Source organism: Papaver somniferum, chromosome 5, assembly GCF_003573695.1.
Source record: "Papaver somniferum cultivar HN1 chromosome 5, ASM357369v1, whole genome shotgun sequence".
Classification (NCBI taxonomy): Eukaryota; Viridiplantae; Streptophyta; class Magnoliopsida; order Ranunculales; family Papaveraceae; genus Papaver; species Papaver somniferum.
The window spans coordinates 3,747,068-3,819,156 of record NC_039362.1 but is presented as its reverse complement, the minus strand read 5'-3'; the positions used below and the strand labels follow the sequence as shown (position 1 = coordinate 3,819,156).

The 72,089-nt window shown below is 36.6% G+C and overlaps 1 protein-coding gene across 1 annotated transcript; it reads left to right on the top strand.

Annotated features, from left to right (window-relative positions):
- The first annotated feature begins 11,845 nt into the window (after positions 1-11,845).
- Positions 11,846-40,523, top strand: LOC113278660 (CBL-interacting serine/threonine-protein kinase 9-like). The gene is made up of 6 exons (XM_026527436.1): positions 11,846-11,894; positions 12,177-12,286; positions 12,364-12,453; positions 12,652-12,732; positions 40,045-40,428; positions 40,512-40,523. Exons 1-6 carry the CDS (start codon positions 11,846-11,848, stop codon positions 40,521-40,523), a joined length of 726 nt encoding a protein of 241 aa, XP_026383221.1.
- The last annotated feature ends 31,566 nt before the right edge of the window (positions 40,524-72,089 follow it).

Genomic DNA, 72,089 nt, shown 5'->3' with positions numbered 1-72,089 from the left:
CTGTGAGTAGGTTAAGCAGGTATACTTGTAATCCAGGGCAGAAACATTGGGATGCACTTAATAGAGTGCTAAAGTACTTGAAGTACACAATGACCTTTTGTTTGAATTACGAAGGGTATCCGGCCGTCCTTGAGGGATTTTGCGATGCGAACTGGGTAACAGACTCAGAGGAGTCTAAGTCTACGAGTGGATATATATTCACTCTAGCAGGTGCGTCTGTATCTTGGAAGAGTTCCAAACAGACATGTATAACTCGCTCAACTATGGAGTCGGAGTTTATTGCGTTAGATAAAGCAGGAGAGGAGGCCGAATGGCTAAGAAACTTTTTAGAAGATATTTCTCTCTGGCATAGGCCTGTGCCAGCTATATCTATACATTGTGACAACAAATCTGCAATAGGTAGAGATAAGAATAGCTTCTACAATGGAAAGTCTATACATAAGCGTAGAAGACATGATTCTTTGAAATTACTAATCTCCACATGCGTTATTTCCATAGATTGGACAAGGTCCAAGGAGAATATCGCGGACCATTTGACGAAAGGTTTGCCCAAGGAGATAGTTAGTAAAGCATCGAAGGGGATGGGGCTTAGGCTCAAATAATTAAACTTTCCATGAAGGATACTCAACCTTGCTGACTGGAGATTCCAATAACAAGGTTTCGAATGAGACAACTAATTTATGGTGGGTAAAGGTAAACACTATCATAGAATTTCATTCTCCGTCCCTTCCCTATGGTGTTGATGTGATAGTGTGACTTCATGTGGAGGATGACTTTTAATTAAGTCTTAATGAGTTCTATAGTTTCAATTTAAGATTGAAGTGGGGTGTAGCAGTAAACACTCTTGACGGAACTCACCTATCTGAATGAGGAAGTGGGTCGCTTCCAATGAAAATGGAGCCGATTCTCTAAAGCATTTTGAGAAACGGGATATGTCCAGGGCCAAAATGGAAAAAACAGCACGAACTTAGCAACACTTGGAGGATATCATGCATGGATGTTATTAGAATTACACCAAACGCTAGAAGTTCAAGACATCGTTCACTATCTAGCTAGTATTTCCGGTAACTTCTCACTAAGCAAGGTTCAAGACCTCATGGACACCTTTGCCTAAATGGTATTTTCTGTACTATGATTTTTCGTTTTTTACCGAGATTTCATTCATGTGGGGATTGTTGGAGAAAATGAGTTATTTAATAAATGATTTTTGGTCTTGGTGTGGTTTGATCTCATGACCTAAGGGTCTAAGGATAATCACTCATTTTTGAGTGAATGAAATGGATCCTTTAGTCCCACATTGTGGAAAACTAAAGAGGTGCTCCACTATATTACCATGTTCTCATGGATATGTTGTAAAACAATGTGTGTGGAGCGGTGGGGCGAAAAATACATGTTTCGACCCATGCCCATGCGCGTGTACCAAGCACCAAGTCCGTGTCTGCTTGAAATTATTTTTTGCAAGTTTTTTTTAACTTGATAAATAATTTATTTTAAAGTTTTATTTATGGAAAAATTTCATTTTTTGTGTTTAATTGTTTTACAAGAAACAAAACTCGTTTTATAAGAAAAAACCTTAACCTAACTTGATTTGCAAGTTAATTTTCCTATAAATACAACTCGAAAATCTTTTTTCAAAACACACAAGCAGCGACCATCTCTAGGTCTTTTCTTCATCTTCTTGCTTTTATTTTCGTGCGGCGTTTTACTTCCATCCCCGTTGCTGAGTTTAAGAGTGGGTAACTTGTATTGTGCTAATACAAGTTATATCGGGAAGTCTTATCCTGGACACATCTTCGCACGTTGGGGTTTAGCATTACTTTAGAGTATACCCGCGAACTAATGTGTTAAGGACAGCTTGTTGAACCTCTGATTCTGCCCTCATCAATTTTTTTTGTGGTAGAGTTGTTTGATACATTTCTTTATATTTATTGTTTGATACATCTGACGTTTCTTCTATTGTTGCAAGACTCCAACATAACTTTCTGTTGATAAACCTTGGAAGGTGGTGAAGGAAGTGTAACCAATTTCTGAGTTAGTGGGTTGCAAACATGATACTTCACCACATGTTGAGGATGTAAGGAACAACAAAGTACCAAACCATTGCTAGAACCTAAGAGTTGCACTTTGTCTCCTCCAATCTTATCTAAGATAAACTGAAAAGAGAAGAGATATTCATTTTCAGCCATAAACTCTCTATGTAATTCATGGTATGCCTTTCTAGACTCGTATTCATTAGAACAACTAGCAATAGTTTGATAATGTATCCATGGGAGAGACTTTTGGTTAATTTTGAACCAATCTATCATGAATTTAGGGTCAGAAAGGATTGATAAGCATACCTTTCCAGAGCACTTAAACCGACAGATTGATTTCAGAGGAAGACGAGTAAAGATATCCCTCATTACATCATCAACTGATACTGAAGAACAAGTACTGCGACGAGAAGTTGAAGATGGAGAAGAGGCCATTGTCAAGATCTGAAGCTTCTTCTTGCTAGTAGAGAAGTTATGAGCTGCAACCGCCTCTTATATATATATATATATATATATATACGAGATTTATAAGACTCTGCCCGTTTTTTTTAGGGTTTGTATCTAATCGAACGGCTGGTTCGTATTGGGAGGCTGACCGTAATGACTGACCTTTGTAAGTAATGGACGGATAAGATTATATTCCTTACTAGTAGTGGGTATGTGTGTCACAGGCGATGATTTTTCACTTTCAATATGTGTCCTAATTAAATTGCCAATGAGGAGCATGGTTTTGTAAAACAAAGTTCCTCATGATCATTTTTTAACCTGTAATTTTATGGCAAGAATTACCATGACGATGTTCTAGCTACCACCATTTTGTACACGCAAACCAAATTATAAACACATAGGGTAGTATACGATGGATTACACGATTGGAGACGTGTTTCTTTCTCCTTCGAAAAACTCTCTTGAACTATCTTAGAAAAAACACCTATCTTCATCTTTTCCGTAAATTTTCATCAGCGTGTTTCGTTTTTCTACTCGGATCTTAATTTAATTTAGGATCCGGGTAGACTAGTAAATCCTAATTTTTATCTAAATAAAACAGAATTGTGTCACAATTCATCTTAGGACTTCTAGGTTTTTATTTTCTTTTATACATGGCAAGTTTTTGTCATTGTAATTTCCTATTCACTCTGAGAGCGATTTATGATAGCCTTTATGGCATTTTTTTGGTGGTGCTGCACATCTGACGAGCACATTATCAAGGGCGCGATTCATTCCGAAGATGTATTGATCAATATATCTACAAAAAAGATCAATCAATTCCGAAATTAAACGCAAGAAGTTGGGCATATTACTTCCCTATGGAAGCATCAACTTTCTACGATGATCAACAACCAAAATGGTATGAAACCATTAGAAGGATATCAAATTCCTTGTTGGATTATGGATATTTAGTACTTAATTCATCATTGGTATCTTTGAATTCAAGATGTAAACTTTGTACTTTTTATATTTTTCCATTTACTGTAATCGTTCGGACTGTAAACAAGTTTTCATTTTAATGAAAAGCAGAGGCGGTTGCCACATTTTCCATCAAAAAACAAAAAGTATACGATGGATCCACAATATATGATCGGAATGAAGCGTAACCGAGTTTACGTCGGTTAGCTTTCTTAGGCCGGTTTCTATGCATGAGAAAAAAATGTATTTGCCAATTTTTAACTACCAAGCAAAGTGATAAATTTGCCACTTTGACTAAGTCATATGGTCTTTTAATCTAAAATCTAATTTGGAAGTCCATGCCAGCTAGATATACCTCATAAGTACATTTCTAATCTAGTATACTAGTCTCAGAACCATTCAACGAGGCTTCAGTTTGATTATTTTATTTTATTTTTGTTGAATGGAACAACGCATAACCATTCAAACTGGTTGACTGCGCATAATCATTCCGCCAATGCGCTGAACCATTCAGCGCGGCAAATTCCCCAATTTCAACAACATAACCGACTTCTTTTTTTATTTCTTCTTCATTTCGTAAAATCCCTCATGGGTTTGATCAGCATCAAGATTTTGATCGTTTGAGGGTGGTTTAGTTCGATTCCATCCACAAAATCGATTGGGGTAAAAATTTTAAATTTTAGATTTAAAGTTATTTTTGATTTTTTATTATGATGATATTTTGATAAAATTGATGATAGATATTAGATGAGTTAGATGATTTAGATGATATGTGTTACAATCCATAATTAAATTTATTTTTAGAATTTCGGGGGTTTAGTTTGATTATTTGTAATGAAAAAAAAATGAAATTTTGATTATTTGTGATGAAAACGAATAAAAATTTTATGATTAGTTTGTAGGTAAATTTGTATGCATTGTATGATTATTCGTGATGAAAATTTGTGTGAAATTTGTATGATTGTTTGTGATGAAAATGAATGAAATTTGTAGGTAATTTGTTTGAAATTTAATTAGTCTTGTGATTGATTTTGTTAGAGCACTGCTCGGTCGAACTCGCAAGCGTTGCTATCTCAAGCTTATTTTCAAGTTTAGTTGCCAAAACTATAAGTCTTGATTTCTAGTCTACTTAATGCTAAGTCTCGGATTAGGATAAAAATTATAGTTGAGCATTAGACTTCATGTCGTTCATTGATTGAAGATGAAGAACTACTAAGGGGACTTTTGGAACTTCATCAACAAAAGGTATGTGGAGACTTGAACTCATTTACCACTCAAAAGTATATCTACTCTATCTCCTATTTGAGACAAAAGTCGTATAGCTATATAGACTTCAACTATACACATATGATATTTCGAGATGAGTTTAACTCGCTTACATATTTCTCGAAATAGGTGTTGGTAAGCTTTCTCATTAACCAAGTTCATCTTATATTCTTGGCGAAAGTCAAAACATGATCATGTGAAATTCGCCTAGTAACATCTTACATGATTTTTGTGAGACAGTTATTTGATGTAGACTCGGAATATTTCGTATTGATGATTACTTGAAAATTGTTTTGAAGCTAATAGTTTGTGTGAGACAACTATTGTCGTCTTCCAAGAATGTTTCAATGGTTGAGATAAGAGTTTAGAACAATTGGATATAAGCATAGCATGTGCACTTGCGTATATGTAATCCAAGTCCGGGAACCATGGTATGCATACCCGTATGCGTACTGGTTGCTTTCGTGAAAGTCCGGGAACCTTGTACGCATACCGTCTTGCGTACTGGCGTGAGGTTCAGTTCCGGGAATTTATACCAAGTTTGGAAGGTATGCGTACCGGTTTGCATACTAGCGAACCCAAACTTAGTCCGGCCACTTAGGTACGCGTACCCGTTTGCATACCTAAGTGGAGAATGTTCAAAAATCGGTTTGTTCATGAACTAATACATTTATATAATAGGGAATGCAATCTTTTGCAGATTAACTCAATTGTGGATGTTATGGAAACCCATTTCTGTTTAGAATTCAGATAAGTATGTTGATGCTTCATTAAATGATTATTTGTAGGTGTGAATGCACATCTAACTCTGTTATGTTCAAGGGAGTTTGTTAGGTAAATAACTCAACTGAACCAATGTTGGCTTTAGTTAGTTCATGTTATGTGATTTGGATAACCAATGCTGGGATGCTGAATGATTTGGTCTACGAATTGATTCTAATGGTAGGTTGTGTTTATAGTTATACCCTTTTTGGTGGAGGCTCTACATAGGGTCTTCTTTTTAGTTTCTCTTTTTACTGGTCTATTGTTTTCAATATTTTCATTTTTGTTGTTTCCATTCTGCTATTCAAATTTCAGTGGACCACAATTAATTTTGTCGGAGCCTGAGACAGAAATTTGTGCAAGTATGTTGGATGACTTGAATGAATGCATACATGTATGACATATCCAGTGATGTGTTATGATAATAACAAATGATGGGAGGAACCCTAGATGAATCTGTTTCTTGCAGTCAAGAAGACAACTAATAACTTAACTCTTTTCATTCATACCAACACAGAGAGTACAACTTCACTTTAAATACTCATTCGTACAAACCGTAATCGAATGAGTACACTTTGAGCTCATCTCAGTCGTTCATCTCTAATCTTATCTAAACATTAATTAAGGCTATTTATTACTAATTAACTTGCTAATTAAGTCAATTTTAACTAAGCAAACCCTCACAGAATAGATAAGGGCACCACTACTCCTTTCAGGGCTAGCCATGGATATGATAATGCATTCCCCTAAATGAGTTCCTTGTCCTTAATGATAAAAAGTTGAAAAGTGTGCCCCGATGTTACTGACATCTTCCCAGGTACTATCTTCAGTAGTAGTGTTGGACCATTGGATATGAAACTGAGGAATGGTGGCGTTGTTACGTGAGATAATCCTTTATCCCAGTAAAGCTACTGTCTTAACCATGATTTGTCCTTATTGGTCCACCAGTGGCAAATGAGGGATAGCTATGACATAGGATCCTCTATTCTTCTTGGGTTGAGATACATGGAAAACTGGGTGTACCTTAGAATGTGCAGGTAACTGTAGTTTATAAGCCACATATCCAATCCTCTCAATGACTTGAAATGGCCCATAGTACTTGGCAGATAGTTTGAAGTTCTTCCTCAGAGCTATGGTGGTTTGCCTATAAGGATGTAACTTGAGATATACCATGTCATTAACCCTGAACTGCCTATCAGTCCTCTTTATGTCTGAGAAGTACTTCATCCTCTCTTGAGACTTGAGTAATGACTCCTTGATAGGCTGAGTACCTGATACCTTTCCTTGATATAATCTTCAACATATGCTACTGAGGAGGTGACTGAAATAGGAAAATCCATATGAGGAGGGTTGTATCAGCTAAAGGTAACCACTTGTACCAAGCCTTTGGTTTGTGGCTAGTCATACATCTCAAATAACTTTTCAAGAATGCATTCACTCTCTCAGTCTGGCCATCAGTTTGAGGATGATAAGCTGTACTGAGGTTCAGACTAGTGCCAATGGACTTGAACAAGTCTTGCCAAAAATTACTGATGAAGATCTTGTACCTGTCAGAAGTATTGGATGCTGGTAATCCATAGATCTTGAACACACGGCTCAAGAAGTCTTGTGCAACAGTAGAAGATGTATAGGGGTGACCGAGGGCAATAAAATGACTGTATTTAATCAACGTGTCTACCACTACCAGTATCACATCCTTCCTCTCAGACTTTGGGAGCCCTTTAATGAAGTCTAGGGTGATGTGTTTCCAAGCATGCTCTGGTATGGGAAAGGGCTGTAAAAGACCTGCAGGGTGAGTAAGTTATCCTTTTTTTCTTTGGCAGACATCACAAGAGACTACACATTCCAATATTTCCTCTCTCATCTTTGGCCAGTAGAAGTATGCTTTTGCCCTCTGGTAGCTTCCTTGAATCCTAGAATGGCCCCCAATGGCATAGGAGTGAAGAGAAGATAGAACAGTTTGCTTAACACCATTACTGTTACTTACATAAATTCTGGATTTATACCTCAACACTCCCTGTTGTAGGTGTAATCCTCTACTGAGGTTGGTGAATTTAGAAGTTTGCCAATAATATCTTGAGCTTATATATCTTGCTCATTGCTTCTACAAATCTCCACCGCCCATTCTGGTTGAGAAGTAGTAATGGTATTACATGAAGAGATAGGAACCCTAGATGAAAAGTTCCTTGCAAAGAACTAATTTGGGCAATGCAAGGTAGTAAAGAACCATCATAGCATCTAGGGAAAAAACATACTTAACTCTTTTCATCTGAGGTTTCTTCATTGCAAAGAACTACTTTGGGCAATGCAAGGTAGTAAATTCAAGAGTGAATTGAAGACTCTTGGTGATGTTCTATTTAACTTTGAGAAGCTCAGCATTAGTTTCAAACACCAAGGGAAAAATATTACTCTCACTGGAGCAAGGAAGAAGACATCATTAAAGATGATTAGTGCCAAGGCAGTTAAGAAGTTCTTGAAGAAGGAATACTCATGGAGTAATGGGCCATTTCTTTGAAGTCACAGCAACACCCGTTTCTCAATCAATACCCTCACCCATTCAAGACCTCTTACAAGAATTCACAGATGTTTTCAAAGAGCCCAAATCACTACCACCTAACAGAAGCCTTGACCACTCCATTCCATTGAAACAAAACTCCACAACCCCAAATCAAAGACCATATAGGTATCCATATGTTCAAAACTCAATAATAGAATCATTGGTTCAAGAAATGCTTAAGGCAGGAATCACACAAAATAGTCACATCCTTTTTGCTTCACCCATTTTACTTGTCAAATAAAGGACAACACATGGAGATTTTGTGTAGATTACAGGCAACTAAATGAAATCACTATCAAAGAAAAGTTTCCCATCCCTATGATAGATGAGTTATTGTATGAGATGAAGGGGGAAAATGTATTCACCAAACTTGCCTAAGGATCAGGTTATTATCAAATAATAATGCATGTACCATATATCCACAAAACAACTTTTAGGACCCATGAGGGTCATTATGAATTCAAGGTGATGCCATTTGGGTTGACAAATGCTCCTGCAACCTTTCAAGCTCTTATGAATGAAGTATTCAAACCATTTTTGAGGAAGTTTGTCTTGGTGTTCTTTGATGACATTCTTATCTACAACAAGTCACATACAAAGAATGTTCAACAATTGAGACAAGTCTTAGAGGTTTTGAGACAACATGTACTGTAAGCTAAGCAATCCAAGTGTTGTTTTGCTCAGAAGATCTAGAATATTTGTGGAACATCATTACTCAGAGTAGTGTAGCAGCTGACCCTTCTAAGGTCTCCAGCATGATTTCTTGGCCTACACCCACAACTCTCAAGGAGCTGAGAGGGTTCTTACGCTTAATTGGCTAATATAAAATTTTTTTTCAAGGGGTATGGGATTATATGCAAACCACTCACTGATCTACTGAAGAAAAATGCTTTTTCATGGACAGTGGAAGATGAACAGGCCTTTAAGGAGCTTAAAAAAGTTATGAGTAGCACTCCCGTGTTAGCCTTGCCAGACTTCACCAAAACTTTTATAGTGGAGACTGATGCTTGCTCTAAAGGGGTAGGGGTTGTGCTTATGCAAGAAGGAATGACAATAGCATATTACAACAAGCCTTTGGATCCTAGATCATTAAGCCTTTCCACATATGAGAAGGAACTTCTTTCAATTGTGATGGCAGTCACCAAGTGGAGAAGTTATTTAATGAGCTGCCACTTCATCATACACACAAATCAACAAAGTATTAAGTACTTCTTAGAGAAAAGAATGTCAACTGCATTGCAACAGAGGTGGTTGATGAAGCTACTTGGTTTTGATTATGAGATAAAGTACAAGAAGGGTTTGGAAAACAAAGCAGCTGATGCCCTCTCCATAATTCCTAGCTCTTCATGTAACACAATTATTACTTCTCAACCAGAATGGGCAGTGGATATTTGTAGAAGATATGAGCAAGATACATCAGCTCAAGACATTATTGGTAAACTTATAATTTCACCAACCTCAGTATAGGATTACATCTACAACAAGGGAGTGTTGAGGTATAAATCCATAATTTATGTAGGTAATAGTAATGGTGTCAAGCAAACTGTTCTATCTTCTCTTCACTCCTCTGCCATTGGGAGCCATTCTGGGATTCAAGGAAGCTACCAGAGGTCAAAAGAATACTTCTACTGGACAAATATGAGAGAGGAAATATTGGAATATATAGTCTCTTGTGATGTCTGCCAAAGAAATAAAGGAGAACTCTCTCACCCTGCAGGTATTTTACAGCCCCTTCCCATACCAGAGCATGTAAGAAGATTCTCATGTCTGTCTCTATTGGTGTTTCTTCAACTTCTTCTTCTTCTTGAAAGTCTTCATGGTTCTCCACCTCCTCTGTCTCATCTACCTGCAAGATGGATAGTTGTTGCTGCTTGCACTTATGTCCTTTTGAAATGGTTCATCACAATTGTAGCACAACCCTTTGTCTCTCCTCTCTTTCATTTGATGATAAGTTAACCTTCTGATTGGAGGATTGTTGTAGTTTGGCCTTGCAGTGGGAGGTTTAAAAGGAAATGGGTTTTTGTTAGAACTATTCTTGGTTGGTAGATAAGTTGTGGGAGCCTTTGAGGGTCTTGGGTTTGAAGAAGAAGATGGATAATGAGTGGTAGGTTGATGTTTAAGAGTATATCTGAACTTTTTATGTTGGCCTTCTAGTGTAAGCTCTTGTAATTTAGCTAGGTGAAAGGTTTCATTGAGTGTGGTGGGTTTGAACATTTGGACAGTGTTTCTGAGTTCATCTTTTAACCCACTGATGAAGCTTAGGATGAAATAATCTTCAGTAAGATGGGGATTTTTGCTTAACGTAATTTCTTTGAGAGTTTCAAACCTCTCATAATAATCATCAACAGTAGAGATATGTATCAACTTATTGAAAATTCCAACATAATTATCATTTGCTAAATCCTCAAAACGAGTACAGATGGCGAGAGAGAAATGAGACCAAGAGATCAGATCTTTACCAGTTTGGTAATCTAAGAACCAGGAATCTGCCTTCCTAGTGAGGTAGAGAGATGTTGTGTTAACTTTTTATGTTTCCTCTACACCCTTCATACTGAAAAACCTCTCACACTTTTGGATCCAAGCTATAGGATTATCACCATCGAACTTGGGAAAATCAAGTTTAGGGGCTCTGTGATTTTGAAAGTTTGAGTGGTTATGAAAGAGGTAGCTCATCTCTCCTCCTTTGAGTGATTCTGAGAAGAAAGGGTTGCCAGAGCTCTCAGCTTCTTGATATGGGATAGTGAGTTTTTCATTTAAGTAAGAGAGAATCTCTGTATTTGTAATAAGTAACTCTTGCAATTTTTCATGTGTGGTTGAGCTTTTAATGATAAGGTTGCATATAGTCTCCATCGATTCTTCTAAATGTTTTGCTACTAGTGTACGAGCCTGAGATTCCTCTGTGGAACTATAGATGAGCTGAGCCACTAGTTTCTCCAGATCTTTCACGTGATCATCAACAACTTTGACTGAAGGACCTGTCATGGTTGGATCGTAACCTTCTCCTGGTACCAATTGTTATGATAGTAACAACTGATGGGAGGAACCCTAGACGAATCTTTTTCTTGCACTCAAGAAGACAACCAATAACTTAACTCTTTTCGTTCACACCAACACAGAGAGTACAACTTCACTTTAAATACTCATTCTTACAAACCCTAATCGAATGAGTACACTTTGAGATCATCTCATCCGTTCATCTCTAATCTTATCTAAACATTAATTAAAGCTATTTATTACTAATTAAGTCACTTCTAATTAAGCAAACCCTCACAGAATAGATAAGGACACCACTACTCCTTTCAGGGCTAGCCAGGGATATGACATGATGTTGATAGAATCCAAAAACTAAAGCAAGCAGGTGCGATTTGTACTTGTGATTTTTAAGTTGACATTCAGTTTAGGCATTGATTGATGAACATAAAACAATATAATATTGTTTGGTTTCCTTGTTTCACTTTCTTTAGCTGAAAATAGTAGCAGCTCCTGCTTCTCACTGACCAACTCCATTAGATTTTTGCAGTGGGTTTTAATTGTCAAATTTGTGTGTGCTTGGTGTCGCATCACAAATGGTTGGCCAGTTACAAATATTTCTTAATGGAAAAAGACATTTTTTGGGGAGGTTTCGAATATGCAACCTTTTGTTGGTGGTACCAAGTGCAGCCTCGCTCTTGCTACTGTTTCAACTGGTGTACTAATCCAAAAAATGTTTCATTTGGTGTTTCTTTTTCGTTAAGCTTTATTGGCTAATTTATTTTTCTTGATTTAGTATCTTTTTTTGGACTCACTGTTGTCAATTCCATTCTCCGTCCCTGAAAATGAAATGGATACAGAAGGAACTACATCATTCTTTTCTGGTTCAGCTATAAAGAGTATTTTTATTTATCTTGTTGAGAGGTAAGTAAGAATATAAGCAAGATGTTGTAAACGATGTGCTTCAGAAACTTTGTACGATCATTGGTTTTCTTAGAGATCTACTGTCAATCGGTTTAATCTGCGGGGTAGTTCGTAACACTACTCTTTTAAAATTTTCTTTTCAGTTGTCGTTCATTTAAAGAATTGAATTTTCTTTGCATCTTCTAGATATCGAATTATCTAGAGACTCATCATATCCCTTTGGCTTAATGCTTAACGTCGGGTTCTTAATGATAAAGGCTACGATGGTTCAACATCTGATATATGTTCTTGCGGGATTATCCTTCTTGTTCTTATGGATGGTTACTTGCCGTTCGAAGAGTCTAATTTTGCAGTTTTGTATGAGAAAGTAAGTGGCTTAATAAAATACATTCACATTCCATTTCTGAGAACCTAAATCAGAGACATAATTTACTCAAAATGCAGATATTCCGTGATGAATTCACATTCCCTATGTGGCTCTCATCTGATGCTAAGAAATTGATCAAGCATACTCTCGATCCAAACCCTGTAATTGTGAGTCCACAAAACCAACAATGTTCATACTCTTTTCATTTTTATTTTTTTTTCCTTTTTTCTTTTTTTTGCTTTACCCACTTTCTTTAAGATTTTAATCAAAAAGAAAATCAAAAATGGTCAATTTTTGTAACATGGTAGCATTCAGTCCAGTATCTTCTTAATTGTGATGTAATTTTGTTAATTATGTGATTTCAGAGGATAAGAAGGGATACAATCCACCAAGCTTTAGAACGCATAATACTGGACAATGTTAATGTTGTTTTTAATGATGCAACGGTAAGACCTTTCACCTCCTTCTGCCCAGTGTCAAGTTTTTACACCTAAAACCTCCTTCTGTTGTAGTTTTTAAACTTATTTGACGAATCACATAGTTGTTGAAAGTCAGATGAACTAATTCTAAACTTATTTGAAAGTGTGAAAAATCGCAAGGTTGCAAGTATGAAAGAAAGCTTACAAAGTTAGGATGTCGACATACTTTGAACGCATGCTGTGAATGTTTATTATTTAATTGTTCAAAGTTATTCCTTAATAGCTAAGGAAAGAGAATCCCAGGGTCGAAACATAAATAAGTATATAATCTTTTAATTAAGGTTATCAATTTCATTTTGTAGGGAAATAAGAATTAGTAATGTGCATTTACTAATTAGAGATTTTTCGAGAGATTTCGATTATTATTTTTGGGCAGAGCATTTCCAGGAATTATGGAAACCGAATTTGTGCTTTAATGAATATCTTGAGAATTTTTTCGATTTTGGAAATTCCTTGGTGTCCAAACTTCCTAGTCTATAAATACTGAAGTTTGCATTTCTAGCAAACTAATCCTTCGTAACAGCAACTACCTCTTGTTGTGCTGCTACTGGTGAAGCCGCCTATTTGGAGAGGAGAGTAACCTAACTAGGCGAAATATCTTACGACCGCTCAGTTTAAAGTCTTCTTTGGGATTGAAAAGCTCTATTGGTACCGTTTGTGGGAAACTAGATAATTGCGGTTTATCTTTTGTTTTCATTGATTTGATTGACTAACGGTGGTTGAACTTTGATTGCACCTAGTTTGTTTATGCTTGAGAATCTTCTCTTCTGATATAAGATTCACTCGAACTAGTTCAGAATTTTGACAGGGATCTTTAGATTGTTTGTAGTTCTAAAGACGATCTTGTGATAATCCATTGTTAACAGACTCCGTTCTGTGCGTGATTGATCACAAGAGATTCGAGTGATTGTGTGCAAGTGTTTATTGAATATCTAAGAAGATTTGAAGACGAAGAAGATATTGAAGATTTCTGATTTGTGGGTTCATAATCTTTGGTGTGCACAATACTTGTTTCGATAAAAAAAGGATCCAATTAATAATCGGTTTTATCCTTGTGATAGAATTGGACTGATTAATTGAGTAGACCGGCATCAACACAATTCTTTGGATTAAGAGTGTTGACCGCAAAATATTAACAATTACTTTGGTAATTGAACATAAGATAGATCTAAGGACCTGACGAAGAAGTTTATGTTAAGATAAACATAAAAGCCTTTGTCCGACTCATATAACTTGTATGAAGAGAGTTGATACCAAACAGATTTGTTGTTTCTTTACTGTTTGGAATACGAACCAAAGGAATTGATCCAAGTACGTGACTTATTTATAAGTTAGAGGCTTGGGAATACAGAAGGAACTAGGTGAACTATAGGTTTAGTTGCTTGGTCTCAACTATACGAAGTTAGTGTAATTTTGTGTAGCGGTTTAATCCTGAGAGTATTCAGTTCTGGACTAGGTCTCGGGGTTTTTCTACATTTGCGTTTTTCCTCGTTAACAAAACTTTTTTGTGTCATTTACTTTTATTTTCCACTTTATAATTGTTTTATTATAATTAAAGTAAATCACACATACGTTGATTCATATTGATAAGTAAATCCTATTGTGTTTAGTTAAGTCCGAACCTTTTTATCAAGTAACATACTTCGTTGTTGTATTCTCTCGATCTCGTATCCATAAACGATTACACGAAGTGTAAACCGATTAGTTGTATTGTCTCGACTCTGTCCATAGACAATCACTTTCGGAGAAAAGACTTATAGGTAGGAAAAGTTTTAGCTTGAGGTATATTTGGGTACCCTCGCCTTTTTAATTGGTATCAGAGCAGGCAAACACGAAAAGATCTAACAATCCGTGTTTGATGCAATACAACCTATAAGACATGAGTCAAAGTAAAGTTAAGCGAGAGCTAAAACTAAATAAAGACTCAGTTAACATATCGCAAAACGTTGAAAGTTTTGATTTTAATAAATGTTTAAAAGGGGCTTCTTCGTCAAGTTCTACTTGCTCTTCTGAGAATAAGTCTGAATATTCTCAAGATGAGATTAAGCTAAGTCCTACATTCGTAATCAATGATTCAGACTATGAAAAAATCTTCTTGATGACGAGAAAAAAATTGATTCTTCGAAAATAGAAACATTTCATCAAAACGAATTAAGCGAAAAATTTCTCTCATGTTCAGCTGAAATAATTCTTGCATTAGAAATATAAAAGAAGCTTCGAGACGATATATATTGTCTGCAAGCTACGAATGATCAGCTTGTTATTGATCTTGACTCCTCAAAGTCTGAATTTGTTTCTCTAAAAATGGAAGCTTCATTAGAGTTACATTCTCTGAAATAAAGGCTTAACAGTTGCCTCGAGGAAGCAAACAATACTGATTCTAAATATATACATAATCTTGAAGGAAAAGAAAGTGCTAGTCTTTCTCGAGCAGAAATTTTAGACAAATATCGTGATGCTACTCTTTAAAAAGAACATTTATTGGAAGAGAAACTTGTTGATTATGATGCAGGGATTATCTCTCAACAAAATAGTTTTGAAGAGAAAGAAGGTTAATATCTCTCCCGAGAAAAACGCCTTCAGGATGATATAGCTAGTGCTCTTGATAAAATCAAGATGTTGGAAGATGAAAATTTGGACCTTAAAAAGTTCAATGTCAACTCAAACAAGTTAACCTCAATGTTATAAGCAAGTAGAAATCATCGTGATACACGAGGATTGGGCTATAAAGTAATAGATGCTTCAAATATTAGAAAAGAGGTAAAATTTGTTAAAGCTAAAAATTCTTCTAAACCAGAGGCTTCCACTGATGCGAAAAATGCTCGTATTTCTTGTAAATAAGTAAAACCAGTCAAGCGTAAAAATCATGTTCAATCATTCTCTTCAAGTACGACAATCAAAGAGAGCACTTCTGCTAATGTCAAGGAAGCAACAAAGTTGAACAAAGATAAGAAGAAGAAGAGGAGGAAGAAAAACTCACACTTCGTATGTTACTAAGCATTGTATTTATTGTGGTAATAAAGGGCATGTGGAATGGGGATGCAGTATTCGTAAGTTAAAAGAAACACTTTCTTTTTTATCAAACAAATTGGCTAAGATTGCTCCCCAAAGGAACTCAGATCGGTATTGTCCTAAGGTTAGGAAAAAATTATTATAATGATGGTTCAAATTTTGCATATCACTCGACAAAATCGTTTCATAAAAGTTTAAATTATAGAAAGAAAGATGACTTTTTAAATGCAAAAACAAGATCTGATGTTCCAAATTGGAGAAAGGGTGTTTCGCAAAATATTCAAAAGGACAATGATCCTAATGGGTCCCAAAGTCCTCCTTAGTCAAGAAGGGACCAAAAGTTAGTCACAAGAATGACTCTCAACTGTTAATTGTTGGTGACAATAACTACAAGAGTCTTCTTGAAGGGATAAAGAAAGACACTATGTCTGAAATCTCTAGTACTAGTAAAGGTTGTGATAATGACACTCTTCATCACAAGTCAAAGAAGAAAAACAATAGATGGAACAAGAGAAAACAAACCAAGCAAGAGGTCAAGAATGATGATTCTGTCTTACTCACTCGTGAAGAACAAGACAAGGATCAACTCAACACAACACAACCTAGTTGTGTTAGAATGTGCATACTCACCTTGGTGCTCAATTTTTTAAAAGGTGAGGAAGCACATGAAACTGAGCACATGATTTCTCGGTTATTATATGACTAATTAACATCTTTAGGAGATTTATTTTCTTCTATACTCATACTTACTCTATCTATATTTGAGGTTTTGGTAGAAACAATAATTTTTAGCTTATGATGTTGATATATACTGATCATATATTTCTTGTTTTTACGGTTAAAACGAGCCAAAAATCACTGAATTCGGACATAGTATGCAAAATTTATGTCAAAAATATTTTAGTGTTGTGATCCGTCACAAGTAACACTTGGGGTACCGATCCTAGTGAGAGGTCCCCATACGAAGAAGTGTAAAATTGTTTTGCCCATAACTTCTTCGCCCGGACTCGGAATGACCTCATTCTTTTTGCATTGATTTTGCAATTCAATTCCTTACAAGATAGAGGTAATTGCAATACTTGATTTCATGTTGAATATTTATGGTGTATTGCAAATTGATTTATGGGATGTTTGATTTCAGTTTTCTAACCTTGATATTCGATCTCATAATGTTGTGAACCCTTGTGGCTTGGGTTACTTTTTGATTTAGTAGGATTAAGTTCTAGCCCATGTTGGTAGGCTTTGTCAAAGAATCGTGAGGGGTTATGGTAGAAACAATATGTGAAAAAGTCACAATATGTTGAATCGGTTTTGGTTTAGCATAAAAGCATATGTGCTTCGACGGTTTTCAACTTTTTCTTGCATTAGGGGTGCACATACCCTACCCATACCCGCCAACCCTACCCTACCCGCCAGTTTTTTAACCGTACCTATCCACTATTTGGCGGTTAGGGTGGCGGGTAAAGATTTTCTTAACCGCCAGTAAACGGGTAGGGTGGCGGGTATAGGCCATATCCTACCCACCCTACCTAGGGGTGAACATACCCTACTCATACCCGCCAACGCTACCCTACCCGCCAGTTTTTTAACCGTATCCTACCCTATCCATTATTTGGCGGGTAGGGTGGCGGGTAAATATTTTCTTAACCGCCAGTAAACGGGTAGGGTGGCGGGTATAGGCCATATCCTACCCACCCTACCCGTTGTGCAGCCCTACTTGCAATTGTTAAAACCGATTTTCAAACTTTCTATGGTAAAGGTTGGTTGTTGTTATTCTTTTTTTTACATAAGGATGACAACGTGATGATATTTCGATATCAATTCTCCCCGAACGAAGATGCAAATTTATTGGAGAAGTGGATGCTAAATTTGAGGTAACAATGTTGTTAGTTAATTGTTTTCCTGTTTAAGAAAAGCCTGAATTTATTTTATATATATTTATTGCTTTTTCTTAACAAAATTTCGGTAAAATTGATGTTTATTCCACTATGTGTGTATGGATGTATGTGTGATTCAATTGGTTCCGGTTAAGAATTTTTTTTGTTATCTTGCTTTATTATGTGGTATCAATTGTTTAGGCTTACAAAATTTCGGTGCAATTGCGGTGCTTTAATGTCTATGTTGTTTCAATTGCTTCCGGTTGAGGTGAATAATTATGCAAGTTGATTTATTTGGTTTGTATGAATTGTTTATGGCTTAACGAAACAAAAAGTTTGCGGGATGAGTTGTTTAGTCCAATTCAATTCCGGATAAGAGAAACTAAATTAATTTTGATCTTAGTTAGACTTATCGAAGTGAGGTACGGTTATTCAAGTCTAATCGAATGCCTTAACAAAAAATGCTAGTTAACTAACCTAGTACTTGTCTTGTTTAAAATTGAAAGGTCTAAGTTTATGGATAATTAGAACCTGATGAGAAAAATAGAGTTATCTTTATTTTGGTCTTATCGAATTAAACGATTGTTTTTGTACAATCGGTTTAGCAAAGGAACTAAGGCACTTAGTTGATTTTTGGTTTGCTAAAATAAAGTGGAAAAATTGTTTCGGACAATTGTTTCCTTGGTAACATATCAAAATAAAACTACTTGTATTTCGATTTTTGATATTGGTTATCAAAACAGGTGTGTGGAACCTTCGTGCTCAACTCTACAGGTTGCAAGTCTATTTGAGATTTGTAAGATTCTTTTCGTGTTGTCCTTTATTTTTCGTTTCTTTGTCATTTTGTGACAAAAAAGGGAAGAAATATATGGAGTAAACAAGTGATACTGACATTGATTTTATATTGATTGGTATCGCTAAGGAAAAGAACATTGGTGCTTGAACGTTTATCTAAACGAAAGAGTGAAAGCACAGACTAGGGGGGGTAACATATCATATTAAGTGGTATAACAAAGACGTGCGGATTGAATATCTACCTATCTTCCTTAGGGGGAGTAATAGCTTTGTTATTATAATGTCAACATCAATATTTTTGAGGATTGAATGTATGCAGTTTATTGTGTTGTTGAATTCGAGAATCAAGCGTATGTGTAATGAATTCTTGTAATTTGTTTATCCATATTGTGTAAGAGTTTTGTCACTAAAATTAACAAAGGGGGAGATTGTTAGAGCATAGCTCGATTGAACCCACCAAGCGTTGGTATGTCAAGCTTGGTTGTCATATTTTAGTGAATCAAAACTCATGTTAAGAGTCACTTGTTTATGTACTAGAGTCAACTTCGTATAGGTTATCTTGAAAGTATAAGGATATGAGTCATTACAAGTATTGCGAAGACTTGAAGATGTGAAGAAGCAAGGAGCTACAACGATAATAATCATCCTTCCACTTGAGGTTAGTGATATTTGACTTGAACTGTTTCATTCCCTAACGTATCTTTCAAGTCGTGTGATGAGTACCAAATATTGCATATTACTACACCTTTTTTTATTGGCGATTAACTCATCTTTTGTGCTTTAAAATCATATTTTATCCCAAATTTGGAGTTTTCACTGTTTTCAAGAATAAATACTTGTACTAATTAATTTTGTGTTTTTAGGTACTAAATAAAGCTTGGATGAATTGAGAAGCTAAAAGAGCATATGAATGGTGGCTAGCAACTACAAAATAGCGACAATGCAAAACTCTCGCGAGAAGGCCGTGAAGCGCGAAGGAACAACGCGTTAGAGCTTCCGCAATCCGTTTGCAATCGCTCCACAAGCCATTTGCATAGCTTAAAACGAGTCATGGGCTTGGTAGAGAACTCAAAAACCAAACCCATGACCCATGTCACAGTTGCTTAACATCCCACTCGAGATATAAAGTTTTGATACAACTTCCTAACATCCTATCTCTTTTCTCTATCGAGCAGAACCTTCATTTCTCATTAATCCGTCTGCAGAACCACCAGTACCACCTCCTTCATATCAATTTCTTCCCCTTAATCGTACTCACCATCTATGCACACAACCACCTTAATTAACATCAATCGAATCTCTAATCTCTATCTCTCTCACCCTTATCTTCTTTCTTACCAAGAATAGTTACCCTAGAAGCTAGGTTTGAGAGAGATAGGTTAGGGTTATTCTCAACAGTGGATGAAACATCAAATTAATGAAGTTCAGAGACGAATTGAAGAGGAAAAATGCGTTTTGGTGAGTGGGTCTTCATTTAATTTCCGAATTGAAGGTGAATGGAGGGAAATTGTGTATAAATAGGGATGAGAATTGTGATGTAAAACTCATGCCAGGATTAGCCGGTGCACCAAGCTGTAGTATTTATGTTTGTTTTCAGAATTATCATCATGTTCTAATTCAATAACTAGGGTTTGGATGAAACCCATAATATACTGCCAAGTTTGGTTCATGTTCATGTTGTGTTCTTGTTGTGCTTAAATTGATTTAGGATTGATAATCAACTAATGGATCAAATTAGCCTGTGATCAGTTGTACTATAAGAAGAAAATTGATACTAGGGGTGAGTTAGTGATGTTAGTTTATAAATCATCCATCTGAAACCTAAATGGAAGAAGACATGTGCTAAACTGATTAGGAAGGATAGTTAGCTGATTGGCCAAATGAGCCTGTGATAAGTTGTACTGTAAGAAGACAGCTTATATTAGGGGTGAGTTAGGGAAATTAACTAATAAATTATCCATTGTAGTTTTCTATGGAAAGGAACAAGAACATAATTTGAATAAGTATTTGTATGGGCTGTCGTAGGCTCAACAAATTAATAAATATATTTCTCACTAATTAACTGGTAATATAGCGTTAGTAAGAGATCGTTCCCACAGAGAGCTGTGTCATTGATAGGTTATTTGTATTAGCAAAATAAAGTAAATAACAAAGGGGATTTTGGTTGTAAGATAAATATAAATACAATAAAGAAAAGAGATGATCAAGGAATCCTTCGTTGTTACAAAGTGTTAATAGGATTAAAATACTTATCTATCTTCCATTAGAACCATTCATCATAAACCGTGGAATAGCAGGTACGCTTAGCTATCCCCAAAACTCCTTGTATCACCGGATAACAGGTACGCTTAGTCACAGGATTATATTCAACTGAGCCGCCTTGAGGTACGCTTACAAGGTGTAACTCAATCGAATGCTTTAGGGTTTGTGAATTTAGGTTTGATTCCAGCAGTTAAACTCAGTACGCTCGGTTCACTTATTGGTGTTGTTTCCACACACGATAGCTTTACAGAATCCCTATGCAAGGTCTCATGTTTTCTACTTGTATAGGAAATGCACGACAATTACGGATCGCTCAACTCACTACTAGCAATAGAATGATCAATAGACTAATCTGGTTGCACACCCAAACCAATCTAAGAATCAATCATAAACCCTAGATATAATGAAAACAAACGATGATGATTAAAACTTCAAATATACTTGTATTATTAATAAAGCTTCACTCTTAGAACATTGAATTCATCCTTAATCAACAAAGGATTTAGCTATTCATATTAAAAAGAAGATGAATATGGTGGTTTCCCCCCTAAAGGGGTAAACCCTAGGTTATTGATATAGAACTTGTGATATGAGATTAAATTTATCCTATTTTACATAACCTAATACCTTTTTATAGGTTTACATTACTTGGTCTCCAAGTATTTAGTTCGGTTCAAGAACCCGACCCAAAATAACGAAATAACGTTCCCAAACGTACCCTTAGGCCTTCCAAGGAGTTTATACACGTTTCCTACTACCTAAGTTTGCGAACCCAGTCCGCAAATTTCAAATTCCAGCAGAAATATTCGGAATTAAAGTGTGAATACCCGTCCACGAACTTTACTCTCTTCGGTATTCAATAAAAACTTGTTTTGGCCACAACTTCTTCATCCAAAATCGGAATGACCTCATTCTTTTTGCATTCTATTTATATTTTAATTCTCTTTAAGATGATGATAAGAAATCGTTGATTGAGTTAAGATCGGTATTTGTCCCTTCTCTTGATTTTGAGCGTTTTGCTCCTTTTCGACGCACTTCTTCCACTTCTCTTGGACTTGGGCACTTGAATACTTGTAATACTTCTCTTCATAGATCTTTTCAGTACTTTACAGCTCCTTTTTGGATGATTCACATATTAGAGTAAAATAAGAGAAAACAAGAGTAATAATACGAAAACATGCAAGAATAATAGCTAAAACAAGTATGGAATGGATACTAAAATCATATGAATTATGCACTTATCAAATTCCCCCACACTTAGCTTTTGGTAGTCCTCGAGAAAACTAAATAAAAATACTCCTGAATACAACAACTCCATGTCGTGAGGATACGATTACTCTTAGCATGAATAATAGGCCTTTAAACCCCTAGGTGTCCCTAGTAGACGAGTTATAGTCTCGTGAGGGCTTACAAGAGGTATACCCACAAAACCTACTCCAATTTCTCTCCGTGGAAGAACCACTAAGGATAAACACAAAGCAAAAAGCCAAATAATTAGCTTGCATATGTTCTTTAGCTGCAAGTATCCCACATACATTCCAATCCGCACACATAAGCAATTATTTATGTGTGACATCCAACCTGATTGCAAAACTCCACTAAGATAGTCATCGTACTTGTTGCAACGTTTTCCACAACACTCGCATACTGAAATCACATGGATAGATAAGAGAATGGAAATAGAAATGTGAAGTGTGCAAATGTTGAATAAAGTGAAAGATGTTACCCATAATACTTGTATGAATGTCGTCAAAGGACTCTTATTTATAGCGCAATAGTTGATAGAATCACCCATTTAACTCGACCACATGATTAGATACTCTAAGAGCAAGTTCCTTTTCATCAAGTACATGATAGTTTCCTTGGATCCTGCGTTCCACCCTTGCTTAGGCGACGGAGACAAGGACAACGTTTCACATATACTACTGCTATCAAAGTGTCAAGAACCTCATCAATAGTCTTTTTGACTTGATATATAATGATGATAGGTTTTTGTTTTCATCGACTATGATTAGTTCGAAATTCCGGACCTATCATTTATTAGTGTCGATAAAAGAAGAGGAGCCTTATATGTTTTTTTTTCCGGCTCACTCTTTATGAGTGTAAGACAACTGTCTTATGGGGATTTTAAATAACTCAACCAATGATTACCTTGCTACAATATCCATGGAAGTATTAGGATCCCACCAAATCACTTTAAAGAAACATATAACTGCAAAAATAAAAAAAAAGTGATTCAGTAATGATTAATTGCGAGGATGACTCTTTCAAACGACTACCATAACTTAGTTTCGCATTCAATTATGAACGTATATAATTAAGGATTGTGGAATGATAAAGTGGAACTCAATCTATAGCTGTAAGAACTGTTTCAACCTTAAAAGGGTTTAGAGTGTCATCCTAAATAACCCATAATTAACTCCAAAAGATGAAGAACTTGTTTGTTTGCAGCTGACTCGGCGTCTGAATCTGAGTCAACCCCTGCCTCGGACCGATTCAGCAGTCAGACCGTTTGTTTTCCATTTTGAGTCAGATCTTACTCGACCTCTGACTCAGACATAACCCCTGACTCGGACTCATTTGAGTCAGGTAACAAAATACCCCTGACTCATGGGACCAAACCACTGACTCACTTATTTCCATGTCAGATGAGTCAGATCTGACTCAAAACAAACATATCGACTCAGATCCAGATGAGTCAGGTGATTTTACTCAGATCCAGATGATTCAGATCCAGACGACTCAGATGAGTCAGGAGTAAACAAACATGGTGGAAGTCTCAAAAATGCAAGAAATCAAAGAGTAAAATTTTTATATATATATATATATATTTTCACGCTAAACATGCTCAACTACTCCCTCACACTTAAACTTAACATTGTCATCAATGTTCAAAACCCAAAATTCTGATTTCTGACATAACAGAAAATTAAAATCGAAAACTGTACAAATGGGTAGGGAACTAGGAAAAACATCCTCAACGAAAGTTTTTCACCTACGTCTTTTTATAAGGTTTCAAAAGGGCACAGTGTTTCAATAAATGGTCTGACTTTTATGGCCTCCGGACTGACTGTTTCATGCAATCTGAAAAAGTTATGGAAAATACCGAAACTCAAATGTCCAGGCCTATCTCTCCAACTTAACAGACTCTGAATTCAGATTTTCTTTTTGTAAAAGAAAGATGAGTTTGTCCTCTTTACAAGTTGTTGTAAACTACTCAAATCGGACTTCGTATGAAGTCTCGAGAGCTATTTTCGTAACAACTGCACATTCAGAATTTTCTGACGAGAATCCGTCAAAGCTTTCATTATAGATATAGGACTTGAAAAATATAAGATGGGAATGCAAGATATAATATGAAAAAATAAGAAAATTAAAAAAAAAAGGGATAGAGATACAAAACCGATGAGTTTCCTCCCACAAAGCGCTTGGTTTAACATCGTCAATGCCCGACGTTATTGTTATCGTCCATACACCAGCAATCTGAAAATTTGGTATTCCTTCCAAATAACAATCTGTAATTCAAATAACATCTTCACAAAAACATTATCACAAAATATAAATATTTAAGCTATAACTTTATTGAAGTTTTCCCCACATCTTAGTCCTTTCTACAGTCGGAAGTGGATGGAGAACATAGAATTCGAAAACTTCAAAAGGTTCCTCAGTTTTTTTGAACCTGCACAATTATCGAACCAAACACATCAAGTTGTGGATACTTAAAAGAAAAATAATCCTTTAGAACTTTAGAGGCACACAACTCCAATCCTAGGTGAGGTATTTTCTTAAAAGCTGGGTTAACAACTCTTTTAGAATCTACTTCGATAGAGGAAAAGGATCAATAGATATAGAATTATGCAAAGGATTAGACAAACCTTGTACCGTATCCTCATCAATTATCTCAAGTGAATTATTTACCTCAAGTATATCGTGTTCCTCTATCAAAATATTATTATCTAGCTCAATTGGGTGTTCCACGACTTCAATCAATTTGGTTTCATTCTAATTCTCAATCTCTTCAACAATCTCATCATCGGAATCAGAATCCTCCCCAAAAAAGTCTAGTTCATTGATGCAAATACTAGGGTTTTCCACATGAGTCTCCGACGAAGGATAAATTGGGTTTACTTCTTTCAAATCAACCGGTCTAAAACCATTGTAATATGGATGTTCATTGTAACGTGGATATGCATTTGAGTATGTCACACCATTCATAATAATGGTTCGGTCATACCAAGGCTCCTCTTTTTGAATAGGCGAATGATCATTACTAAGATCCGGAGCTGGTACAACTGCATCATTGTTATAAGAAATTTCCAGAGGTTGCTCATATTCAAAACATTTGTTGACTCTCGAAGGAATTTCGGAATTGTTTTGGTTTTGAGGCCAAATTTCTTCTCCATTCCTTGTCTCCCTGAGTTGAGACATATATATTTGAAAATTCTCCGTGCTCCTTGGAATTTCTTGGTGTGATTCTTCAGTCTTTTTGATGTGCTCGTCCAACTGTTTTGATTTTTTTGTTTCGACTGATCCATAAGTTGGTGCATTAAATCTGCCAGACTAGAAGAATTGTTAGAAGCATACCTATCTTTCCATCCTTGTGGTTTCTCACTTACATACCCGTCATAAGGTTTTTGATATGTATGAGAATAACCAAAAGGTTCAGTGGGATATTGATCATAACCAAAAGGTTGGTTTTGATTATACCCGTAGGATTGTTGGCAGTTGTCATATGAATGAGATTGAAAATCATATTGATTACCAATATTATATGATTGATATTGTGCTCCGTACATGTTATTTCTGTAAGGAAACATGACGACTCACAAGAAGGAGAAAAATAAAAATCAATAGAAATACAAGCTAAACAAATAACAAATCAATTAGCAACTGCTCCTCGGCAGCGGCGCCAAAATTTGTACGGGCTGTCGTAGGCTCAACAAATTAATAAATATATTTCCCACTAATTAACTGGTAATATAGCGTTAGTAAGAGATCGTTCCCAAAGAGAGATGTGTAATTGATAGGTTATTTGTATTAGAAAAAAAGTAAAAATAAATAACAAAGGGGGTTTTGGCTGTAAGATAAATATAAAAATAATAAAGAAAAGAGATGATCAAGGAATCCTTCGTCGTTACCAAGCGTTAACAGGATTAAAATACTTATCTATCTTCCATTAGAATCATTCATCACCAACCGTAGAATAGCAGGTACGCTTATCTATGCCCAAAACTTCTTGTATCACCGGATAACAGGTATGCTTAGTCACCGGATTCTATTCAACTGAGCCGCCTTGAGGTACGCTTACAAGGTGTAACTCAATCGAATGCTTTAGGGTTGTGAATTTAGGTTTGATTCCAGCAGTTAAACTCAGTACGCTCGGTTTACTTACTGGTGTTGTTTCCACACACGATAGCTTTACAGAATCCCTCTGCAAGGTCTCATGTTTTCTACTTGTGTAGGAGATACACGACAATTACGGATTGCTCAACTCACTACTAGCAATAGAATGATCAATAGACTAATCTGGTTGCGCACCCAAACTAATCTAAGAATCAATCATAAACCCTAGATATAATGAAAACAAACGATGATGATTAAAAGCTCAAATAGACTTCTATTATTAATAAAGCTCCACTCTTAGAACATTGAATTCATCCTTAATCAACAAAGGATTTAGCTACTCATATTACAAAGAAGATGAATAATGGTGGTTCCCCCTCCTAAGTTTTTCATATAGTACTTGTGATATGAGATTAAATTTATCCTATTTTACATAACCTGATACCTTTTTATAGGTTTACATTACTTGGTCTCCAAGTATTTAGTTCGGTTCAAGAACCCGACCCAAAATAACGAAATAACGTTCCCAAACGTGCCCTTAAGCCTTCCAAGGAGTTTATACACGTTTCCTACTACCTAAGTTTGCGAACCCAGTCCGCAAACTTCAAATTCGAGCAGAAATATTCGGAATTAAAGTGTGAATACCCGTCCGCGAACTTTACTCTCTTCGGTATTCAATAAAAGCTTGTTTTGGCCACAACTCTTCATCCGAAATCGGAATGACCTTATTCTTTTTGCATTCTTTTTTTCTTTAAATTCTCTTCAATACGATGATGAAAAATTCTTAATTTCAATGAGTTAAGATCGGTATTTGGCCCTTCTCTTGATTTTGAGCGTTTTGCTCCTTTTCGTCGCACTTTTTCCACTTCTCTTGGACTTGGGCACTTGGATACTTGTGATACTTCTATTCCTAGATATTTTCAGCACTTTGTTATTAGATACAAATAAGAGAAACCAGACTAATATTACGAAAACATGCAAGAATAATAGCTAAAACAAGTATGGAATGAATACTAAAATCATATGAATTATGCACTTATCAGTATTGCATTAGCATAGGATTGGGAGGTGGATTCGACTTCCCTATATCCCTTAACCTGCATTCTTGTTTTATATTTTGTGTTACTTAGATAAAATCTGGCCGTATCGACAAACAAAACCCCAATTGTGTTACTCTTGTTTCGAATCAGTTTTAGTAAGACCGTATCTTCAACCTTACACCCACCTAGTTCCTGAGGATCGACATGTGCTTGCCCTGTGTTGTATTAGGACATTGTGCACTTGCAGTTTATTGTAGGTATCTTTTCCAGACTTACCAGTTTTTTGCGCCGCTGCCGGGGACTCGGTAGCGGTGTAGCTGAAGTTTCTTCGTTATTTTACTGATTTTTAGTATTTTCTCTGTATATATGTGTTAGAAAATTGCATCATGTTGTTATTGTTAGTTGTAAGTTTAAATTTTTAGTTAACAGCATCATTTTTAATATTTTGGCATTTATAACTAGTTGCATTCTGCATTTTAGTTGTGTGTTATAGTATTGAAAGTGGTAGTAAAAGTTCGTTACTCGGACTTGTAAAGATTTAAAAATAAAAATATATACACAATATTTGTCACAATGGGCGAGAGGTACTGGGACTAATGATTCGGCCAATTTTCATAACATAGGGCTCAATGATTTATTCTCAACAATAATCGCTCAAAACATAAATTATATGGACTCTTATTTTGCCAAAGTAGATTTTCAAAACATTGATTGTAAGTCCTAAGCATGATGTATCAAAACACCTAAGCCAAGCATACATCATCAAATTAAATAACAACCAATTAATTCAAAGCATATTTCCATTTTAAATTAATGCAGAAGTCTTAAAAAGAATTAATGAAATTACCCCAAGTATGCAGTTTGGCCTCCTCCGTCGTCCCAGTGTTGGGTTTTAGCTCATCATAGTAAAAATGCTCTCAAAATAATTATTTATTGCTCAAAAAGTGGTTTACAAATGATGAAAATGTGTAAAACAATTGAACAGAAAAATCGCAACAGAAATAACTGTTGCAAAGGCGTTGTTCAGCTGTTACAAGAAGAACGATAAATGATAACTGTTGTTGTACGACTAAATACGACCCACGAGTGTGCGTCTTAGAGACTGTTGATAAACGACTGCTGCTGCGAGTCCGTTCTTCGTGTTCTTCATCTTCATCAATGGCGGCAGCAGCAGCAGAGAGAAATCATGGTTCTCGATTCTGCAGCGTTCCTTCTCTCCTCCCAACTCTCGACAGCCCTTCCACTCGACCCAAGGAGTTAATTTATACCCAACAGCAGCATTTAATCCCTCGCAATAACTCCATATAATCCTTCATTATTCGGTTTAAAGAAAAATATTCTAAAAATATTTTCTTCCCTGTTTTGTTTGATCACGCGTCTGCAGCTGAAAAATCACCTTAATTGTCTTCTAAACGGTCCAAAAGTGTGCTAGAGTCCTCCATGCATCATCATAACACGTCTGAATCCCTCAAAAATCCTCTCAAACCCGTGACTGCCCTGTTCTCTGATGATGACTTTTTTAGCCGATTCTAGGCAAATTCGATCGACCAGAACGCTTGCAATAGGTTTATATATATCCTAGGAACAATCTCACCAAGTTTCAGCCATTTAATCACCCTAAAACACCTTCAAAATTGGATCGAAAATTCTGCCAGTTGAAAGGAAGCTTTTCCCGCCAATTTTGATTTTTCAAATAAAGAAGATGACCTCCCACTAATCCTGTACAGGTGTCCCTTTAGTAATTTGGGCTGAAATAATAATTTTTGGGTGGAAATAGTAATTTTTCTGGGTTCCTCCGGGACATTTCTGGGACGTTTCCGGTGCATTTCTGGGGTGCCTTTAATACTTTATCCTGGGGTGTAAATCATCACTTTTTGAGCAACTCTTTCCATACAAGGGTATTTTCTCCAAAAACACCTAAACAAACATAAAAACACAATATTAGTACAAAAATAGAGTTCCAACAATACAGACATTGAGGACAAATTAGACACAAAAATGTGTCTATCAAATACCCCCAAACTTATTATTTGCTAGTCCTCGAGCAAATTTATTCTTGAAAAGTGACCGAGTTAATCTCGGGTGGGTTTATCAGAGGTGTACCCACAAAAACCAATACTCCAGACCCTAGCTATCTACGAAAAATCTTGGAAAGCACTAAAGAACCTCCTTGGTTGGCATACTTATTAATTACAGGAGGAAGTACCCTGACGCGAAATTCCAATTGCTGTATACGAGTTTGCACTCAAGCATACTAAAATTCATATAAGTGACAGAGCTCTACTAAGATAGTTTCACGATGGACATCATACTCGGAGTCAGACTAATCACATGAAAAGATTAAGAAGATGGAAAAAGAAAAATGTAGATGGTTGAAAAGTGAACGGTGTTTCCCATATCTGTCTGAAGGCCTCTGCCAAGGTGAACCTATCCTAAATGACTGAGTTACCGGTCTGACTAATATCAACACATTGGCATATACAAGGGAACCAGTGGTCAATAGTCCTAACTCTAGGTCAACACAACTGGCATATACAAGGGTACCAGTGGTCGAATTTATTGAATTTTATTCCGTTTGGTCTAATGGTCTTGTCTCAAATTTTTTTTTTTATAACATTTTTTTTTTCTTTTTTTCATAACTTTTTTTTTCATAACTTTGTTTTTTTTTTAATGGGTATCTCAATCACTCTATTTCACCCTAGCAATGGTAACAACTTGAATCGTGAGCCCCACCAAATCACTGAAACAAAAGAAAACTAAAAATAGAAAGTGAAAAGGACTCGACGAGATATGGCGAAACTATCATGTTATTTCTAACACCTGAGCACTGTGCTTTTATGAATAGACTCTATAGATGTTTCCATCTAGTCAGATTGGTTCCTCAGCTCCTAAAACAAAAATGTTTCCATCCACTTAGATTGGTTAGTGTTATCCTTAATAGGCGTAAATTTCTAGGCTCTGGAGTTTATTTATTGCAACTAAAAAGTTTCTCCCATACCCCCAAACCTAAATCTAACATTGTCCTCAATGTTCTAAAGATGAAACTAAAAGCATGAACAAGGAGAAACTGTTACCACTTGAAGCAAAAGAGATAAGGAAGGATATTACCGTGTCGCAAGAATATTGGGTTACCTCCCAAGAAGTGCTAAGTTTAAAGTCTTCAGCCAGACTTAGGAAGGATTAGTCAACTTGAACCATAAAGTAACAGTCGAAATAACTGTGCGTCTTCAAAACGAAAAAGAGCTGACCAAAGGAAACTACAATAACCCAAGAAAGTGAACAAGAATAACATGCCCTTATCTAGTTTCCTGATTAAGATATTTATATCTAATTGTGGTTCAGGTTCAGGTTCTATGAAAGGGTCTAAATAAAATATTTTCCTCGGATGCATTTCCTCATAGGTTGGATCCAAATTATTAGGTCCTAGAGTTTGGAAAAACTCGAATAAGAAATTAGAATCACAAAAAAATAATAACCTAAATAACTGAGGATCCTCTAAGTCAATCAGGTTTGACTTACATAATTGACCACAGTGAGAGTAGTGGTCATTCTTAAGCAAATGTGTCGATTCTAATTTCCTAAAGCATTTAGGTTTAGTCTCAAAACTTAATAATTGACACATCTGAAATTTATATGTTCCCACAATTGGTAGAAAAGTTTTTGGTGGGAAAACAAAGTCAATCTTGGTATTATTGCCTAGGCTAACCTCATCAACCAGAGGATGGGTTTCTAACAACTGAGCTTCTTTCTGGACATCATTAGGTTCGGGAAAACGTGTATGAAGATAATCTTGTAAGATGGTTGAGGCACAAATGTCAAGTCCTACAGGAGGGTACTTTCTAAGAGTTAAAGCACACGGAAATGATAATCACCCCCAAACTTAGAGTATTCTGTGTCTCTAGAAAGACTAGTCACAACTTCCCTAATTTCTAGGTCATCAGATTCCTGGAAATGGTCAATATATTCTTCTAAGTTGGGTTCATCCTCACTCATTTCTACGAGTTTATCATCTTCTAAGACTAGTGTTTCTAAATCGCTAGATTCTAAAACAGTATTCTCAGGGTAAACTCTTTCCTCTAAACCATCAACACAATCATATAAAGGCTCATAAACTAAGGTTTTAATCATATTTACCTCCTCCAATTCACTGATAGGCACATCAAATAATGGATTATCCAACATACTGCAGGCTAAAGGATCATGAACTACATCGTCTAAAACGGTGGTATCTCTAGTCAAATCCACATCCTTTTAAATAGGTGAATAATTATTAAAATTATTTGGATTTGTACTAGAAACAACACTATCATTATAAAGCTCAATCGGAGTAACAAGCTCCTGATCACTATGCCTACATATTTCATGTTCTTCATCAATACTATCCTCATCATAATCATCACTATAATAACATGAAAAAGATCGAACCTTATCAAAACAAGTAGTATTACCACTTCTAACCTCGTCCTCTAAATTAGGCAAATATTCACTATTGATATCAAGGGTAGAATTAGAAACCCTATTTTGGAAATTTAGATTATTTCGAGCAGCATTAGCTAACTGTTCATTTTCTGCCTCTAAACGTGCTTGAATTTCACTGAGCGTAACACTTATACTTTCACAAGTCTCATTGAATATCTTAGACCGTTGTGTACTCTCTTCTCTTGAACTAACTGCACGTCATACTCCCTTCGAATTTGTTGGTAGGTTTCTTCTAGAGATTGAACCGGTTTAGAAATGTCATAATCAGGACTAGTTTTTTAAGTAATTTTCCAAAAACGCATGACTAGTACTATAATATTCCTGATTTTCTTGCTCGTAAGACCAATTCGTGTGTGGATAGTAATTGGGCTCACTATGGTATGAACCATAACCTTGAAAAGGTTGGCGTTCCCAACTACTATTCCCACCATGGTCATAAAACTGATGATGTCCATATTCAAATTTAGGTCGATATTCATTGTATTGGCTTCTATCATACCAGCTCGACATTCTTAATTGCAAGGGAATTATACACAATCACAAACAAGGCCGACTCAACTCCACCAAAACAAACCTAAAGATTTCTAGCAAACAAAAAGCATGATGGCTCCACTTAGATTGTTTCTAGACCAGCTTCTATCTTTCGAAAGGGAATTCGTTGCAATTTGAGCAAACCCCTCTGGAATCAATCCGAGTCTAAGTAAGTTGAATTGAGGCGAGGGAAGCTCAGTGGAGCTTTGATACCCAAGGCCTCACCGCTATCACAAGGCGGCGCAGTCACGCATTCAACTCACAGAAACCATCATGAACTTTGGAGTGTTCTTAAAGAGCAACCAATATTTTTCGAACGAGTTTCCTATTAAGCTCTTTACCCTATCGGTCTCGTTCTATTCCAAATTTTAAGCTTGGGTTCGCGTTAGGTTTCGTTTTCCTAAGGCGGGCAAGAAGGGAGCGGTGATGAAATCCGAACCCTTATCTTGTTTAGGCCAGGCCTTTCCCTTTACTAGGAAAATAAATACAGTCCGGTTCGTCCTCAAACAATTATCACCTTAAGGCAGACAGTAACCCGCTTGCAGGAGATTCGCGGGTGTTTCGATTGGACTTACCTCCCGTACCAGACGGGCGATGAACCGTTGTCGTCGACTCGGGCCACGACTCCTATGCCGTGTGCGAACCCGAGGGGCCGAGACGATATAGTAATCGTCGTCCTTCCCTGCACACAGTTTATATAATAATTTTTTTTTTTAATAATAATACCCTTCCGTAGGGTTAAAAAAAATAAAGTCCAATTGTTCAAAGTCCAAAGTCCAAAATAAATGAAAAAAAAAAATTACAGTTTTCCTCACACACTCTAAAAAATTTAAAAATTTAATCCTAAAATTGTCCTTTTTTTCTTCTCTTTTCGCTTTTCGCTTTAAGATTTTTCCTCTCCAAGTCCTTAGTTTTCACTTTGAACCTGCAAAATAAAGACAAAAAGAAACGTAAAAAGGAACAAACAATTCTAAAAAAATAATAAATCAATCTATATACAAGTCCGCGTCGGCGGCGCCATTTTGTTTTAAAGATTTTCGTGGTTGTAGTAATGAGGTTCAAACTCTCGGACTTGTGAAGAATAATTTTTTTTAGAAAATAAAAAATAAATAAATATATACAATAAAATATTAACAATGGTGAGAGTTACTGGGGCTTAGGATTCGGCCAAATTCATTTCTTAAATGGTTCAGAAATTAATTCTAGGCAATTATAATTCAAAAAAAAAATGAATATTAACTTTATTCTTTGCCAAAATAGATTTTATAAAATATTACTTGTATTTCTTAAGCATGGCATATCAAAAATCCCTAGGAATAAGCATAAACCATCAAATGAAATCACAAATAATTAATTAAAATCTTAATTCAATTAAAATTGGTGCAAAAAGTAAATATAGAATTAAATAAAATTACCACATAGATGAATTAAGGCTTCCTCCATCGCCCCAGTGTTGGGGTTTAGCTCATCATGGTGTAATTCATCTCAAAATATATTATTATTGCTCCAAAGTTGATTACAAATGAGTAAACAATGCAACAGAGAAATCGCAACAGCAGTTCCTGTTGCGAAGACGATGTTGGACTGTTACAAAGAAACAAATGGTGACGGAAAATAAAGTTCTGTGGCTGAATACGCTGTTGCAAATCGGTTGAAGAAACTGTTGCGAAGATGAAGAAAGTATTGCGATTCGGATGAAGAAACCGTGGCCGATTCCTTGTTCTTTAGAGCAGCAACAGCAGCAGTTTCTCTGTCAATTTTTCTCTCAATTCCTATGGATTCTACACTCCTCCTCTCGACCCCAAACTCTAGAAACCCATTCTAGTCGACCCATATAGCCTATTTATACTCCTAATCCTCATTTAATCTCGCCATAACTCCTCAAAAATCTTCACAGTGAAGAAAATTATTTTTGAGAATAATTTCTTATTTCTTTCTCTGTGTACGTTAATTTCCTTGAAAATCTTCAGAAACTGATTGATACGCAACCTAGGAAAGTATCTGGTCTTAACTCCACAACCATGCAGCATCTTTTACGTGATTTTCTTTCCAAAAATGAAACCGATATTCTTCTCTCCTGTTTTGATCGGGAATTGATTTTCTGGCCAAAGTTGATCGATCCCAACCACCATAATATCTTCTTATACTAATATAACATATACCCATTAAGTTTCAGCTCTTTAATCTCCCAAGAGATCCATCAAAATCTCGAACGAAATTCTGCCAGGGAAGAAGAAAAATTTCCCGCCAAAAAAAAGAATTTGAATTTTGTTGAAGACCTTCCCCTATCCAGTTCAGGGGTGCAAATAGCAAGTGGGGTTGAAATAGACTTCTTGGGGTGGAAATAACCAAAACATGGGTGCCTTTAGTAATTTTTCTGGGATGTTTTCCGCACTTTTTCGAGGTTCCTCCGAGGTATTTCTGGGGTACTTCTGGTACACTTCTGGGGCGCTTCCGGTATACTATCAACGGAGGTCCAAATGCCACATTTTTGAGCCCATTTCGCCTCAAGGGATTATTTTTCCAAAAACTCCTACAAATAAATAAAACAACATAATAAGCACAAAAATGGGTACTAACAATGTATACAATTGGGCTATATTAGACACATAAATGCGTCTATCAAATACCCCCTAATAATATTATATACACAATATTTGTTATAGTATTGAAAGTGGTAGTAAAAGTTCGTTGCTCGGACTTGTAAAGATTTAAAAATAAAAATATATACACAATATTTGTCACAATGGGCGAGAGGTACTGGGACTAATGATTCGGCCAATTTTCATAACATAGGGCTCAATGATTTATTCTCAACAATAATCGCTCAAAACATAAATTATATGGACTCTTATTTTGCCAAAGTAGATTTTCAAAACATTGATTGTAAGTCATAAGCATGATGTATCAAAACACCTAAGCCAAGCATACATCATCAAATTAAATAACAACCAATTAATTCAAATCATATTTCAATTTTAAATTAATGCAAAAGTCTTAAAAAGAATTAATGAAATTACCCCAAGTATGCAGTTTGGCCTCCTCCGTCGTCCCAGTGTTGGGTTTTAGCTCATCATAGTAAAAATGCTCTCAAAATAATTATTTATTTCTCAAAAAGTGGTTTACAAATGATGAAAAGGTGTAAAACAATTGAACAGAAAAATCGCAACAGAAATAACTGTTGCAAAGGCGCTGTTTAGCTGTTACAAGAAGAACGATAAATGATAACTGCTGTTGTACGACTAACTACGACCCACGAGTGTGCGTCTTAGAGACTGTTGATAAACGACTGCTGCTGCGAGTCCGTTCTTCGTGTTCTTCATCTTCATCAATGGCGGCAGCAGCAGCAGAGAGAAATCATGGTTCTCGATTCTGCAGCGTTCCTTCTCTCCTCCCAACTCTTGACAGCCCTTCCACTCGACCCAAGGAGTTAATTTATACCCAACAGCAACATTTAATCCCTCGCAATAACTCCATATAATCCTTCATTATTCGGTTTAAAGAAAAATATTCTAAAAATATTTTCTTCCCTGTTTTGTTTGATCACGCGTCTGCAGCTGAAAAATAACCTTAATTGTCTTCTAAACGGTCCAAAAGTGTGCTAGAGTCCTCCATGCATCATCATAACACGTCTGAATCCCTCAAAAATCCTCTCAAACCCGTGACTGCCCTGTTCTCTGATGATGACTTTTTTAGCCGATTCTAGGCAAATTCGATCGACCAGAACGCTTGCAATAGGTTTATATATATCCTAGGAACAATCTCACCAAGTTTCAGCCATTTAATCACCCTAAAACACCTTCAAAATTGGATCGAAAATTCTGCCAGTTGAAAGGAAGCTTTTCCCGCCAATTTTGATTTTTCAAATAAAGAAGATGACCTCCCACTAATCCTGTACGGGTGTCCCTTTAGCAATTTGGGCTGAAATATTAATTCTTGGGTGGAAATAGTAATTTTTCTGGGTTCCTCCGGGACATTTCTGGGACGTTTCCGGTGCATTTCTGGGGTGCCTTTAATACTTTATCCTGGGGTGTAAATCATCACTTTTTGAGCAACTCTTTCCATACAAGGGTATTTTCTCCAAAAACACCTAAACAAACATAAAAACACAATATTAGTACAAAAATAGAGTTCCAACAATACAGACATTGAGGAAAAATTAGACACAAAAATGTGTCTATCATTGTGCATCTGATAGGTTTGTTGTATCTTTCAAACTCTTTTAGTTCATAGGTCATTGCATCATTGGTTCTGTTATTTTCCAATCCACTTAAATTGTTTCATTAGTCATAAGCATTATATTGTAATTAGCTTTTGAAGTTTTTCATGAAAATTGCATCTGTAACGTAAGCATTGGAGTTGTAGCTGGTTTTGCAGATCACTACCAGTGTACAGTATTCATCATCTCATTTCAGTTTAAGCATGCTAGTAATCTCATTGTATATAAGTATTGTTTGTGTTAAATTTGTTTCGTTCTGTTTGCATCATAGCTGAATCGCATCCTGTAGTGTGGATTGTAGGTCTGTGAAGTTTTCTTTCGTTTTTAACATTCTTAGTTTGCGGCATGTTTTTCAGTTCATTTGCTACTATAAGTTGTAGCCTGCTGTTGTAGTTGTATCTTAGTTGTGTATCATATTAGTTGTAGTAACTGTCATTTTTACCATTCCATTGTCATTCGCATAACTGCATCTGTAAGCTGTGTATATATTTGTTTAAATTTGAGTCATTGGTATAACTTAGTATAATCCATCTGATATATATTTTGCATTTTGTAGCTTTGTTCTATAGCATTTTAGCTGTAATTTTTATTTCTATCTTTTGCATTCTGTCACACTGCATTTCCAGGACTGCATCTTTTTTTTGTAAGGCTGGTTGCATCATTGTCTGGTAATTATTAGCTGTAACTTTTCATATAACTGCATTCTTTCAGTTCTCTTTGATTAAAATAAGAAGCTTTGCATCATTATCACGTAGTATAACTTAGCATAACTTAGGTTCCTACAGTTCTGTCTCATATACCTTGCATCTATAGGTTTGTTGTAATTCTGTCGCTTGTAGCATAGCATGTACATTTTGTAGATTTATTCCATCTGATTTTTGAAGCTTAATTCTGTAGCGTCTTAGCGGTGTCTTGTAGCTTAGTTTGTGCATTCTGTCTGTATTCATAGTTTAAAAGCACATATCCAACTGTATATATCCATCAGTGAGTCATATAAGTTTGTGATGTTTTTGTCTCGGTTTTAACACCTGTTGTTTCACTCTGTCACCTGTACTTAAAGTTGAAATTGCATATCCTGAGTTACCCATATCTCAGCTGCATTGTGAAATACCCCTTGAGATTTCTAAGCCTTTGGTTGTGCTAGCCAATCCAGCACAGCACGTTAAGAAAGCACGTCAAAACATGCACAAATCCATAATATAACAACGTATAATACATCACATTTTGTGTATATTTTACAAATTCTAGCTAGTTTTTGACATTTTATGCTGGCTTATTTTTATAACACATTTAATACCTAAATATTTGGAAAATATATTAAATGTGTTATAAAAATAATGTCATTACCTATATATACTTGACTAGAACATTAATTCACATGACATGATTTCAAATTATATGTTATCTATTTAGATATCGTGATAATGTCCGACTTAATGTATATCATTAAGTGATCTCAAATTGTTTATAGCACGTGTGCCAGCACGACACAGCACGTTACGTGCTGTGCCCGTGGGCTGTGTTGTTCCTAGCTTTTGACTAGTAAAGCACAGCACGGCACAACGCGTTTAAATCGTTGGCACAACCCAGCACGACACATGGCACGTGAAGCACGCGACTTCGTGTGCCGGGCTGTGCCGGGCCGACACGTTTTACACCTCTAGCTGTAGGTCACTTCTCTGTATAAATATTTGTAGCACCAAGTGTGGTACTGCTTGCTAACTAGCAGTTTACAGTCTGTCAGCACTCTGTTTCAGTGCAAGCATTTTCGCATCCCATCCCCTGTACATTAGTACATTACGTGTTGGTTTCATCTTACACTCACCCTTTTTGTCTCCCTGCAACAAAACATTCCAGGCTCAGTTTGTAGCAGCAGTTTCATACTTCATGTGTATTTACATTCTGTGTACTAAAATTTTCTCTTGAGAAACCAGGTAGCTGAACTTCCGCTGTGAAAGTCAAAAAAGAGCAAAAAGGAGCAGAACACATTCATCTGTCGTGCCTACATCCGGTCTTGTACCGGTGGTGCTAGATAGACCTCTACTTTGGCCAAGAAAAAGATGAAAAGGAAGGAAGAACACTGATGTTGTTCATATTCTCGGTCACTCTAGGAGGTAAGTATACTCTTATACTCTGTGTGTGTACATCTGTGTTTTAGGGAATTATAATGAATACTTAGTTAATGAATCACTAGGCCCTGGTTGTATTTCTTCATGACTAAGTTTATTGGCTAGTTAGTATTCATCAAGACTGCCTGCTTGAAACCCATTCCCATTTTTTGACACACTCGTCCCAATTGAGACAATGGGTGATGTTATGAATAGACCCCATAGTCTACATGAGTACATGTACCCCAAAAGAAAAAATCAGTTATCATGTATCGTCTTACCCCAGATTAATGTCCCATTTGAATTGAATACAAGCATGATACAAATTCTTCCGATATATCGAGGGGTTGATTCTGAAAACCCCTATCATCATGTAAGAGAGTTTGAACAAATTTGTAGGACTATGCAATATGAACATATGTCCATAGACTCTCTGAAATTGTGTTTATTTACATTTTCTATAACGGAAAAGGATAAATCATGGTTCTACAGTCTAAGACTACAGTCAATCACCACTTGGGAACAACTCACAAATCAATTTTTCAGAAAATTCTTTCCACAACATAGGACCATCTCTATTCGTTAAAGTATTAACTGTTTTTTCCAGTTATATGGAGAGAATCTTTTTCATTATTTTGAACGGTTTAATGAGTTACTGATTGAATGTCCTCACCATGGCTTTGAGAAGTGGAAACTGGTCGTTATTCTTTACGAAGGACTGGACTTTAAGACTCGATCCATGGTTGAGTCTATGTGTAATGGTAAATTCATTGAAAAAACTGTCGATGATGTATGGTTATTTTTAGCTGAACTTGCAGAGCAAACCCATCAATGGGAACCCATTAGGGAAACCAGGATATTGTCACATGATATGGTCAACTCCCATGAGTTAGAGTCCGATTTGGACTCTGATACAAACATGAACTGCATGACTAGGAGAGGCGAAGCTCTAGAAAAATATAGAAATACAAATGTTGTTGTCCCTAGCAAACTGAACTCCATGTTTGTATAACGTGTGATAGCTCAGACCATTTGAGTGAAAAATTCCCTAAATTTCATGGCCTGCACCATTGTAGAACACATCATGGTAATGCTCTATGTGAAACAAAAAACGCCGACTCACATACTTGCACTCCAGGATGGAAAAGTCCTTGTTACGATGATGATGTATCAAACTGTGAAAATAGTGTACCCAGTCCCACTCATGCAACTGATGTTGAGTATGAACCTAATTTAAAAGTAAATGAGTCGACTGAGGACACCACAACTATTAACATGGAAGAGTATGCATACTACTCTAATGATGATATGATGTTAGAAGAGCTAGTTCTTCTTGAAGACCCAATTTCGGAGTCATGTGACTCGGAATGCCAGACCACGGTGTAGAGACCTACATTGATAATGTTCTTTCTAATGTTGAATTTCATCACAATCCGGATAATTTTGGTGCTGATAGATAATTTGTGCAGTTGTGTTGTGAAGGAGAGCATGACACACAACTTGTGTCCGACTTATGGAAGGCTGATTTTTCTAATGACACTATTGATCTCATGCATGAAAATATGTTTGACGTTTCTATTTCCCTGCCTAGGTCACAACATGATGTTTCTTAGGATTTGTCTATGCATGAGAATAAATCTTTTGATGATGATTCTGAATTGGGGCTTGTTAATTTATTCAATGACTGTGAGCATGATATTGTTATTCTTGTGACTGACTTGGGAAAAATTGAACTGAGTTGTGATGCTTTTGAACCTGCACATGCATACAACTTAGACGCATCTAGTTCCATGTTTAAGTCACAAACAGATTGTCCTGCTTCTGACCTGGATATTGTTCTTTTAGAATGTGCTAAATTCATGTTACCGACAGTTCCCAACCTAGGGCTAGAGTTATGTGCATCTCAAATTCTTTTGGACATTTTTTCCACTAAGTATCCTGTCATTGAGAGGCTATATCTGGAATCCCTTCCTGTTTCTTTTCCCATCCCTGAACATGTCAGTTTAGACTTTGGAATTGTGCGGGAAGCACCTCAAGATTCGATAGTTGTTCATAAATGTCATATCTCTGTAAAATTCAGGTTTGGGGGTAGCTCATTTGTTTTGACAACCTCGCTTAAATTTCTGTCTTTTTATAATTGTGTGAGGTTACTAAAATCTTTGCACACTGTCTTTTGGGTTGATCCTCAACTCTTTAGATTATTGGTATATGATGAATCATCATTGTATAATCCAGTAGGTAATTATATTTTCTAGACCTTCTTGTATATATGTGCGTTAATCCAATGTGACATCAACTGAAAATGTTGGATTCTATCCTTGAATAATGAAGCTCTAACCTTGCTTTTGCCAATATACCGGTAATCTTTTCCCTTTTCTCTAATCCATGGTTCTCATGGTATTCTGTTGTTTAAATTCTTACCATATTTTGAAACATTGAGGACAATGTTAGATTTAGGTATGGGGGATTTTTTTGCATATAGAGTTTTTAGTCTTTTCCACCTTAAAAAAATCAAAAGTTTAAAAATCTTTATACATATTTGCATAAAACCTCCAACTTTTAGAGATATTAGTGTCACTAGCATGCTTCTATCTATGTTTACATAGAGAGTCTGACCGAAATAACTGAACTTGGAAGTACCAGAGAACACAATCGGGTTTCTTAGTTGTTAGAGCGCTAAAGTTGGACTTAACCATGCCAGTGGAAAATTAGGTGCAACAAAGTTATTTGGTATTAGAGTTGTGATCACCCTTAGTGGAGACTACCTATTTTACATCAAGCGAGGCACCAAAAAGTCCTTTTAGAGTGTGTGTTCCGGGTAGGAATGGTGATCTACCCAACTTCGCACCACTTTCAGCACTATTTTTGATATCTTGAGTGCTAATTTTGTCAATCATGAGGATGACGTCCAAAGATGAAAACTCCTTCTTGTAGTTTGATTTGCAGTTGGCACCACTCTCTCTCTCGACAACATCAACAGATCCATAGAAATACATCATCATCAACGAGTAGAGCAACGTCAGAATACATGAAGAAAGTTGAAATAGTCCGAGGTTTACATGCAAATACTCAAGGAAAGTAAAATTCTTATTCAAAGTAAAGATATAGTGCAAAGAGCGGAACTCTATACACATTTGAAGAGGTATTTTACAAGAGCAAAGAAAAGAAAATAAGATGAGAATTAGTGAATTTTAAGAAATCCAGACAATACAAGTTGTGGAAAAGTGAGTGATAAAGTCCTTCATCCATGGAAATTTCATTATTTATTTTGTTGTTTTTAATTAAAAAAAAACTGTAGTTTATTTTCCTAGTTTTGTTTAAATAACACCATTCAAGAAGAAATTCCAAGCAACAAGGAAATTGAAGAAAATAATTAGAAATTGTCAAAGTTCTACGAAGTTCATCATCAACAGTTGAAGACCGAAGACGTTTCTATGGATGTTGTGAGAGTGGTGTTCATTGCCGATCGGATGTGAAGGTATGTGAGTACTCCAATTCTTGCATAATGATTCATTTCCTTTCTTATAGATCATCATAAAAAGATTTTTAATCCCACAACTTTGTGGAGTCTCCAGAAATTATTTCGGAAGGTTATCCTTCCCACCAGTCAACGTGTACATAATTTCACTCTTTATTTTTATCTGCACACATGAGAGACTAGAAAAGCGGTCTTTTTGAGTGCAACTATCATAAAACCCTATTGTTTAGGAAGAAGTCGAGGCTTGTGATCACTCTCGAATCCGAATTCTTTCATACGGTGTGGTTATTTCTCTCTCAACTCTTAACGGTACCCAAATATACCTCAAGCTAAAACTTTTCCTACCAATAAGTCCTTTCTCCGAAAGTGATTATATATGTACTGAGTCGATATAATGCAACTAATCGGTTCACACTTCGTGTGATCGTCTATGGATACGAGATCGAGACAATACAACAACTGTTTAAGCATTGCTCGGTCGACCTCGCATGCGTTGCTATCTCAAGCATGTTTGTCAATGTTAGTGATCAAAACTATAATTCTTGATTTCTAGTCTATTATAGCTAAGTCTCGGACTAGGATAGAAAGTGTAGTTGAGCTCAAGAACTTCATGGTGATTCATCATACAAGAAGAATAACTACTCAAGGAACCGGTGCAACTTCTCGACAAAAAGGTATGTGAAGACTTGAACTTATTTGTCACTCAAAAGTCTATCTACTCTATATCCTACTCTTTGAGACAAGAAGTCGTAGGATATACATATAGACTTGGATTATAAACATTTGGTATTTCGAGTCGAGTATACCTCGCCTATCTAAATCTCGAAATATATGTTGGTAAGCTTTTCGCTTCGATCAAGTTTATCTTTACCTAGTGGCGAAAGTCATGATATGTTTCAATCACTTTGAAAATTGCTCTGACGAAAAATGGTTTGTGAATAACAATTATATAACGTCCTCTGAGAATGTTTCAACGATTGAAATGAGAGTTTAGATTACATAACCAATGGTGGACATAAACATTGTTGTGGAAACACATTTATGTATAAGTCCTATTCCTTGAACCAAAGTTTGCGAACTTTGTTGATCAAGAGAAACCGGAGAATGGCGTGAGCCAAGTCCGCGAACTCAGTCCGCAAACTGCCGAACTTCTCATCCCAACAAATTTTGTTGGAGTTGACGAACTAGCTGCGTCCGCGAACCCAGTCCACGAACCGGCGGAAATTCTTTGCCGAGATTTTCTGCTGGAGTTTGTAAAATCTACCGGTTTCTTAAGTCCGCGAACCTAGATTGCGAACTTGAAAAATGTTATATATCTGAAGATGATTTCTGAACTTAAACTTATAAAGACTAAGGAATGCAGTTTGCAAACCGTGGCTATAAAATTTCATGAACCGATTCGAGTGAATCAAATCATCTTTGCTTCAATTGTGTCTTGTGTAGTACATAAGATTTCCTTGCAATTGAAAAACTCTCTTAACTAGTTCAATTGAGTCATTTGAACTAGTTATGGTGAAGAAGAACATGGTTGGTATGAAATGCTCATATGGATAACCTTTTGGTTGACTATTATTGAACCAACAATGCACAAGTTTGGGTACGGTTAACAAACCTAGAGGCGTGCAGTTCAAGTGTGTATAACAACCTAAGTTTTCGATCTAATGATTGAGAAATATTAGCATGAATCTAAACCAGGTTTTCATCTAACGGTGGATATTGTTTGCTTTGTACCAAGGAAAAACCCTGATTTGAAAGACTATATATAGGAGACATCTAGTATTATGCAAAACTAATCCCCACACCTTACGTGTGATACTAGTTTGCATACTAGAGTCGATTTTCCTTTAACCCTCTGGTTTTATTTTCTCAAACCGGGTTAAACGTCTTAAATACTTCATTGGGATTGTGAATCCAGACCGATATTACTTTTATCGTAGTTGTGTGATCTGATCTTGCATCTTCTACGGTACGAGTACAATCATATTGATTGGCTTGAGATTTGATATCTCCGATAGGCAAGATATAAAAATTAATCACAAACACCTTCGTCTCATCGTTTGTGATTCCACAACATCTTGTTTCTCTACCATACGGTTAAGATTGTTGTGAGGTGATTGATTAATCTAGGCTGTTCTTCGGGAATATAAGACCGGATTATCAATTGATTCTTGTTCACCTTGATTATTATCAAAAGAAGAAACAAAACCTTTAGGGTTTATCTGTAGGAGACAGATTGATCTTTTGATAGACTTGTATGTGGATGATAGATTTGTTTATCGTTAAAGCATGCGATTTTGGGTCGTAGCAACTCTTAGTTGTGGGTGAGATCAACTAAGAGAATCAAGTGCGCAGTATCCTGCTGGGATTAGAGGCGTAGGAGCATAACTGTACCTTGGATCAGTGGGAGATTCATTGGGGTTCAACTACAGTCCAGTCCGAAGTTAGCTTGGAGTAGGCTAGTGTCTGTAGCGGCTTAATACAGTATGTGTTCAATATGGACTAGGTCCCGGGGTTTTTCTTCATTTGTGATTTCCTCGTTAACAAAATTTCCGGTGTCTGTGTTATTTCAGTTTCCGCATTATATTTTTTTATCTTTATAATTGAAATAATACAGGTTATGCGTTAGATCAATCAATTGGAGATTCCGACTTTACAGTTGTTGATTGATATTGATTGATCCTTGGATATTGGTCTTTGGTACCATCCAAGTTATCTCTCTTTAATTGATACTCGCAGTTTGCTTGAGTAAGATTAAATCGAGAGATTGAGATATTAACTCCTTGAGATACTTTTATCTAGATTGAGTCTGACTGTCTAGTTGATTCTCTAGAAAGTGTTTCGGATTTAGTCCATACAGATTGCTAAGCGAAATATTGGGTGGTGTTCTTAGACCCCCGCTTTTTCAATTGGTATCGGAGCAGGCAAACACGTTTAAGACCTTACAAGTCTGTGTTTGTAGCGATCTGACTCTATGGACAGTGGTGCTATCTCTATTAACGTACCACCAGTCTTAGATGGCTCTAATTACTTATGGAGGAAATTTCTATGCGATCTTTTCTTCAAGCGCGTGATTTTCAATCATGGGTATATGTTGTTAATGGCTATGATCCTCTCGTTGTGGCAGTTGCAGATGTAAACGTTCCCAAGAACATTGGTGAATACACCCCTGCCGAGATACTTGCTGCAAAGAAAAAATGTGACGGTTTGAATGCTATCATACATGCCATTACCCTAAATATTTAGCACCATGTGTGTAATTGCACTAAGTCGCAAGAATCTTGGGAAATCTTAGAAACCGTTTTTGAAGGTAATACCAGTGAGAAGGAAGCTAGGCTTCAAAACCTTAATTCTGATTGGGAAAACCTTCGTATGGCATATGAAGAAACGTTTGATGAGTTTATTCACAAAGCGTCTGAAATTGTTAATGCATCTTTTGCATTGGGTAAGACTATTCCTGAAAAGGAAATTGTGATGAAGATTCTCAGATCGCTGCCATCTAGATACGATTCTAAGAAGCATGCCATCGTTGAGGGAAATAACCTAGATAATATCTCCAGAAATACGTTAGTTGGAAAGCTTAAGATCTTTGATCACAAAAATTCATCTAAATCTAAGGATGTTGCATTCAAAGCACTAAAGGACACTAAATTACTTGATAAAAGTAAAAAAGTGTATGTCTCTGAGGATGATCATACTGAGGATGATTTTTTGGATGAAGACCTTGAAAAATCAGTCTCCTTGATAACAAGACAGTTTAGGGATCTTCTATTGAAGAGAAGTAAACGGTTCTCAAGAGACAAACCTAGGTCATCAGATAAACCTCACAATCGCGTTCCTCCTAAAAACATGGACTCTGACGAGGCTGATGACGAGGATATGCCACAGTGCTTTAAGTGTAAAGGTTTTGTTAATTTTGCAAATGAGTGCCTAAATCGTAGAAAATACACTGGGAACAAAGGTCTTGCTGTAACACTTGATGAGATGTCTGAGATCTATGATTCTGATGAAGACATGAAATCAAGTGTCGGTCTTCTACGTGAAAACATTGATTTTGATAACTGTAGCAATACATATATCAACCTTGATGGTTTCAGTGAAGAGGATAATCCAATCAAGCTGGAAGAATCAATTAACCCATCCTTTGAAAAATCTAGTTGTAATGTTTTAGGATCTACTATGTGTCTAGATGCGTTCACACCACAGATGCCTGAATATTATCCAAGTTTGACGTGCTCGTTTTGTTCTCATAAAGGTCATGAACTATCAAGATGTTACAAGTACAAACATCAAGTGAGGTACGCCAACAAACTTCAACGAAGAGCAAATCGATTGGAAATGAAGCTAAAACTTGCTCAGAAAACTGTTGATGTATGTAGGATTTTATCTTCGTCTAAGAAGTTGGTTTCCAAAGACAAAATAAGACCATTATAAGAAGGTATGATCAAATCGCTTTGATAGACAGAAGCCTTAAGATTCCTCTCTAGAGGAAAATAGTGGACAAATTGTTGTTCATCACAACAAAAATTGATTGTGTTGTTTTGTAAATCTTATCTCACGTGCCTGATCAAAAGAGATAAGATTGTGTACCGTTCAGGCCTTAGGAAAGTTTTGATTTGTTTTTTCGGTCTATCAAATAAAATAAAGGGTTATTATCGACAATTCTACTATTTATAGGGTTAAGAGTTGGGCATCCACGAACCTGTTTTAAGGTTGCGAACCCTACATTCCTTTTTCCTCTATGATATCCTTTATATCTGAAGACTTCTTAATGGGATTATGAATTCCACTCACAAAAACCAATTGTTTATAATTATTCTCTAAGCATCATGTCTTTGGATGGAAAAGATGTCAATATGATTGTTAAGCCATCAATCAAGGAAAAAGAAAAATCTCCAGTAACTCCTTCATTGAAAAGAAAGAGGAGGAATACAAGAAAGCCAAGGGTTGTCCCTTCTAACTCTCAGAAGTTTTCCGATGTTCTTGATGAGTTGAAGGATGTAAGAAAGGAGATTAGTGAAATAAGGTCTTGCATTTTAAGATCTTTGGAAATTCAGAAGGCCCTGGTTCGACATCATCAGCCAAGACGGTTCATTTATATCAACTCTTTCATTCACGAACCATATGTTTCAATGGCTGTTGACGACAAAGAGTTCGGGAATGATAAAGAATTTCTCAAAGACATTGTTGCCTAGTATGTCTTATTTTTGTCTTAGTTGGAAGAATAACTAGTGCTTGAATAATAATGATTCTGACTACACATAGCTATTTTTTTCATCTTCTTGTTCGTTTTTAGGTTTTTGGTTTAAATTCTAAAAATATATGGAGGATGATGTTTTTGCAGTATTAATCTTTGTGATTTGTTATATTGCAACTTGTGATGGGATGTGTATGTTTGCGTCCGTGAACTTGAAGATCCCATATATTGTCAAAGGTAAAGTCGTTCATGATCGGTATTCACCTATTGATTAAAGGATGAATAGCCTTTTGACAAATACAAAAGTTAAGCCTATATTGTCAATTATTTGATGGAAGATAGGTTAAAATCTTTTGTTTTCAAGGATTATACCTATTAATGTTATTATGAATATAATGATGGAAGATAGAATGAATCCTGGTGTATTCCACAGTAAAGATCCTTATTGATCTATATCCTATGTATTACTGTGAGGCTCCGTAACGTGTCTTACGTTAAGCACGGTACAACAAAGTTGATTATTTTAGATTTGTTGGTTGTTCTATGAGGTACTTTATGTTGAGAATACTTGAACTAAATTAATCATTTCGTTTGGTTATTTAGTTATTGCTCCGTAAATATCTTATGTCGAGCAAAATAATTGACAATTAAATTGATTACTTTTGTGATTAGTTTGATTGTTTCTCTTGTAATTAGTCTAGTTGAGTATTCATATATTCCGTAAGTTCTTTTCTTGTGTTGAGTATATGAACGGATATCATAATCATTTTCTAATGGTTATGTTAGTCATATGTTCCATAAGTTTTCTTATGTTGAGCATAATCAATTAAGTTGATCACCTTGTGTGTTTAATTTGATTGCGTATTCCGATTAAATTAATCATGGGTTTACTTGTAATTAATTTGATTGAGTGTTTTGGATATAGAAAATCATTCTCTTGGTTTTTTGGTGTCCGATAAAACCCTTCTTTTCTTTTGAAATTAAGGTCGCTCTTGTTGTTCTTTCGGGAATGACATCAAATGGGGGAGAGTTCTTTTGAACTTGTGCTTAATGGTAATATATTGAGGGGAGTGTGGTTGTGGAATATTAAAGGGGTTATCTTGTATCTTTAAACTCCTTGATGAATGCTATTAGCTTCGGCTATATGATTGCATCTAAATTAAGATGGTATGTATTCTTATTTTGGTCATGAAATGTCTCTTACGGAAATTTCATTATGATCCCGTTCTTGTACCTTTGCCAATTTTATTGACAAAAAGGGGGAGAATTAATATGTAGTTCATACTACAAATACATATGATTTTCGGATCACTGTGTAAGGGGGAGTGGTTTCCATGTGAGATGGAGTATTGACTAAGGGGGAGCGATACATATCACCATAGTATTATTGTTGAAGTTGTGATACAATTGGACTTTGACATTGTGTAATAATACTATGACACTGTATAACAATGATCAAGACCGATGCTTTCTCATTGTTATAGCTACGAATCTTCAACAATGGTGATACTAAACTTACAACCTTTGGGATCATTGGAGTACTTGGAAGTGACGAAGTTTTCGAGGAATGTTTAAGATTAGACTATATAATATGAGCCACTAAAGTTTCTTTATCTTTTTTGTATTTGTAGATGGTGGATTTTCGACAAGGGCTAAAATCGTGAACTCATAATCATACGAAGCTCTGATCCAGCAATCAGACGTGAGTATTGAGACAAGGGTCTCTCATCGAATTCCAAACGGAGAGTACTTTCTCTCAGAGTACATGTAGATATGTTGTCTCACGACTGGACAACGACATATCTCATGAACACTGAACACTTTCAGTGATTATTTCTATATAGTATCACGAGATGGACGGCTCGTAGACAGCTTGCTCTGCTAGTATAGAGCGATAACGTCTTCAGGAACAAACAACGAGTTTACCCTGACTATATAAAGGATATAACTTACCTACAAGCTCATATCGGGATAATTAATGCTCCTAGACAGCTTTCTCTGCTAGTATAGAGCCACAAAGTTAATTATTTCTAATTAATATTAATCCTGCCGTGACATTCACTACTGAATTCCCAGAATAATCTATTATTGCTCCTATTCCATGGTCGAATCCACGACTGGTCCCATGGAATGGCAATAACAATTGTTCTGATTCTATGATCGAATCCACGGCTTGATCTCATAGAATAGCATTCGATTTCATGATCGAATCCACAACTGGTCTCATAAATGGTAATAGATAAAACTTAATTACTCCGATTTTATGGTCGAATCTACGATCCCTTGGAATGTTAATGCTCACTTTATTATTATGAATTCGTAGTCGAATCCTCATCTGATCCTATGAATTAATAATAAACATCTTATTACTCAGTTTTGTGAATTATTCTCCACTGAGTTCCACAATTAATAATAAATAATCAACAACCGGACGTCTGAGCTACCTATAAGTAAGCCCCGATCCAAATGGTGAAAGTGTGTTCAACGACGATGCACTAACAGTCATTGCACGAACGAGTATTTCAAAATACGACGAAACGATTAACCTATTGCAAAATAGGAAGAAAATAATAAATAATCAAAATATTGACCAAGGCGCCAAGGGATTGGATTCATTGACTGGTCGACCGTGCCATGACCAATCCCACACCAGTTTTATATTTTATCATGTTTTTATTATTTTCCTTCATCCGGTGAAAATCCTTTCATTTGAACAAGTCTCCTTCGTCTCGAGGAAACTCCTCGACTTCATGGCGTTTTCATAAACCCATGAAAATAATATAAAATTAAGAAAAAATAGTGTGGGGTGTGACCATTGGCCAACCGGCCATGCCTTGGTCCCAGCCGGCTCCACACCTTATGGTTCCTCATTATTTTATTATTATTATTATTATTTCCCTGATTTCATGAAAATTCTTTCAACTCATGGTATTTTCAAAATACATAAAAAAATAATAATATAAAAATTAGGGAAACACGTGGGACCGGGCCTAGCCGGCCGACCATGTCTCAGCCGGTCCCACACGCCCATGTATTTTATTATTATTATTATTTTTAGGATTTCCTTCATCCCATGAAACTCCTTGATTTCATGGTATTTCTCTCAAATTAGTAAAATACATTCAAATCATGGAAAAATACATAAAAAAACAAAAATATAAAAATTAGGGAAACATGTGGGACTGGGCCCCAGCCGGCCGGCCATGCCTCAGTCGGTCCCACACGCCCATGTATTTTATTATTATTATTATTTTTATTTTTTTTTAGGATTTCCTTCATCCCATGAAACTCCTTGATTTCATGGTATTTCTCTCAAATTAGGAAAATCCCTTCGAATCATGGAAAAATACATTAAAAATACATAAAAATTAGGGAAACTCGTGGGACCGGGCCCTAGCCGGCCGGCCCCGCCTCCACGGTCCCACACGCCATTTTTTTATTATTTTAATATTTTTGCTTCCCTGAACTCAGGAAAACTCCTTCAATTCATGGAAACTCCCTAAATTCATCAAATTTCTCAAAATTCATGAATTTTTCATAAAATCATCAAAATATTATAAAATTAAGGAAAAAGCACCACGGGACCGTGGCCACGACCGGCCGACCATGCCTTGTCCTCGAAAGTCCCACGCCTCCTTATTCCTTATTTTATAATTATTTTCCATCATCTCATGGTGTTTTCCTCAGTTTTGTCGAAACCCTAATTTTGGCATATTTTTTCGAATAGATGCTCAATTGCACGCCAGAAAATATCAAAATTCTCATGACTGAGACGCGGACGCCTTGGGGACACGAGCATGCTATCTTTACCGACCAAGATTGGCTCTTTGGCTTACAGAAGCCGGTCCCATCAAGTTTCACAGTTTTGACCTAATTCGCACAATTGCCCGTATTAGGTCCAAGACTCTTCCAAACACTTTGGATTTTCATGAAGTGATCATCAGGCGGTCACGTGACTACCAGGGCCAGTTTCATGACCCATGGTCGGTCCCTCACTCCGTCATAATTAATTAGGTTTTCTCACCTAAGGCTCAGACGAGCATTTTCAAATAAATGATTAAACCAACATTTGATCATTCTTTCACCAACAAATCGTCAACTCTTTAGGAGTTATTTGTATTTGCTCACGTGGGCATATGGACACTACATGGTTGATCCACGGTCCCATGTAGTCGCTCCCTCCTTCGTCCCATGGTTAAAATTCTGACGGACCATGAATTGATCATCAATTGATCAAATTAGGGTTTCTGAATCCAAGGATCATCATTCCAGATTCCAACCTTATTAATTTTATGACGACCTCATGGTCATTAATTTTATTAATTATGCTCGGTTCAACGACCAGTATTCTAATTAATATTTTTGGTACGCTGCCAATAATCCATCAGATGAGCAACACGTGCTCAGATGATCAAATATTCAATAATTCATCACATGAGCAACACTTGCTCAGATGAATATTTGCTCAAACCAAGAAATATTGGTTCAACAATCAATATTCAACGATCCATCGAATGAGCAATACTTGCTCACTTCATCGTAAGAACTATAACTCTGTCTCATGACATGTTCAACTCATGAGTTTCAGAATATCATGTTCAACTCAGCAACTACATGGACTCGTCGTCCCATCAAACCACGAAGTCATCAACTGACTAACATACCACGAGACGTCAATCGTGTCACTTTGGGGGATATCACTTAGGGTTTTGGTCTGGCGGTCTACGGGACGTGTGTTCAAACACACGATGAAATGTGAGCAAGTCGTGCAATCAGTTGAAGGAATTCACGAGGTAGTGTGTGGAAAATCGACCAAGTCTCCACACGTTGAGCAACTGGTTTCAAACACGATCTCCACTTCCCCACTCCTTGATTCCATAAACTGTCACACTTCATGGGATCATGGTGTTTAAAATTCTAGCAATATAAATAAGTCTTTGAATCATGATTGAATCATCAGCATCAACAATATCATCAATCTCACGTCTCATCGACAACAAGAGATCATCAACTCATCAATTGAGCAACTACTCTCGATTGAGCAATTTCAATCATTCAGAGCTTATCATATTCGGAATTCACACACCCACAATCTTTGATTACTATTGATTCCACACATTTCCCAGCTTCCCTCCTACAGATCAACCTATCCTCTCTTGTGACCGAATTTACTCTGGAATGGTCATTGTCTTGATTTAGGCCGGAGTACTACAGTTTGATCTCTCGAATCTAAAGCACCCCCTTTGCAGCGGTGCATCTGTGTGAGGTTTAACATTTTGCTCGGTTCGAGGAGTCTCCTCCGTACGGTCGTCTCCTCAATTTCTTAAAAAGATTTTTAAGACCCAGTGATACAGAATTGAATCAGCCTAAAAATAGGTCCCTTGTTGAACCTAATAGAGACGATTGAAGACGAAGTATTGCTTGATTATAGCTAAAAATAGGTCCTTAAAATAGGTCCTTGATTAGGTCCCTTGTCCTCGTTTCGTTCTTCTTGATTTATATCGCCTTGTAACGGAATTGAATCAGCCTAAAAATAGGTCCCTTGTTGAACCTTATAGAGCCGCCCAAGTCTCTAGTTGTGGAATAGAGCCCGATAACTCATTCTGGGAAGGTCAGGTTAGTGAAGAGCAAGCTCATGCTGTCTATAACAATGCTAGGTTTGAAAACCGTCAGAAGTTTGACCCCTACTCAGAGACCTACAACCCTGGTTGGAGAAACCATCCTAATTTCTCTTGGTCTAAGGGCCAGAATCAAGGCCAGTCTAGTAATTCTCAGCCTCCCCCAGGTTTTGGTTATACTAAGAACTCTTCAGGTCAGATCCAGAACCCATCTGAGAATAGAATAACCAGCTTAGAGGAAACCCTTAGTATATTAAGGAAGAGCCAGGAGATGCTATCACAAAGCCAGGAAATGTTAGTAAAAAGCCAGGGTAATTTTCAAGAGGAAACCAAACAGAATTTTAAGAATAGTGCCCAGTCTTTTGCTAAATTAGAGCTTCAAGTCGGTCAAATAGCTAAGTTTATCAATGAGAGAGAAGAAGGAAGGTTCCCTAGTCATACTGATCCTAACCCTAGAGGAGAGAAATTGTACAATCATGTGAACTCTGTTACAACCCTTAGGAGTGGAAAGAAAGTTGATAATAAGGTCGACATACCTGAAAGTGAACATGTTGTAGTTCACCCTTATGAGCCAGAAATGAGGAGACTGATAGAGTCTCCAAAGAGACCAATGAGGGTCCTGATGAGCCCGGATTTGTTCCCAGAGCCCCGTTTCCCCAGCTGCTAGTTCTGACTAAGAGGGAGTCCAACTTTAATGATATACTAGAGGTTTTTAAGCAGGTTAATATCAACCTTCCATTATTAGATGCAATTAGGCAGATTCCATCTTATGCCAAGTTCCTTAAGGACTTGTGTACGCGAAAGCGTAAGCTCAGTGTCCAGAAGAAAGCCTTCATAGCTAGTCATGTGAGTTCTATTATTCAGAATACCACTACTCCTAAGTATAAATACCCAGGGTCCCCTACCATTGCTTGTACAGTAGGTAAGTACCGTGTTGAGAAAGCTTTGCTTTACTTAGGAGCCAGTGTGAATTTAATTTCATATCATGTGTACCTTAAGCTAGGACTTGGTGAGATGAAACCTACCCAGATGACACTTCAGTTAGCTGATAGGTCCATTAAAATTCCTCGTGGTGTGATCGAGGATGTTTTAATAGAGGTTGACAAGTTTATTTATCCAGTGGATTTTTTTATCCTAGATACCCAACCTGTCCCTGACCCAGAGAACCAAATACCAGTGATTTTAGGTCGCCCGTTTTTAGCTACATACAATGCGATCATTAACTGTCGAAATGGTATTATGAATTTGTCTTTTGGTAATATGACTATTGAGCTGAACATTTTTAATATTAGTAATCTACCCTCTGAACTAGATGACTCGAATATAGAAGAGGTGAACATGATAGGAACATTAGTCGAGGAGTCATTACCAAACACTTTGTTAGAAGATCCATTAGAGAAATGCCTAGCTCACTTTGGGATTGATTTTGACGATGATAAGGTGATTAATGAGGTGAATTCTTTGTTAGATTCAACCCCTTTGTTAGATACTAGTAATGGATGGAAACCTAAGTTCGAACCACTACCAGTTTCTAAGTCTACCCTAGTTCCTTCTTTAGAATAGCCTCCTAAGTTGTACCTAAAACCATTGCCAGATACCTTGAAGTATGTGTTTTTAGGCCCGTCTGAGACTTTACTTGTGATTGTTTCTTTAGACTTGGATAGATATCAGGAAAGTAGGCTAGTAACCGTCCTTCAAAACAACAAGGAAGCTTTAGGGTGGACCATAGAAGACATTAAGGGTATAAGTCCTACTGTTTGTATGCATCAGATTTATTTAGAGGAAGACACCAAACCTTCTAGGGAGATGCAACGTCGACTAAACCCCAATATGAAAGAAGTAGTTCGAACTGAGGTTCTTAAGCTATTAGATGCAGGCATTATCTACCCCATTTCAGACATTAAGTAGGTCAGCCCCGTTCAGGTAGTTCCCAAGAAATCTGGTATTACTGTAGTCCAGAATGATAACAATGAGTTAATGCCGACCCGAGTGACCACGGGTTGGCGTGTTTGTATTGACTATAGGAAATTGAACAAGGTCACTAGGAAGGACCACTTTCCCCTTCCCTTCATCGACCAGATGCTAGAGAGATTAGCTGGACATAGTCACTACTGCTTTTTAGATGGCTACTCTGGATATAATCAAATCGTTATTGCCCCAGAAGACCAGGAGAAAACCACTTTTACCTGTCCCTTTGGTACCTTTGCGTATAGACGCATGCCTTTTGGACTTTGTAATGCCCCTGCAACTTTTCAACGTTGCATGATGAGCATATTTTCTGACATGGTAGAATGGTTCTTAGAGGTCTTTATGGATGATTTTTCAGTGTTTGGTTCGTCTTTCGATGAGTGCTTGCATCATTTGTCATTAGTTTTGACTAGGTGTATGGAAAAGAATTTAGTGCTTAATTGGGAGAAATGTCACTTTATGGTTCGTTCAGGAATTGTTTTGGGGCATATCGTATCTTCTAAGGGTATAGAGGTAGATAAAGCCAAAGTTGATCTTATTAAGACTTTACAGGTCCCAAAAACCGGAAGAGATATTAGGTCATTCTTGAGGCATGCAGGTTTTTATCGTCGATTCATTAAGGATTTTAGCTTAATTTCTAGACTTCTTTGCAATTTGCTTGCAAAAGACGTTAAGTTTTTCTTTGATGATGCTTGTTTAGAGGCTTTTGAGAAGCTTAAGACTTTACTCACTACTGCCCCCATAGTCCAGGCACCCAACTGGAACCTACCATTTGAGATCATGTGTGATGCTTCAGATTATGCTATTGGTGTTGTGCTAGGTCAGCGAGAAAATAAATTACTTCATGTGATTTACTATGCTAGCAAAACTCTGAATGAAGCCCAGTTGAACTATACCACTACTGAGAAAGAACTTTTAGCCATCGTGTTTTCTCTAGAAAAGTTTAGACCTTATCTCTTAGGTTCTAAGATCGTAATATATACTGATCATGCTGCTTTGAAATACCTTTTGTCTGAGAAGGATACCAAACCTAGATTGATTAGATGGATCTTATTGTTGCAAGAATTTTCTCCAGGCATTAGAGGCAAAAAGGGCGCAGAAAATGTAGTAGCAGATCACTTGTCTAGGCTAGTTGTTAGTTCCCCAAATGATTCCCTTCCTATAATGGATAGCTTTCCTGATGAACAACTGTTCCTTGTCACCCAATTACCTTGGTATGTGAATATAGTGAACTATCTTGTCACTGGTCAAATGCCCCAACATTGGGGTAAACAAGATCGTTCTAGATTTTTAGCTGAGGTTAAGCACTTCTTTTGGGATGATCCTTATTTGTTTAAGTGTTGTCCAGACCAGATTATTAGAAGATGTATACCTGAGAGTGACCAGTCCAGTATTATTTCCTTTTGTCATGATCATGCTTGTGGGGGTCACTTTAGTGCTAAGAAAACTGCTGCTAAGATATTGCAGTGTGGATTCTATTGGCTTTCGTTGTTTAAAGACTCCCATAGTTACTGCGTTACTTGTGAACGATGCCAGAAATTATGAACCATTTCCCGTAGGAACATGATGCCCTTGAACCCTATTTTAATTGTTGAGGTCTTTGATGTGTGGGGTATTGACTTTATGGGTCTGTTTCCTAATTCTTTTGGTAACCTATACATCCTTATCTCCGTAGACTATGTCTCTAAGTGGATTGAGGCGGTTGCGTGTAAAACCAATGACCATAGGGTTGTGATTGAGTTCTTGAAAAATAATATACTTACACGTTTTGGTACACCGCGAGCTATAATTAGTGATGGAGGGTCGCACTTTTGTAATGGGACTTTTAGGCTTCTGATGAATAAATATGGTATTACACATAAGGTAGCTACCCCGTATCATCCACAGACTAGTGGTCAGGTAGAGGTTTCCAATAGGGAGATAAAACGTATATTAGAGAAAACAGTTAATCCTAGTCGGAAAGACTGGTCATCTAGGCTTACTGATGCCTTATGGGCTTACCGTACTGCGTTTAAGACTCCCATTGGAATGTCGCCTTATCGTCTTGTTTATGGCAAGGCATGTCACTTACCTGTTGAGTTAGAACATAGAGCTTACTGGGCTGTTAAGCAGCTAAATTTTTCACTTGACGAGGCAGAAGCCCATAGGAAACTCCATCTCAATGAGTTGAACGAGATTCGTATAGATGCTTACGATAGTGCGAAAGAGTATAAGAACAAAATGAAACTTGTGCATGATAGAAACATATTACGGAAATCATTTTCTCCAGGTCAAAAAGTTCTTCTGTATGACACTCGTTTGCAGCTATTCCCCGGGAAACTGCACTCTCGATGGACCGGTCCTTTTGTAGTCCGTACTGTTTTTCCTCATGGCGCTATTGAGATTGAGACCTCAGATGGTATTAGTTCTTCAAAGGTTAACGGTCAGAGATTGAAGCCCTTTTTAGAGCCTTTTCCTACAGGTGATGTTGTGGAGGTCCCTCTGGAGGACCCTGTTTACCCTTGATTGACCATCGAGGCGGTTTGTATGTTGTTTATTACTTTCTTCCTTAGTCTCTGTAGAAGGATTGTTACGCTTTACCCAGGTACTATCTTTCCAACTTCACTCTTTACCTTTGCCTCGTTTTATTATTCTTTTGGTATTGCTCTTTCATTAGAAACATTGAGGACAATGTTAGATTTAAGTTTGGGGTGGGGAATAAACTTTTTGTTAGTTTTAAGTTGTAATAAATAAACTCCAGAGCCTAGAAATTTATCGTTATTAAGGATGGCACTATCCAATCTAAGTGGATGGAAGCATTTTGGTTTTAGGATTCGAGGAACCAATCTGACTAGATGGAAACATCTATAGAGTCTATTCATAAAAGCACAGAGCTCAGGTGTTAGAAAAAAAACATGGTAGTTTTGCCATATCCTCGTGATGGAAACATCGAAATAATCCTGATCACTTCTTTTTGTTTTATTTTTACCATTACTAGGGTGAAATAGAGTGACTGAGATTACAAAAAAAAAAATTGAAAAATTGAGGCCAGACCAACCGGAATAAATACAATAAATTCGACCACTGGTACCCTTGTATATGCCAGCTGAGTTGATCTAGAGTTAGGATTATCGACCACTGGTTCCCTTGTATATTCCAGTGTGTTGATATTAGTCAAGACAAATATCTCGGTCCATTAGGATAGGTTCACCTTAGTCAACATCATCCATGTACATCCACCTTCTTAATCTATCCATGTGATTGGTTGACTCCGGTTTATGATGTCCAGAAACTATCTGAGTAGAGCTCTGTCACTTTATATGAGTTTTAGTATGCTTGAGTGCAAACTCGTGTACAACAATTGGAATTTCGCATCAGGGTACTTCCTCCAATAATCAATAAGTATGCCAACCAAGGAGGTTCTTTAGTGCTTTCCGAGGTTCTGCGTAGATAGCTAGGGTCTGGAGTAAAGATTTTGTGGGTATATCTCTGGTAAGCCCTCCCGAGACTATAACTCGGCCACTAGGGCCACCTAGGGGTTTAAAGGCTTATTGCATACGCTAAATGCAATCGATGATGCCTGCGAAAGTGAGTTAGGATTTTATTTTGTAGTTTTGATTTGCTCGGGACTAGCAAATAATAAGTTTGGGGGTATTTTATAGACGCATTTATGTGTCTAATATAGCTCATTTGTATATATTGTTAGTGCTCGATATCGTACTTATTTGGTTATTTTATTTATTTGAGGGTGTTTTTGGAAGAATAAGGCTTTGTGGCGAAATTGGCTAAAAATGCGGCATTTGGACCTCCGTTGATAACTACCAAAAGCACCCCAGAAGTATGTTGGAGACCCCCAGAAATACCCCGGAGGAACCCCGAAAAAGTGCGGAAAACATCCCAGAAGAATTTCTAAAGGCACCCCTAAGTTGGATAAGGGGCACCCATTTCAGGGCATGTACTAAGGGGACATCAGGATTGGATAAGGGGGGCACCTTCTTCACGGTTTAAAAGAAAAATTGGTGGGAAATGTTGCTGCAGTGAAGAACAGCGAAGAGTTCGAATCATTGGGCTGTTTTTATCGTGGGAATCAACTGGGCTGGACTTCATAGAGCCGAAGAACCTAATAGCTATAATCAAGCAATATTTTTAGCTAACAATAGGTCCTTTCTTGTTGAACCTAATCAAGTAATAATTCGTCTTCAATCGATGAACGTCGTGAAGTCTAAATCTCAACTTCACATTCTACCATAATCCGAGACATAGCTATAAGTAGACTAGAAATCATGACTTATTGTTAGAGCATTGCTCGGTCGAACTCGCATGCGTTGCTATCTCAAGCATGTTTGTCAATGTTAGTGATCAAAACTATAAGTCTTGATTTCTAGTCTATTATAGCTAAGGTCTCAGACTAGGATAGAAAGTGTACTTGAGCTCAAGAACTCCATGGAAATTATCATACAAGAAGAAGGACTACTCAAGGAACTGGTGGATCTTCATCGACTAAAAGGTATGTGGAGACTTGAACTTATCTATCACTCAAAATTCTATCTACTATATCTCCTATCTTGAGACAAAAGTCATATTACTATATAGACTAGGATTATACACATCTGGTATTTCGAGATGAGTATATCTCGCTTATCTATTTATTGAAATATGTGTTGGCAAAGCTTTCGCTTCAGCCAAGTTCATCTTTACCTAGTGACGAAAGTCATGTTAAGTTTCAATCACTTTGAAAATTGCTCTGACGAAAAATGGTTTGTGAATAACAACTATATAACGTCCTCTGAGAATGTTTCAATGATTGAAATGAGAGTTTAGACAATATAACCAATGGAGGATATAATCATTGTTGTGGAAACACATATGTGTATAAGTCCTTATTCCTTGAACCAAAGTTTGCGAACTTTTTTGATCAAGAGAACCGGAGAAGTGTGTGAGCTTCAGTCCGCGAACTGGTGAAGTTCTCAAACCCGAGAATTTCTGCTAGAGTTCGTGAAACCATCCGACAACTTAAGTCCGCGAACCCAGTCCGCGAACTTGAGTAGGTTATGTCTAAAAACGATGTTTGTGAACTCATCCCTATAAACTAAGGAATGCTATTGCAAACCGTGGCTATATAGTTCATGAACCGATTCGAGTGAATCAAATCGTTTTTGCTTCAATTGTGTCTTGTGTAGTACATAAAGATCTAAGCAATTGACAACTCTCTAACTAGTTCATTTGAGTCATTTAAACTAGTTATGGTGAAGAAGAATATGGTTGATATGAAAGTTATCATACGACTAACCATTTGGTTAACTATTGTTGAACCAACTAATGTACAAGTTTGGGTACGATTTTCACAAGCCTACAAACGTGCATTTAATGTGTGTATAACAAGCTATGTTTTTGATCTAACGGTTGATAAATATTAGCTTGAATCTAATCAGGTTTTCATCTAACGGTGAATATTGAATGCTTTATTAGAAAGCTAACATTGATTGCAAACCCTGATTTGAAAGACTATATAAGGGAGAACTCTAGCAACTGGGAAACCTAATCCCCACACGTTCTGTATGATACTAGTTGTGCTAAGCTAGAGTCGATTCTCCTTTAACCTTTGGTTTCTTCTTCTAAACCAGGCTAACGACTTAAAGACTTCATTGGGATTGTGAAGCCAGACCGATACTACTTTTATCGTAGCTGTGTGATCTGATCTTGCTATTTCTATCGTACGAGTACAATTGTAATTATTGGCTTGAGATTTCCATCTCCGATAGGCAAGATATAAAAGTAGTCACAAACATCTTCGTCTCATCGTTTGTGATTCCACAATATCTTTTTTTGCTGCGTCGATTAAAATTATTGTGAGGTGATTGATAATACTGAGTTGTTCTTCAGGAATATAAGTTTGGTTTATCAATTGGTTCCTGTTCACCTTGATTTATCAAAAGACGGAACAAAACTCGTAGGTATATTCGTGGGAGACGAATTTATCTATTGTCATAGACTTTTCTGTGTGATACAGATTGGTTTATTAAAGTCTTCGACTTTGGGTCGTAGCTACTCTTAGTTGTGGGTGAGATCAACTAAGGGAATCAAGTACGTAGTATCCTGCTGGGATCAGAGGCGTAGGAGCATAACTGTACCTTGGATAAGTGTGAGATTGATTGGGGTTCAACTACAGTCCATACCGAAGTTAGCTTGGAGTAGGCTAGTATCTGTAGCGGCTTAATAGAGTGTATGTTTAATCTGGACTAGGTCCCGGGGTTTTTCTGCATTTGCGGTTTCCTCGTTAACAAAATTCTGGTGTCTGTGTTATTTCATTTTCCGCATTACATTGTTTATCTTTATAATTGAAATAATACAGGTTGTGCGTTGAAGATCAATCAATTAGAATATCCAACCTTTGGTTATTGATTTACATTGATTGACACTTGGATATTGGTCTTTGGTATCATCCAAGTTATTCCTTGTATTTGATTAAAGACTCGCTGATTTCTATTAGCTTGACTAAATCAAAACAAAAGAGAGATAATAACTCCTTGAGTTATTTCTATCTACATTGAGTCTAACTGTCTAGTTGATTCTCTAGAAAGAAACTCGGAGTTTGTCCATACAGATTGCTAATTCGAAATATTGGGTGTGGTTGTTAGACCCCCGCTTTTTCAATTGGTATCAGAGCAGGCAAACACGTTCAAGACCTTACAACTCTGTGTTTGTAGCGATCTGACTCTATGGACAGAGGTGTTATCTCTATTAACGTACCACCAGTCTTCGATGGATTTAATTACTTATGATGGAAAATTGCTATGAGAGATTTTCTTCAAGCGCGTGATTTTAAATCATGGGTATATGTTGTTAATGGCTACGATCCTCCCATTGTGGCAGTTGGAGATGACGTTCCCAAGAATATTGATGAATACACCCCTGCCGAGATACTTGCTGCAAAGCAAAACTCTGACGGTTTAAAGGCCATCTTACATGCCATTACCCCAAGTCTTCAGCACCATGTATCAAATTGCGCTAAGTTGATCGGATTTTAGATAGTGGTAAGAAAGTTGTCGTTCACTCGGACTTGATGAGATTGATTTTAAGAATTAATAAACTAAAATAAAATAAAAATATATGTATAAAAATTGTCACGAGATGAAGAGAGTTACTGGGACTAGGATTTCGTCGAATTCATAACATAGGGTTCAATTTATTTATTCTCAACAATGAAGGCTCAATAAATAAAATTAACATGGACTCTGATTTTCCAAGGTAGATTCTCAAAAGATTAATTGTAAATCCTAAGCATGATGTATCAAAATATTTAAGCTAAGCATACATCATCAAATTAATTGACAACCAATTAATTCAAATCATATTTCAATTAAAATTAATGCAAAAGTCTTAAAATAGTTAAATAATTTTACCCATGTATGAAATTCGTCTTCCTCCATCGTCCAAGTGTTGGGGTTTAGCTCATCATGTTGGAAACACGCTCAAAGTATGATTTCATTGCTCAAAAGGTGCTTACAAGGATGAAAATATATGAAAATAGAGATTCGTAACACTTATATTTGTTACAATGGACACTGTTACAGAACGATAAAAATGAATTGTCGCTGACACTGTAGCGCTGCGACCCTCTTGTGTTTGTCGTTCACACTATAGCATGAACGACTGTCCACAGGCGTCTTATGTTCTTCGTGTTCTTCAGTTCTGCAGCAGCAGAAACTTCTCTCTGCAACTCGTGATTTCTCACGTTGTTGATCTTTGTTTACTCCCAAATCACTCGATAACCTTTTTATGAACCGTAACAACCTTTTTATACTTCTCAGGCACAAGAAATCCCTCTCATAACTCCAAATATCTCTGTAATAAAAAGAATATATTTTCACGAATAATTTCCTTTTGTTGATTCTTCACGCGTTAAATGCATCTCTACACACTCTAACCCGCTAGAAACTTGTCTCAGATGAATTTGAACACGTTGTTGACTCAAGAAAACCTTCCAAAGATAAGAAAAATCTCTAGATTAACTCACAGGAATATATTTTCCTGTTTTTTCTTAATCCACGTAACATCCGTATTTTCTCGAAACAAAGAGACTTACCAATCCTGTTTCAGCGTAACAGGTTCATACATGTCCAAATAAGTGATTGAATCTCGCCAAAATCCCTCCAGAATCAAGTCAGAGAATCCCATATAATAAATTTCCTGTGAACTATGCTTCCTTCTCACCGATTATTTGGTCCAACTGGATTGAACCCAACACTTCTACCATCTCTGTTTATCCCAAAGGAACAAGCCCAATGAGTTTCGGCCTTTGGGCCTCTCTGAAATTCAACCAAAAATCGAAACTTAAATCTGTTTTTGTGCTGCCATTATCTTCCGCCAAAAAACAGAATTTGAAATGAAGAAGAAGGTGGTCAGCCCTTAGCCAAATCCGGAGTGTGAATAGCAATATGTGCTGAATAGTAAAGAATGTGCCCCTTATCAAATTAGATGCCCCTTAGTAATTGAGGTGCCCCTTAACCAACTATGAGAGTCCGAATAACATGTGTCCTCCGGTGGTGCCTTTAACAACTTTTTGAGCCGATTTTTCCAAAAATGTTCATTGGCCAAAAATACCTACACACACATAAAACACCATAATTAGTACAAATCGAGCACTAACAATACAGATCATTGAGAACAAAATAGACACAAAAATGCGTCTATCATAAATCTAAAGAAGCTTGGGATATCTTAGAAACAGTATTTGAAGGTAATACCAGTGAAAATGAATCTAGGCTTCAAAACCTTAATTCCTATTGGGAAAACCTTCGTATGGAAGATGAAGAAACATTTGATGAGTTTAATCACAAAGTGTCTGAAATTGTTGATGCATTTTTTGCATTGGATAAGACTATTCCTGAAAAGGACATTGTGATGAAAATTCTCAGATCGCTTCCATTTAGATACGATTCTAAAAAGCATGTCATTGTCGAGGGAAATAACCTTGATACACTTTCCAGAAATTCACTAGTCGGAAAGTTGAAAATTTTCGATCTTGAACTTGAACAAAGAGAGAAACGTCATCTGACTAGCAACCATGTTGCTGCATCTGATCGTAAGTCTCAAAAGGGATGAGAATTGCTTTAACTCGACTCTATCACTGTTTATACAACAGCTTAAAAAATCTCTTAGACTGAGTAAAAGAAAGTCTCAAAAGAAAAGGCAGTCAATCAATAAAAAGGTTCAGAAAAACTATGTTAATAATTCTTGCTTCAAGTGATATAGAAGTGTTCATGATATTTCTAAATATCCTGATACGGAGGTGAGTGAGATAACTAAAGCATGGATGGCCACTCTTGACTACTGTCCTGAGGATGATATTTGTGATGGTTCGCTCTTTGTTTGCTGATAATCATGTATGTCCTCCTAATAGTCCTGATTATTCCATGATAAACAATCTTACTTCCGCAGATGTTCTTCAACTAGAAAAGGAAGTCCTAATTAAAAAGATTGAAAATCTGGATTTTCAACTGTCTAAATTAAAATTGGAGATGATCAGTTGCAATCATGATTCTTATCAAAACTTTTTTATTCCGTTAAAAATTTGTCAGCAAAATTCCCCTGATTCTATACCATTTTTAAGTCACCCTGACAATAAGGTTAGTATATAAAATCACAAGAACGTATCTAATCTTGTGGATTACTCTTGTGATTATCAGGTTCTTCCAAAAAATTGTGGCACTAGGAAACAGAAAAAATCTTCTTCTATAAAAAGTTGTTTGCAGAAGAAGAAAAATAAATCTCATACAAAACCCTCAGCCTTTGTAAAATAGATTTCGAAGAGAATGCATAGTTTACGAAAATCAACAATCAAGATATTCAAATCTATGCTAAAGGGAAGAAAGGATGATGTTCATAACTCTTTCTTCTCAAAAACAAGACAGAAATAAAGTATAAATACTTCATCCCCTAAAAAGAAGTTACCCAGTCCTGGAGAGGATTGGAACATTTACAGTTTGTAATATTGTATTGAGGATTTCTTGGCTATCCCTCTTAGACAACAAATCATAATCTTCGAGAGGATTGTGATGGAATATTTCTGTTTTTGTTATTTAGATCTTTTTCTAAGGATACTCAAAATTCTGCTAGGGTTTTGGTCAAAGGGTATTATGGATAATTATCTCCTTTCCTCAGTTTCCTTTAAAATGAAGATTGTTTTCTTAGCATTTCATCTATCTCTTCCATCATGTCCACTTCAAGTCTTTCAAGCAAAAAAAGTGATGTTTGGACTGTTCTCTTTCCGTCAAAGAAGATAAAATTTTATTCTTCTGATAATATTATGAGCCCGGATATTCACGGTTCCTCTCTGGATGGGAACATCTCTGTTTCTCATTTTGATAAGCTCTCCATGACCATGAATCTAGTCTTGGAACAAGTTCGTGCCCTGAAAGGTGAATTAGAAGCTTCTTCCAAGAGACTTGAAGAAAAGATGGAGAATCTAGAATCTAGAATTGATCTGATCGAAGATGAGCTTGAGGAATACAAAGAATATGAGAAGAGTATATATTCAAATTAAGTGAAATGTTCTACAGAAATTCTTATTGCCTAGTGTTACAGCATTGCTCGGTCGAACTCGCATGCGTTGCTATCTCAAGCATGTTTGTCAATTTTAGTGATCAAAACTAGAAAGTCTTGATTTCTAGTCTACTACAGATAAGGTCTCGGACTAGGATAGAAAGTGTAGTTGAGCTCAAGAACTCCATGGATATCATCATACAAGACAAAGGACTACTCAAGGAACCAGTGGATCTACATCGACTAAAAGGTATGTGGAGACTTGAACTTATCTATCACTCAAAATTCTATCTACTCTATCTCTTATCTTGAGACAAAAGTCGTTTTCCTATATAGACTAAGATTATACACATGTGATGTTTCGAGCTGAGTATATCTCGCTTATCTATTTCTCGAAATATGTGTTGGTAAAGCTTTCGCTTTAGCCAAGTTCATCTTTACCTAGTGATGAAAGTCATGTTATGTTTCAATCATTTTGGAAATTTCTCTGATGAAAAATAGTTTGTGAATAACAATTATATGACGCCTTCTGAGAATGTTTCAATGATTGAAATGAGAGTTTAGACAATATAACCATTGGAGGATATAAGCATTATTTTGGAAACACATATATGTATAAGTCCTTATTGATTGAACCAAAATTTGCGAACCTTGTTGATCAAGTGAAACCGGAGTAGTACGTGAACTTCAGTCCGCGAACTGGCGTAGTTCTCGAACCCGAGAATTCCTGCTGGAGTTTGTGAACTCCATCCGGGAACTTAAGTCCGCGAACCCAGTCTGCGAACTTGAGTAGGTTATGTCTAAAAACGATGTTTGTGAACTTATCTTAATAAACTAAGGAATGCTATTGCAAACCATGGCTTTATAGTTCATGAATCGATTCGAGTGAATCACATCGTTTTTTCTTCAATTGTGTCTTGTGTAGTTCATAAAGATCTAAGCAATTGAACAACTCTCTAACTAGTTCATTTGAGTCATTTGGACTAGTTATGGTGATTGCAAACCCTGATTTGAAGACTATATAAGGGAGAACTCTAGCAACTGGGAAACCTAATCCCCACACATTCTGTGTAATACTAGTTGTGCTAAGCTAGAGCCGATTCTCCTTTAACCTTTGGTTTTCTTCTTCTAAAACCAGGTTAACAACTTAAAAACTTCATTGGAATTGTGAAGCCAGACCGATACTACTTTTATCGTAGTTGTGTGATCTGATCTTGATGTTTCTATCCTACGAGTACAATTGTAATAATTGGCTTGAGATTTCTATCTCCGATAGGCAAGATATAAAAGTAGTCACAAACACTTCGTCTCATCGTTTGTGATTCCACAATATCTTTTTTCGCTGCGTCGATTAAGACTATTGTGAGGTGATTGATAAAGATGAGCTGTTCTTCGGGAATATAAGTCTGGTTTTATCAATTGGTTCATGTTCACCTTGATTTATCAAAAGACGGAACAAAAACTTGTAGGTATATTCGTGGGAGACGGATTTATCTATTACTGTAGACTTTTCTATGTGATACCGATTTGTTTATTTTTAGTCTTCGACTTTGGGTCGTAGCAACTCTTGGTTGTGGGTGAGATCGGCTAAGGGAATCAAGTACGTAGTATCCTGATAGGATCAGAGGCGTAGGAGCATAATTGTACCTTGGATCAGTGTCAGATTGGTTTGGGTTCAACTACGGTCCAGACCGAAGTTAGATAGGAGTAGGATAGTGTCTGTAGCAGCTTAATACAGTGTATGTTTAATCTGGACCAGGTCCCTGGGTTATTCTGCATTTGCGGTTTCCTCGTTAACAAAATTCCGGTGTCTGTGTTATTTCTTTTCCGCATTATATTTCGTTATATAGTTGAAATAATACAGGTTGTGCGTTGTTCATTCAATTAGAATATCCGACCTTTTGGTTGTTGATTTAAATTGATTGACACTTGGATATTGGTCTTTGGTACCATCCAAGTTATATCTCTTGTATTTAAATTGAGACTCGATGTTTGCTTGAGTAAGATTTAAATAGAAAGATTGAGATAATAACTCCTTGAGATATTTCTATCTAAATTGAGTCTGACTGTGTAGTTGATTCTCTAGAAAGTAACTCGGAGTTTGTCCATACAGATTGCTAATCGAAATATTGGGTGTGGTTGTTAGACCCCCATTTTGTCACCTAGTAAATCTTCTATTTTTCTTGTCTTTGTTTAGAAGAATAACTAGAGTTTGGAATAGCCATTATTATGATTACACATAGCTATATCCAACGTTTTCATCTTCTTGTTTTTATATTTATTGGTTTAAATTCTAAACTTGTTTGGAAGATGATCATTGCAGTATTAATATTTATGGTTTTATATATTGCAATATTGTTATGGGATATGTGTGTTTAAGTTCGTGAACTTGATTGTCCCATACTTTGTCAAAAGTAAAGTCGTTCATGAGTTGATATGCAAGTATTGATGAAAGAATGAATTGACTTTTGACAAATACAAAAGTTAAGCCTATTATGTCAATTTTTGATGGAAGATAGGTTAAAATCTTTCGAAATTCAAGGATTATATCTATTGTATGTCATTGTGCAAATGGTGATGGAAACATAGAATGAATCCTTGTGTATTCCGCAATAATTGATCTTCCCTGATCGATGTATTACTGTGAGGCTCCGTATTGTGTCTAATGTCGAGCACTAGACAACCAAGTTGATTATTATGATTAGCTTAGTTGTGTTCCGTAAGGTACTTTATGTCGAGCATATTGAACTAAATTAATCATATTGTGTGGTTGTTTAGTTATGACTCCGCAAGTTTTTCTTATGTTTGAGCGGTTTTGACTGGGTTGATTATTTTCATGATTAACTTAGTCATTGCTCCATAGATTTTCTTATGTGAGTATAATAAACGATTAAATTGATTAGTTTTGTGATTAGTTTAATTGTGTTTTCCGTTTAGATTAATTATGGGTTCTCTTGTGATTAATCTAATTGAGTTTTTAAGTCTCCATAAGTTTACTTGTGTTGAGCATATTCGGTTACATTTGTAATTGAATATTTTTGGATTCAAATTCATACTTGTATGTGATTTGTTGTCCAAATAAATCCTTCTTTTCTTTTGAAATTAAGGTCGCTCTTGTCGTTCCTTCGGGAATGACATATTATGGGGGAGAGTTCTTTTGAACTTGTGCTTAATTGCCAAATCTTTGTGGGGAGTGCGGCTGTGGAATATTATAGGGGTCATCTTGTATCTTCATAGACTCCTTGATGAATCCATTTAGCTTCGGATTTATGATCGCATCTAAATAAGATGATATATACTTACCTTTGGTCATGAAACGTGTCTTAAGGAAATTTCATTAGGATCCCGTTCTTGTACCTTTGCCAATTTTATTGACAAAAAGGGGGAGAATTAATATGTAGTTCACACTACAAATACATATGGTTTTCGGATCATTATGTAAGGGGGAGTGGTTTCCATGTGAGATGGAGTATTGACTAGGGGGGTGACATATCACCATAGTATTATTATTTAAGTTGTGATGCAATTGGACTTTGATGATGTGTAGTGATACTATGACATTGTATAACAATGATTGAGAACTCTTGTTTTCTCGTTGTTACAGCTATGGATTTTCAACAATGATGATGTTGAACTTACAACCTTTGGGATCATTGGAGTACTTGGAAGTGACGAATATTTCGAGTAATATTGAAGATTAGACATGTAGAATAGGAGCTACAAAGTTTATTTATATATTTTTTGTATTCCATATGTATTGATAGTTTTGTCACTAAAACTGACAAAGGGGGAGATTGTTAGAGCATTGCTCGGTCGAACTCGCATGTGTTGCTATCTAAAGCATGTTTATCAATGTTAGTGATCAAAACTATAAGTCTTTATTTCTAGTATACTATAGCTAAGGTCTCGGACTAGGATAGACAGTGTAGTTGAGCTCAACAACTCCATGGAAATCATCATACAAGACGAAGGACTACTCAAGGAACTGGTGGATCTTCATCGACTAAAAGGTACGTGGAGACTTATCTATCACTCAAAAGTCTATCTACTCTATCTCTTATCTTGAGACAAAAGTCGTATTACTATATAGACTAAGACTATACACATGTGGTATTTCGAGCTGAGTATATCTCGCATATATATTTCTCGAAATATGTGTTGGTAAAGCTTTCGCTTTAGCCAAGTTCATCTTTACCTAGTGATGAAAGTCATGTTAAGTTTCAATCACCTTGAAAATTGCTATGACAAAAAATGGTTTGTGAATAACAACTATATAACGTCCTCTGAGAATGTTTCAATGATTGAAATGAGAGTTTAGAATAAATAACCAATGGAGGATATAAGCATTGTTGTGGAAACACATATGTGTATAAGTCATTATTCCTTGAACCAAAGTTTGAGAACTTTGTTGATCAAGATAACCGGAGAAGTGCGTGAGCTTCAGTCCGCGAACTGGCGAAGTTCTCAAACCCGAGAATTTCTGCTGAAGTTTGTGAACTCCATCCGGGAACTTAAGTCCGCGAACCCAGTCCTCAAACTTGAGTAGGTTATGTATAAAAACGATGTTTGTGAACTCATCTCTATAAACTAAGGAATGCTATTGCAAACCGTGGCTATATAGTTCATGAACCGATTCGAGTGAATCAAATCGTTTTTGCTTCAATTGTGTCTTGTGTAGTACATAAAGATCTAAGCAATTGAAAAACTCTCTAACTAGTTCATTTGAGTCATTTGAACTAGTTATAGTGAAGAAGAATATGGTTGATATGAAAGTTATCATATGGCTAACCATTTGGTTAACTATTGTTGAACCAACTAATGTACAAGTTTGGGTACGGTTTTCACAAGCCTGCATACGTGCATTTCATGTGTGTATAACAAGCTATGTTTTTGATCTAACAGATGATAAATATTAGCTTGAATCTAATCAGTTTTTCATCTAACGATGAATATTGAATGCTTTGTTAGCAAGCTAATATTGATTGCAAACCCTGATTTGAAAGACTATATATGGGAGAACTCTAGCAACTGGGAAACCTAATCCCCACACATTTTCTGTGATACTAGTTGTGCTAAGCTAGAGTCGATTCTCCTTTTACCTTTGGTTTCTTCTTCTAAACCAGGTTAACGACTTAAAGACTTCATTAGGATTGTGAAGCTAGAACGATACTACTTTTATCGTAGTTGTGTGATCTGATCTTGTCGTTTCTATCGTACGAGTACAATTGTAATAATTGTCTTGAGATTTCTATCTACGATAGTGGTGGGACCGGAGATGTGTGAAAATTAAGCGTAATGAAAACGGGCCTACAGTAATACCGCAAGTGCACGGTCGTCAGTTGTAGCTCGTGCAAGTACGGGTCGATCCACAGAGACTGGGTGTGTTTGGAGTTCTCTAGCTATTTTGGGCTCTAATTTGTTGTTGGTTAACTATGAAGCCTTTTGGGCTTTGGGCTTAGGGTACCTTTGGATTATAGGCTTGTTTGATAATGAAGTGCTTTAGGCCTTGGGCCTTTGAAGTAAAATGAAATGGGCTTGGTTTCAGTGAACTGATTTGAGCTTTGGGCTCAACAGTTCAACTGTGAATTGGGCTCAGCTTTTGGAATTACCAGTGAGTGGGCTTTGAACCTGGGCTTTTATCCTTTGGTTTCAATGAACTGAACTTGGGCTCAGTGTTTGAAGTGAGCTTTGGAGCAGCAGCAGACAAGGCTGGGCTGGAGAAGAAGCAGCAGCAGCAGTGGTGGCTTCAGCAGCAGCAGAAGCAGTGCACAGCAGCAGCGAAAACAGTACACAGCAGCAGCACAACAACAACAAGTAGTAGGAGCAAATAGCAAACAAAATGAAGGACAAGCGAAAGTAAAACAGTGGCAGTGAAGGAATGAGGAAAAGTGACAGTGCAATGAAACTAAACAAGAACAATGGAAGTAAACCAAGGCCTAAGCCAAGGGCAGGGGAGATGGTGAAGGTGAGATGGTGAAGGTGAGCCTAGGCATACAACTAGAGTGGGAAGAGAACCAGTTTGCTCACAGTCACTAGTGAGCACTAGTTTCTCCCCACTGCTCAATAAATCCAATGCTTCAAAGGCTTTAGCCTAACATTCACACAAAACAGCAAACAAGAGTGATGAAAGAACACTAGGATGTTGAATCCACCATTAACCTAAGGGATATTCTACTCACAGCTAAATAGTTACCAAAGTACTAATTGTCTGATTAAAGCACAACTAGTCTAAGGGCTTAGCAACACTGAACATGAGCTGCACATGATGAAGACTATCTTATTGATTCATGGTTTCATCTAGTCCTAGCATTTGAGGTTTAGAACATACATAACAAGAACATTAGAGAACAGGAAAACATAAATAATGAACAAAAGATGAACAATGAAGGAACAAACATCACAAACATCACATTAACAGCAGCTTAACATGAACAACAAATTTAAACAGAACACATACATGATTAAACAGGAACAGTGCATGAAACATCACAAATTGAAGAGACTCAAAAAAAACATTAACAGAACATAACAGTTCTGGACACTGGCTATTCCAGCATGAGCCAATTTCACACCCAACACATTCTATTTATACAAGCAAGCAAAAACCTAAAAATCCCCAAAAGACCCATAAGTTGATTTGCGATCTCGCTATCAACTTGTTGGCCTAAAAAAAGTATTCTTTCTCGATGAAGTCGGTTGATTAGGACAAAATTGTATCCCTTAGGGACCATACGGTTGCCGGTTAACATCTCTTCTGATTCGTCGATACGAGAAGCAAATTATTGCGTGAAGGAATCAATATCTCGACATAAGCCAAGAGGCAGATCTTGTGCCACTCCACCTGGTCGTATGAAACTGGCATGCATCCTCGCTCCC

Coding starts and splice junctions, on each gene's coding strand:
- LOC113278660 (XM_026527436.1), top strand. CDS start 11,846: ATGGATACAGAAGGAACTACATCATTCTTTTCTGGTTCAGCTATAAAG. Junction 12,454..12,651: donor TCGATCCAAACCCTGTAATT/GTGAGTCCACAA, acceptor ATGTGATTTCAG/AGGATAAGAAGGGATACAAT. Junction 12,733..40,044: donor TTGTTTTTAATGATGCAACG/GTAAGACCTTTC, acceptor GATGTTTCTTAG/GATTTGTCTATGCATGAGAA.